We start from the raw sequence: 72,089 nt of genomic DNA, 5'->3' as shown, positions 1-72,089 counted from the left end.
GCATGTATTCTATAAATATTCTAGTGTCACCGCTGTTAGGTTCCTATACCAATAGGAGCCATAATTTTTGAATGACTGAGATTAAATCTGTAATATGTACATACCTTTGATTTCTGCAAATGTTTTCCATATTCTCAAAAAAAATAAAAAATGTAAACATGGTATGCCCTAAAAGAAAAATCAAAGGGAAAAGAGAATAAAAAAAGGTCAGAAAAAAATTGAAAAAATGAACCCCAAGAGCAAGACCATGAAAGTGAGCAAGTCCAAATGCCACTCCTAGTTACCTTGGATGTAAAATAAAAGATTGTGTGTAGTTTGTAACCTATGCCACAAATCCATGATAGTCAAAATGTTTAAACTTGGCTATTTCATGCTTATAGATAGAGAAATAAAAACTGACCAAACAATCTAATCTTGGTAGATAAGTAGATTAGGTAGAGTAAATAAAAAGGAGCTCAACTATTTAATCTGAGCCCTTGGATGTAATAAGGTTAGACTTAGTTAGATTATTATTGTAAAAGAAAAGAAAATGTTTTGATAAGGGTTTGTAGCTTAAATGCACCCTAATAAAGAGAAGTAAAAATGGTAGGATGAGTAGATGGGTAAGTAGTATAAAGGTTGCAGAATTGTGATGATCGTTAAACAAAATCATATCTATCACCCTCATCATGAAAATTCCAAGTATGAATTTGAAATTGTGTATGCATTAAGCTTACAAAGTCAATTGATTAATTTCCCCATTCATTTCACCCTTAATTTTACTAATTTCCCATAACCAAAGTCTTAAGTACCCAAAGTCTTAAGTCAAAGAGGCTCAGAGCATTTCTCTGACTTCTGGAGGGATTGGACCCTCGGCCTAATGACTTATAGACCTTAAGTACAAAAAATACCCTCATAAACATTTACCTCTCTTCACTCCTCCTCATTCCCCTCATAAAACCCCTTTTCCTAAAGGTTTAAACTCTCTTTTCCTAAGGGAAAGCAATTACTCCCATGTAAACCCTTTTTCCTAAAAAACCCTCAAAAATTACCTTTTTAGCCTAAGTTACAATGTGTTTATGAAAGGAAAAAACAAATTTCAAAGAATTCATTGTACACTTAGCGCTAAAACATTCTCCGCCTTCATTCATATTAACTTTTAACTTTATTTATATATTAACTCCTGAGAAAATAGCCCTTTTCCCCTATGTATTTATTAAAACTCCTAATATTAATATCTCGCCCTTAAAAAGTTTGAAATACAAACTTTATATAAACCCTATCCAAATAAAATAAATTAATTAACCGATTTGCGGTTAATTAATAATCGACCTCGCCAATGAAATCACCCCTGATGCCCTTAATCCACCATAATCCATTCATTAACTTAATCCCGCCACTGTTAAACCTCCATTGGGCCCCTCCATTAAACCTCATGCCAAAACCCTGCCCCAATCACCGTACGATCAGGCCTCATTTGATCTGATGGTTGACGATCATATCAGGCAGCCTCCGAAGGTTGAACTTTACCTGCCCGATATGGGTGGTTTCAATTTGGACACTGATGCTACATGGCACCTGATGAATGACATTAGGCAGCCTCCCCCCAATACCACCAAGCTCATAAAAGCGGCGTGAAATAAACCGCTTACCGCCAGTCCGCTACATGCCAAAACAGCGACTATTCACCATACCCGCCAAAAGTTGACTTTTGTGCATAAACACAAAAATTCCAGTTTGCTTGTTTTTGCCTATTTATGCAGTAAGACCCTAAGTGACCCTTCTACGCCACCTGAAGCCTCTACTAACCAATTCAAGCATGGTTTACCTCCCAAAAGCTCTTTGGACTCACTCCATAGACCTATAAAGCTCGATAAAGTCATTAATGACCCTCCCTATCAACCCAACATTTTCCTAATAGTCTGTTTTATTTTACAGGCGATCAAAATACCGCAACTTTGGATAAAAAGTCTTAATACTAGTCATAAGACCTATTTACTCCGAGATTGTTATCAAATCTATTCAAATATAGATGGAAAATAAACATACAGTTAAAAGACAAGTAGAGGAAACATGGAATTAAATGATTTACTGTTGAAATAGACAGTAAAAACCTAAAATATATAGTGAAAGTAAAAGGACACAGTAAAGAACAATAAAAGTGTATCAGGGTTAAAGAGTATCAGATTGAAGACCATGTCAAGTAAATCAGCTAGCATGAAGATAAAAAGTAGGGAAGACATTTACAGAGCATACAGATTCATGTCAAAGTGAAGACAGATGAAAAAACTTAGCGGTAAAAGTAAACAATAAAAATAAACTTGGAGGCATTAAGGGTTAAACAGAGATGAAAACACTTTCACCAGCAACAACGAAGTTTACCCAAAGTAAAAATGAAAAACAGTTAAAAGAAATTTAAGGTTAAAAGATGAAACCAGAGCAGAAATGGTACATTCTTCATAAATTTCTTGTTTAAGTCATAGTTTTGTAGAAACTATCGTGACCAATGCACGATGTATTTTGCGATAATGGAGTATTTTTTTGTTCCTAACATGCTAGTCTACAAAAATCTATCTCACTTTTTACACAGGTATTACCAAACAGGAGATAAGTGCATGTCTTCACAGCCTATTTTCAGTTTGTGCAAAGTCTTGTTTTTGACATCTTTTTGCAGAGAATATTGTGAACAGCGGGAGCTAAATTTTGGGAAATTGAGAGAGGTTTATCTCAAAAACATGCTTATATACAATAAAATCTTCTACTTGTCACATATCTATCTCAGATTGAGATATAAAAGCATATCATTGGACCCTAAGTTTGTAGAATTTCTGGGGTAGAATGCACAAAGAAAGGTTGCAATTAGTGACTGGGATGCCTCATCATCACTTAAGGGTTGCTATCAAATTCAAATTTTTCTTATTTTTCACCATAAATCCATAATCATAGTGCCAAATAGATTCATTAGTTTTGAGTGTCTTTTATTTAAGTTCTATTAATGTAAAACCAATCTTGATATTTCTTCAAGATATTTCAGTTTAGAATTAGTATAAATACTTCTTCATTTGAAGTATTTTGGGTGGATTAAAATACATTTATGTAGACATTTTATATTGAGCCAAGGAGCTGTTGTATTCAATACTAGACTGGTTTTGCTGGATATAAAATAAAGCTGAGGACATTTCACTGGATTCTTGTGCACAATTGGGACAAATAAGTATTATCTCTTTGTGTTTAAATATTGTTTTCTCTTCATGTTATAAATATTCATATGTGTCTCTTATGAAATTTGTAAAGTAAACAAGGAATGATATCTCAGAATTAGCTTAAATTCTCTCTATTTTAACTGTTTACTTTCTATATGTTTTCTACTAAACTATCTTGGTCTGGGAATTCTTAATTGCTCCCTTACTTTCGTAGTTTACCCCCCCCCCCTTTGGTCCATAGTAAAGGATTCTTCATTTCCCTTTGCTACTGATCATCCTTCCTTTATTCATCTTAATCCTGGTTAAGGATTCTTCATTTCCATTTGCCCTGGTTAAGACTACCTTATCCATTTGAACCTGCAGATTTGCTTTTGTTGTGCTAACTTGCCTTGTGAACTCCTATCTTAGTGATTGATCAGATCCAGTTAAGCCACTCTTTGATTGACTCCATAGCCCAATGGCCTGAATACTTGTTCTGTACATCTGTTTTCTTAATTCCACCACCCAATAAAAAAAAACATCATGAGCATTAATAACTAGCCTAAAATCCCACCCAAAACAAAGTTAAATTATAAAGAGAGAGCCCTCTCTACACTTAGGTTGGCTAGAAATTGAGTCTAAAAGATTGGTTTGTGGTTACCTTAGAGATTTCTTTCTTTAACCTTGAGAAAGTTCTGAGTGATAACATAGTGGCGACCATACTGGGGAGAACTAACATTTTCTTCACAATTGTTTTACAGGTTTAGATCTGATCTATGATGGTGGTCAGTGATCAGACACACAAAGGTTAAAATCATCCGCCTGGTGACTTTGAAATAAATTCTACAATGAAGACTCCACTGGAGGAATGAACCTGAAAGAACTATGTGAAAAGATTAGGCTTTTAACTTGGATTGTTATCCAAGACATTATGTTCTTTCTCATCAAGAAAGTTTTTCAATGTATATAGTATTTTAGAGAAGATCTTAGATTAGTTTTTAATTATTTTCCTTTGGAAATTGTAAATATAAAATCTCCTTACACATTTGAGCATCATTCTTCTGACTCTTATGATAATCATTTTCCAATCAAGAAGCCTCAAATAATCAAGACTCCACTGGTAAAAGAATCCAGAGTTGTTGAGAACCTATGGTGACTCCATTCTAGCATTAAAGTGTTTTCAAGATGTATTCGGGAATACAACACAGGTATGCTCCTTTGGACAGGTCAAAGGTTCCAGGTTTTCCAAATCCTATGCCCAACGTTGATTGGCCAAAGAATCTTTGATTTTTTAAAGATGAAACAGGAGATGATGCTGCGTTACATTTAATAAGATTTCATATGCACATCTGAAAGTTTAAAGTTAAATTCCATGAAGATTGTCTTATGAAAATATTTATGGAAACTTTAGAGGAAAAGGCTAGATCTTGGTATGAAAATTTACCAGGCTCTAGCATATGTTCTTTAAAGCATTTTCATACTATATTTCATGACAAATACAAGGAAAGCTATTCATCTCTGTTGCTAATTCAAAACTGTTGTTACAATTTTGAAAGTTTCCTATCAAGAGAAGTTTGAAGAAATGCACACTAAAGTTGTGATGCCTTTGTGACAATACACATAGCCTTCATACTTGACGATGTGGATTATACATGACCACATTTGTATAAACATTATCCCCTTAGATCAATTGACACTCTACCATCTTCTACAATGGGTCCTAATTCTCTTGCTACTTAAATTTAGGTTTGTTGGACCTAGACCTTATTACATTGAGTGATAATTTAGGAGAATAATTCAATTGGTGTATTATGCATGGTATTTGAATGTTGGACTTGTAAAAGACCAAATATTATTCTATTCGCCACTAGAATCCTGGTGGAGCACCCGTTTATTTCATTTTGGGAGCGTATTCAACAATTTAAATTGTTGGAAAATGGTTGATGAAGTATTGGAATTACTAAAAAATTTAATACATTCTATTGTTGACAATACAATCATGATTGACAAAGCCATTCTTAGAGACATTAAAACCTATATGCATAATGTACATGACAAGATTGATTATTTACAACTTGAATCACAGCTACAGCAAGATGAGTTATAGAAAATACAACATTCTAAACCTATTTTTTTCAGAACATTGAGACAGACTCCCATCAGCAGTAAATCAATAATGTTGATCTCATACCCATTGAAGGAGTAGAGTTACATGCAGAAGCAAGAATTCGGCATATTCTTCCCAATCCCATCATCATATCTTGGGAAGAGCTTGTCCATAACAAGCACATAACTAGTCTTGTGTATGACAAGGATGTTTCCTTTCATATTCCAGATTACTCAAAGCACATAAAGTTTCAGAGTGTTATATTTATTGATGACAATTCGTCTTCCGATGTTCTATATCCTGCTCCTCTTCCACAATAGAATGTTAAATGACAATATTATGATAGAGTTTTCCATACGAAAGATCATTTTTTTTATCTTCATCCATGTGAGAACTATCATAAAACCATTCATTCTTCAAAAAAATGCTTCAAAAACAAACCTCCTGCAAGAGCAAAGATTCACCATGGATGGATCACTTCTTGGCAATGGGCTTCAACAACCAAGAAGATATTTTAGTCATATGTCAAAATTTATTCTACAGTATTAAACAGTCTTGCAGTTGATTTTTCTCCATCATCTCACTATGTATTTGATGGGGGGGGTGGGGAAGTGAAGGTCATATACAAGCTTCAAATCCACATCAAGCGAGCCTGAACCACAAACTGCCATACCAGATTCAGAGTTGTAGCTAGAGACAAACATGCCCCTGAGATTGCCTTTGGTTGGTGGTCAGAATTTAACCATATATGTAGGGTTGAGACCTCCCTGTTCAATTTGAGCTTCTCCCTCTTCAAAGAATTGGGGACACTTCCTCTAATAGAATATTTCAGCTTCTTGCCAGATTTAGAAGAGTTCTAAGAATTGCATTAAGCATTCTAGAGTTGGTGGTCATACTTAAACCACTGCAGGTTGTATACCTCCCTTTTTCAGGTTGAAGGTCACCCTCTCCAAAAAATTTGGGACACTTCCTCTAGTAGAAAATTTCAACTTCTTGTCAGATTTGGAAGAGTTTCAGGAACTGCACTAAGTGTTGCAGTGTTGGTGGTCATCCTTAAACCACCCCCTTATACCAACATTTTAGGGAGCGCATTCAACCTAGTGTTACCATGCATATTTTTTCACATTTTGTATTACAACTCTCTTCTTAGACTCATACATACCCCTTCGGATTAAGGGGGAAAATGTTGGACACCTAATCCTCTAAGGGTTGGTGTGAAAGCTGAACAGTCAAAGGGATTCCAAGTGATCACTTGTAATATGAAACTAAGGGTCACAAGACTTGTATAAATATGTATCATTGTGAATAATATCTAAATTCAAGGTTGATCCTTCATATCCTTTGTCTTCACAATGGTTATGTTTAACAAAAATAAAATAGGGGAAAAGAGGTGAATATATATAATATTAAATTGAATCAAATTGATGATATAGTTGAAATCAATAAGAAACAATCTTATGATTTATAATAATTTGGAGTAGCATGATGTGCAACCTACATATAGTTATTCCACTTAGGGGCTCAAGATAAATCATGAATTCTTCCACTGATAATAGTTGATGCCAAGACTCCCGGATGCGGGTGACTTTGAAGCGTGAAAGGCAGGTGTCAGGTGTGGCTCGTCACATGGGCAGGTGTCAGCCCGGACGAGCCACGACACACCAGAACGCAGGCGTAATAAATTCGAAGGGAGGTATAGTTATTTGGGTTTTAAGGCTGGTTCAGTCGGCATCCAACGTGCAGCAACAAACGAGGAAAATGGCGCTCAATATACTCGAACCCCATGTCGCCTGTCTTCATTCCTTCAAGCGGTCCGAGCAGAAGCTGGCAGAGACGGAACATTCTCTGGCTCAGTGCAAGATTACTCAGAGGAATTCTTGTCTGGAGGATAATTCGAAGATGCAAAGAGAAAGGCCCAGAATGAGCAGTCGCCGTGGCGGTTCCAGGGGTCGCTCGGCTACTCAGCGACCAGTCAATTCGCCTTCCTCCTCGGTGGACCGCAGCAATGTGCGTGGGTGGGGAGAAATTCTGGACTGTGGTCATGTGGAACATCCGGCTGTTCGCTACCGGATCCCCTGCACTCTGGAGAACAACACTCTCATTGTCTCAGTCATGGTGGAACACTGCAGCAATCTCAGGGGGCCTTTGGACAACCTGAATGTGCCAGTGGTTGACATGCAAGTTCCTACGGTTGATATGCGGCGGCCAACCAGAGCAGACTCTCCCCAAGCCACTCACGCTGCGGATGCTGGTCCCAGTGAGCCGGTTCAGAGGTCGCTGCGCTCGGACATGGAGGAATCTCAGAAACTCAAAGGTCAAGCGAAGGATGAGCCTCACACAACCGATGAGGATTAGCACTTCCGTCACTCTGTCTTTCGCTGCCAGGAACGCAACTCTCTGTTCGTCTTTCATGCTCTTTGTCGGTTTTCTGCTCTCTTTGTCGGTTTGTTTATGTGTCCACCATGACGGTTTATATGTCCACCGTGTCAGTTTATGTGTCCATCGTGTCGGTTTATGTGTCCATCGTGGCGGTTTATATGTTTACTGTGTCGATTTAGATGCTGGCTATGTCGGAAGGATGGAAAGCTGTTCCAATTTTGTAATGATGTTGCTCTGAAAGGTCCATTATGGGGAAAATCTCTCTGGAGATGCAGGGCCACGGCCCTGGTGTAATTTTTGCTGTAATTTTTGAATTTTTTGTAATATAAATAGCATAGTCTTACAGAGAAAAAAAAAATAGTTGATGCCAAGACATTTTCACTAACTAAAATAAAAACCATTTTTCTTAAAAAAATGTATTTATAATTTTAGCATTGAAAGGAAAACTAATTGAGGCTATTTTATGCATATAGAAAAGCTCAAATATAATTAATTTTAGTTTGTAAGAGAAATTTAAAAAAAATGGAAGCAACTTTACCAATCAGTAGGCAATAGTTCCTATATCTATAATGTGATGAAGACGAAAGAATGGTAGTTATACTAACTATATAAAAGTGAATGAAAATATTAGGAAAATACTAACAAGTTGTATCTATATTAAGCATAAATTTTACATTTCTCTCTAGCATTGAATTCAATATATATGGTAAAGGATAGAGTTCAAGAAATTGTTTATATTAATGAAACATAGTGAAAGAATGGTAGTTATACTAACTATACGGGATCTGTTCATATCTCAATACATCATACCACTTAAATATCACTTGTCACTTATGGCTTATCAGTTAAATAAATATAATAAAAAGGGGAAAAGAGGTGAATATATATAATATTAAATTGAATCAAATTGATGATAGAGTTGAAATCAATAAGAAAAAAAACATATGTTTTATAATAATTTGGAGTAGCATGATACAACCTACATATAGTTCTTTCACTCAGAGGCTCAAGATAAATCATGAGTTCTTCCACTAATATTATTTGATGCCAAGACTTTTTCACTAATTAAAATAAGAAGCAATTTTCTTAAAAAAAATGTATTTATAATTTTAACATTGAAAGTAAAACTAATTGATGTTATTTTAAACATATAGAAAAGCTCAATTATAAAATATAATTCATTCTAGTTTGTAAGAGAAATTTAAAAAAGTGGAAGCAACTTTACCAATTAGTAGGCAGTAGTTCGTATATCTATAATGTGATGAAGACAAAAAAATGGAAGTTATACTAACTATATAAAAGTGGAGGAAAGTATTAGGAAAATATTAACAAGTTGTATCTATATTAAGCATAAATTTCACATTTCTCTCCAACATTGAATTGAATATATATGGTAAAGGAAAGAGTTCAAGAAACTGTTCATATTAATGCAGCAGAGTGAAAGAATGGTAGTTGTACTAATTATCCAGGATCTGTTAATATTAATGTAGCAAAGTGAAATAGTGGTAGTTGTACTAACTATCCAGAACATGTTCATATTAATGTAGCAGAATGAAAAAATGGTAGTTGTACTAACTATCCAGGATCTGAATAGATAAATTTGGAGGAAAATATTACTAAAATATTCATGAAGGTTTGTAGTTCAAGAAGGTTTGTAAGATTATAAGGCCCTTCCATTTTTCTCATCTTATCACACCTTATCACATTCATACAAGTATAGCCTTACGAGTGTCGGTGGAAGTGCTCCAACCTCCACCGGATCATTGCACTTTCCTATAATGAGATGTTTAAGGTTGGGAAAAACACCCTCAACAACTGATATCTCCCTTATTTTTGCACCCTCCAACTTTAAGAATTCCAATTGGGACAACTCAATGGAAATGATTTCTCCTTCCATCCACTTTTTAAATGATATCTCATGAATCAGGCAATACAATACCATTAACTTTACTAGGTTGTTCAACTTCACCACTTCCGTCGATAAGGACTCTATTCCACATCCTTCTATGAACAACTCTGACAGTTGAGTCACCAGTACCAAAGAACGAGCGTTAAGGTAAAGATTTCAATTATTTGAATGAGCCGCAAGTGCTTCAAGTTGGTCATGTAACCCAATAAACACAACAATATTTTCATGGAACGGGTTTCTCTCACCTCAAATACTTCTAGACTACTGATGTTTCCGATATCCTCTCGCAATTATTACAAACTTGTAGGTTGCAGAAATAATTCTTATAGGGGTTGTTGATGTGCAATGGAAAAACAACATTTCCTTGCAAGAAAGGCTTCAATACTCAAGAGAACAAATATTTGTAAATGTTTCATCTGATATGGTCAACATGGTGAACACATGGATATTCATATATTTAAGGCAAATTAAATTTCTGAAGGAATTTGGAAGCATTTGCAAACTATTTCCAAAATTGAGATCAAGGTGCATGAAATTTATTATGCCACTGAAGGAATTTGGCAACATTGGAAAATAAAAGGAATGATGGAGATCAAGGTGCACGAGATTTGTTAAGCCACCAAAGGAATTTGGAAGCATTTCCAAACTCGAGCTAGAGAGATTAAGGTGTTGGAGATTTGTTAAGCACCCAAAGGAATCTAGAAGCATTTGAAAATCAAAGTGTGAGAGATTGAGATATTTCAAGGAGTGCATATCACATAATTCGTTAAGTAACAATTTGAGACCTCTAGAGGTCACCACAATATTTTTGATGTGCTTCAGCCTCCAAATGGAAGTTGGAACCTATTGAAGCCTCAAAAATCGTTGCTACAACATGGGGGAAAATCACCCGGTTTGGACCTTGGTTGGCAACTCCTTTTCCATTTGGTGTAGTGGCTCTGACTAGGGATAATGGGACCATTTTCCCAAAAAGAGATTTTGGTAGTGTTTATGGGGTGATATATGATGTAACAGAGGAATGATTTAACTAAGTGTAATCTAATCTAAATTATTAATCGCATGCATATATCCTAGTTTTAAACACTATCTAACTATAACTATACCGGAGAATAAAACAAGGTATGCAATCTATAATAATTTCCTATAGCAATTGGTAATAAACATCATTCAACTGCAATAAGAAATGAAATTTTTTAACAATAATCATTTTGGATAAATAGTTAGCCAAAACAATTGTGAGAGATATATCACATATAGAATCATTCACGTATTCAACAGGAAATTAAAGCCAACACCACACAAAAGTGCAATAATGCTAACCGAAATCCAATCTTTTATACATAAAGCAATTGAAGAAAAGTTATTGCCTGATACATAAATAAAACAAAATCACAAGATAAAAGTACCATTTGTAATAAGTTATGCTCATGTGTTTCAGCAATATCGATCTAATTCCAACCAATCCAACATCATCTAAGAGTGAAAAAGTGCAATTTCAATAGAACATGCCAGATATAAAAGAAAATAGATCATGTTCCATTAATTCTACCAGAACCTCCTCAAAGGTACAAAAGTTCATGTTTTGAAGAATGTTTCTGATAAAGTTTTTGGACCTATATCTAAATGCATGAGAAGGGTTTAAATACTAAAACTATAGGTCCTAAAATAGATTATTACAAAATTAGTTGAGTAGTTTTAAACGACCTTCCCCAGATTATGCAAAATGAAACTAAAATAGAAATAAAATAATGTGACTAACTCCTTTGCAAGTGATCCTTAAGATCGTAGATATCCGTCATTGGTTTGAGCTGTGTCAGTTGGTCGATCGCATATTTCAATTTCCTAGTAAATATGACATCTGTCATTGTTGGCACCATTTTCTGTGTGGAAGTGGTTAGGCAATGCAGGGTCATCCACTGGCTATAGGGCTTGACTAAGAATTTCCAGTATGCTTCCTAGTTGAGCTTGCTCATTTTTCTAATCACCTCCTCCCTTTCCTTTGATTCTTGTCTCCATCGTTACTCCAGTTTATTGGCGTTTGGAAGAAATCCTAATATAGATTTAGAAACCAGGTTGGTGCCATGTAGATTTTCATTAATGGCTTCAATGATGTTGTTTGTTGATGTGGTCGTGACCATTGTTGCCCTTTCTGCTTGCTTGATCCAAGAATCACAGTCTGCAAATATAATTTATTTATGTGACTCCTCCAGTTTTGGCATATCAGCCTTTCTCACATCTTCTGATTCTTTCCAGGTGATAAGATCAGAAATCCTTTTATGGATTTCATCATACTAAAGCCTCATGTTGACAACTTGGCTTGTTAGCTTATCACTGATCTTGAAGTAAGGATTTACTTGCGAGATTTCTTGGCAAGTTCCTTTTGTTGCATTAGTTGGGTGTTAAGGCTGAGTGCTTCTTTTACGAACTTATCAATTTGTGGACTTTCTTTATACTTCTCTACCATAGCTTGAATTCGCGCGTCCTTACCTGCTAGGTTGGCTTGATGTTGTATTTGCATCTGTTCAAACTCTTGCTATAGTTTGGCAATTTGTAACTCTGCTTGTTGGTTGGATTTTTCTTGCTCTAATTGTTGTTCCAACAGCAGGATATTTTGTTCTTTTCCTTTTAGAATCATTTTAACCTTAGTTGCCTTATAAATAGTTGTCATAGCATAGGCTCTCGCAAATTGCGATAGTCTCAGAAGGTTCTGAGATGGATCCATGGGCGAATCTCTCCAGACAATATCCATTGGTTAATTTTCAGGAGTGGTGACCGTTGTAGCATCCAACCTTCTTTTCTTCCTTAGCCTTTTGATGACAACTTTATGGGTATGGCTATAAAACACATCTAAGGGAGGAATTTCCTCAACTCTTAAAACAATTTCAGAAGTGGTGGTGGAAAGAATGAGCTCTATATCTTGAGTACTTACAATTTTATCCACTATAACCTCTTGAGTTGATCTGTCTTATGGAGTCTGTACTTCAAATGTTTGTTCTTATGTATGGAGCTTTTTATTAAAATGATCCCATTCTTTTTGTAAATTAACAACTGGAGGTTTTGCTGACTAGGTGGAGGTAGAGTGAATTTTAGCCTGTTCCTTCGCCGAGGTTTTCTTGGCTTCTTTTTCTATAGTTCCAGTTGCATCTCTCTCGAACTCTTTTTTTTTGCTACCCCCATTCTGGGGCTGTTGCTCTGAGTGCTGTGACTCATGGGTAGACTTCTCCTGCGACTTTGCTCTAGAATTATCTTTAGAATTTTCCCTAGAGCTTTCCTCTAAGATTACACTGGGAGTTGTATCCCTTATTGGTTCAATCTGTAGCAAGTCCAATGGGACCTGTAATAATCTCCTCTCTTTGTATTCGTGGAAGACCTTAAGATCATCTGGGGAAAAAAGTAGTGAATCCATATGCTTTACTTTCGAAAATGTCTCTTTTTGTAGGAAGAGGTCAGCAAATAAATCTTCCTCATGGCTAAATATTTTCACTTTCACCATGGTAGTGAAGTATTTGGCGGTGACGGCCCAAACTCCTAAGAGTTTTTCGACTACTGATGGTCAGCTTAGACTGGTCATATATCCTCTGAATCCTTTATTCAACCCTGTTGTGATATCACCGCAGATTTTGATAGATGAAAGAAATTCTGGGGGGACGACTGGCGATGGGAAGAACTATGGTATTCAAGTGTCTGCAGCGGTAGAAATCCATGTATGGGTGTAAAGGGGGGAGCTCCACTCCCTCCTGCAGGCAGGCAATAGCTAGCCACGTAAGAAACCATTAGAGAGTGTCAGAGGTCTTTCAGGAGAAGGGATAAGGAACACGAAAGAGGAGCAAGAATCTAACAATTCAAGGGAGAATAACAGCAATAAAGAAAATGAGGAAGAAGACAAGGGACAGGGAGTGAAAATCAAAGCACAAAATGGGCCATGTAAATCCAAAGTTGAGGTCACACCCAGAGTAGTTTTAAATGATCCTGCTTTGCAGGCGCACAAGGACCACATAGGGACATATGCTATCATTTGTAAATTCATGGGATTATGGCCCACTGAAAAGGCTTTACAGACATGGATTAAATACAATTGGAAACCAAAAGGAAGCATTGACCTACATCTTGGGTCAAAGGGTTTCTTTATTGTGGTCTTCACAAACATTGAGGATAAAGACAGGGTGTTTGAAGGATGGCCCTACTTCTATGCAGCAACAAGCCTGTACATGTGACCGTGGATGATGAATTTCGTCCCTGTGCGAGAAAATTTCACTTCGGTCCCAGTCTGGGTAAGACTCTACTCTCTACATCTTGATTACTGGCAACAATAATCGTTATCCGCCATAGGAAACAAATTAGGGCGTTTTGTCAAAGCTTCTGAGGCCACCAAAAGGGGAAAGTACACTTCCTTCGCATGAATATGTGTGGAGATGGATCTCTCTGTAGCTCTATCGGATGAGGTCATCTTGGAAGTTTTTGATGAAGAATGGGTGCAAAAAGTAGACTATGAACATATTCCTTTCAAATGTCGGAGATGCCATAAGCATGGGCACCTATTTAGAGACTGCCTCTGAGTTAAATAGAGAATAGAAGTAAAGAGACCACAATGAAATATACTGAAGGCTTTCACAAAGTAGCACATAGATGAAAAGGGGGTAAGAGGGGGCCAAAGCAACACCAAATAGAAGAGAAATAGGCTAATCTGAATAGGTTCCAAGTACTCGAAGAAGAAGATGAGATAACAAAAGTAGATCAGGTAATGGAAGGAAGCCCAATGGAGAAAGAGAAAGAGGAAGACAGAGCACAAACACAGGATATAAACAAACGGAAAGAGACTATGTTGAGTGATGCAAAACCAGAGATGGACCTAGAAATGACCCAGAGTGAGATGGAAATGGAGGATCATGAACTACAAGAGATTCTTGACAGGGAACACCTAGATCTGGAAGGGTTCTTGAAATAGGGGACCATGGGGGGGGTAGACTCTTTACTTCCAGAAGAGTTTAATAGAGTACAACAGTTGTTCCTATGGAAAACTCAGGATAAAGGGCTGGATAGGAAAGGAAAAAATGAAAGGCAGGGCAACGAGGGTGTGAAAACTATGAAAATCGCACTTGGATTAGCACCCGAAAACCCAGGAAAGAAAAGGGGCAGGAAAAAGCAGAATGAGCTATTGATGGAATGTGGAAAGCTAATGATAGATTCAGGTAAGATGAAAGATCTAACCATCTACTCCTTTACGAATCTTTAATAATGAAGTTTACATCTTGGAATATGAGATGTCTAGGTAGTAAAAGGAAACAAAGAATTCTTAGTAATAGAATGAAACAAGAAGCTTTGGATATGATCTTTATCTAGGAAACTAAATGTTCTATTCAAAAAATAAAAGAAATTCATAGCAAATGGCTCAATAGATTTGAGTTTCTAGAATTCAAAGCAGATAACACAGCAGGGGGCATACTTACTCTCTGTAACCCCCAAAAGATTGGCATAATAGATGCTGAGGCATCTAGAAATTATTTATCAGTGGTTATATAGCCGATGGGAGATAGGGAGACCTATCTAGTCACGAATGTTTATGGCCCTCAAAGAATGGATGATACACTCAGGTTTCTATATTCTCTTATGGAGCTTAGAGACAGACATGTAGATACACCAAGGATCTTGTGTGGGGACTTCAGCATGATCAAATCACTTTCAAAGAAAAAGGGGGAACCAGAACATTAAGCAGAGACTCCACAACTTTTCAAACTTTTATAGATAATATGAAGCTTGTTGATACTAACATGAGTAATGGTATCTTCACTTGGAACAATAAAAGAGGAGGAGAGTCTCAAGTTGCCTCAAAGTTAGATAGATTCATAATCTCAAAGGACCTTATGCTCAGCAACAAGGAAATGATAACAAGAATTCTCCCCTTTGGAGGCTCAGATCATTGGCCTGTTCAACTTGAGGTTCAAGGCATTGGTACCCCCGAGAACAGACCTTTCCACTTTGAGAATATCTAGCTAACACACCCTGATTTCATCAGCAACATTACAAATTGGTGGACAGAAGACCTACATATTCAGGGTACAAGTATGTTCCAAATTCACAAAAGACTTAAGCACATCAAGCTAAGACTTAAAGATTGGAACAAGAATGAATTTGGCAATATTTTTGCAACTAAAAAAGTTGTTGAAGATAAAATGCAGAAACTCAATCAAACCCTTATCTCAGAGGACTTTGATAAAGATAGAAATTACCAAGTCACCAAACACCATCAAGATTGGGAGAATTTATGCAAACAAGAGGAAATATTTTGGAGACAAAAATCTAGAGTTCAATGGTTGAAAGAAGGGGAGCGTAACACTAGATTTTTCCACAGATTAGCCATAGCACACAGATCTCATAATAGGATCTCTTTGATCAAGGATGAGGGAGGTCATCTTCTTAATTCCCATGAGGATACAGAAGATGTGTTAGTTCAGCACCTTCATGGAATAGCATAGGAAACCATTTCAGATAGAGAGCATTTTATCAGGGATTTAACCGGGCATATTCCTAGACTGGTTACTAGAGAGGATAATTTCAATCTCAATAGGCTAGTGACAAAAGAGGAGGTTAGTGAGGTCATCAAAGAAATGAAGAATGGTAAAGCGCCAGGCCCTGATGGTTTCAATGTGGATTTCTTTAAATCTTGTTGGAATATAGTTAAACGGGATATTTTGAATGTAGTGGAAGATTCCAAGTTGAATAGAACTATTTTGAAGGTGCTCAATACTTCCTTCATCTCCCTGGTCCCCAAATAGGACAATGCTCAAACTCTAGACAGGTTTAGACCCATAGCCTTGTGTAATGTGGTTTACAAGATTATATCCAAGGTTGTTGCTAACAGAGTCAAACCACTTCTTCTCACTCTAGTTTCTGTAGAGCAACTGGTTATGTGGAGGGCAGACAAATTCTCAATAACATAATTCAAGCGCATGAGGTGGTGCACTCATTGACTAGCAATAGGAAGGCTGGTATGATTATGCAATTGGACCTTGCCAAATCTTATGATAAGCTGAGTTGGTCATATATAAGGAGGGTCCTTATTGCTTTTGGGTTTGATCATAATATGGTTAGATGGGTCATGGCCCTGGTCACTTCTTCCATCTTTTCAATTCTGGTTAATGGTTCTCCTTCCAAGATTTTTACTCCTTCCAGAGGCCTCAGGTAGGGTGATCCAATCTCTCTCTTTCTCTTCATCCTCATGATGGAAGGATTGGGCAGATCTATCAAGCATGTGAAAGAAGTTGGTAATATCAAAGGCCTCCAACTTTCAGAGACTGGTCAGGCTTTGACCCATCAACAATTTGTTGATGATACTATGCTACAGGGAATCCCAATGGTCAAAGAAGTGCTAGCATACAAAGATATCCTCTCTGACTTTGCCATGGCTACAGGTATGGAAGTTAATCCCTCCAAATCTAAGATTTTTTTTCTTTAATACCAATATAGCTATTCAGAAAAATATCTCAAGGATCCTAGGCTTTCAAAGGGATGTCCTTCCCTCCAAATAATTGGCAATTCCTCTTACTGATAAGTCTTTGCACAAGGGAATTTGTGAGTCAGTGATTAATAAGTTGCAGGATAAAATCAGAAAATGGACCTGTAGATCTTTAAACCTAGTTGGTCGGTTAGTGCTTACAAAAGTTGTTCTCCAATCAATCCCCGTCTTCATGTTATCAGCACTTCCAACTCCAAAAGGAGTTTTGCAACTTTTTAGAACCATTCAAAGAGACTTTCTTTGGGGTTAGGGGGAGGAAAAAATGAAATGGGCTTTGGTATCCTGGGAGAAGATCTGCAAACCCAAAGATTATGGGGGTCTTGGACTAGATGATCCGAAAGTACTAAGTAAAGTTTTAGGGGTGAAATTATGGTGGCACTGGGTGAAAGACCCAAAGGCACAGTGGGCTAAAATCTGGAAAGAAAAATATGCCAGCAATTGGCAAGATAATGATCTGATAAGGATGTTTGGCATCATAAAGGGCTCACACATTTAGAATAAGGCCTAGGGGAATAGAGGATTAGTACAAAAAAATAGATTCTAGGAAATCAGAGAGGGTGATCTTGCTTTGTTTTGGGAGGACAAATGGCAACAAGAACCTATACTGTTAAGAGAGAACCTTCTGGACCTCAAGAAAGAAACAGATACCAAAAGGTTATTTAAGGTAAAAGATTTTTGGGATCAAACCAACAGTGAAGGAAAATGGAGAACCTGGAAGAATATGGATCACAGGGAAGACAGTCCACTAAAAGCCAAAGCAGAGGCACTTCTGATAATATTGGAACAAAGGAAAATATTAGTGACAGGGGGGCATGACCAACTTAGATGGGGCATCAATAATGCAGGCACCTTCAATCTTAAGGAGGCAAAACACATTCTCCTTGAGTTGGAGTCCAATTATTCGAATAGGGTTTGGCAGAACATTTGGAAACATCAAGGTTGGATGAAGATTAAACTATTCATGTGGCTAGTTTATTGTAGGAAAATTTTAACTTGGGATAGCATTAGAAGGAGGGGTGTTCTGGGCCCTTCCAGATGCCAGCTCTGTGAAGCCCAAGAGGAAACAATGGAGCACCTTCTCAATAATTTCATTTTCACCTCTTGGTTGTGGGATACATTTGCCACTATTTTCCAATAAACAGATAGGGAAAAAGGAAGTATTATCAATACTCTTATCAATTGGAGATGCAACTTCTCTGATTTTGAGCTTCTGGGCTTAGCCTGGGCTTTAAAAACAAGCTTCATAATTTGGTCTGTCTGGAAAGAAAGGAACAACAAAATCTTCAAGAATGAAAAATGTTCCTCTCAATGCCTTTTTGAGCAAATCTTAAGACAACTTAAGGAGACGGTATGTACTATTGTGCAAACAATCCCCAAAAATCCACCTTCAGAGGCTGAAACGCAGATTCTTTGCAATTTACGTATGCAGGGCTTATTCCACAGGGCCTGGACAGGAAGGTTTTGAAAATGGATACTAATAAGGATTATTGGCATCCTCCCCCTCAGGGTTTTTCGAAATAAAACATTGATGGGGAATCCAAAGATAACCCAGGTATTGTTGGCTGTGGAGGGGTGTTAAGGGATGAAAATGGTAGTCTCCTTTTCATTTTTCACTGCCATTTGGGAAGAGCAACTAACAATATGGCAGAGTTAATGGCTCTGGAGCAATGTTTGGAATTCCTGAAGCAGGATAATCTCCAGAATGTCATTGTCGAAGCTGATTCAGAGTTAATCATAAACTCGGTCAAAAGAATCAACTATGGCAAGGAGCCGGAAAAAGTCTCAAAACAATGGAGGCTTCTCCAGGTCTTTCAAAGGATTCAGCTGCATCTCTGTGGTTTATGTACTGTGAGTTTTAACCATGTGCGAAGGACAGCAAACAAACTGGCAGACATCTTGGCCAATCAAGGGGTAGTATGTAACAATAGCAGGGTTGCGATGAGTTGGCCTAAGATGCCTCTGAATAGATTAAGGGCGCAATGTCACGACCAGGCAGATGAGGACATAATGGTGTTTCGAAACAAGGACACAGAGGCGGGGTCGAGTTGATTTGGATTCTTTATGCAGTGCTTTTTTAGAAGTAAGTATATTCTGGGGATTCAGGGCACTGTCGGCCTCCCCAAACCTAGACAGTATGAACACAGAAGATTCAGATCAGAATTGTTGAGTAGATACAGTTCTGCGGATAGTCGACCGAAGAGAGGGATTTTCATTCTGCACATATTTTTGTGACTGTGGAGAAGAGATGATAAGTGGGGCCGGAATTCCAGCTTTCACAATAGCCTTAATACCCCTGTCTTCCTTTATGTGGATGCAATACCGCTCGGGAGGTGGTTTATCATCCATCGCAGGCCTTTCACGTGGGAAGTGGTTTTGTGGAGTTGGGAGCGATTCCACTCACCAACCAACACGTGGCATAGTACGGTGAAGGAATACCGCCTTCATCACGCGCTAATATTCAATATTTTAGGCCCACGCAATATGCACCTCAGCCATCGGAGCATGCAAGATGGATCTACAATCAAGTTCAACTGTGCTTGTTGGTGGGTCTAGGAAGGCTATCACGGTGTTAATTGTCAGGCTACTTGGTATTGCGATATTATCCTCCGTCGTTGGATCTGGCATGAAGGATCAACAGTCAAGGTTAATGGCACAGTTCCGGGCAGGTTTCGCACCTTGGTGGGTTTCGATGGCTTTTATGCGCTCAACATGCTCAAGGACTATCGCCCTTCGAGACTCGAAATCCTTTTAAGTTGTGTCCCTAATTCCTCATCAGGTCCATTTAGAATTTTTTAATTGTTTGTTGTCTCCGGCTCAGATGCTCTCGGTTTGGTTTGTATTTTGAGGTTATGGCAGTGTTTTTTAGGATCGAGGCTCAGTGTTTTAACCTTGGTAGTAAGCGGTTGGTTTTTCTTTGGCCCTATTTTCGTATGGGAATTTTGTATATTATGTAAGTTGTTTATCGATATAATGAAATAGAAGGTACGACTCTTACTTCAGAAAAAAATAAATAAATAAATAAATAAAATAAAATAAATAAATAAAATAAAATAAAATAAATAAATAAATAAAAATAAATAAATAAATAAATAAAAATAAAAAATAATAATAAAAAATAAAAAATAAAAAATAAAAATAAAAATAAATAAAATAACATAAAATAAAATAAAATAAAAATAAATAAAATAACATAAAATAAAAATAAAAATAAATAAATAAATAACCCGGATGCGAGTGATCCCTCCAGCAATTAATGAAGAACTACGCCGGACAGACAGCTGGCCTAACGGATGGCAGGCCGGCGGACTGCATGGTACAGGCCGTAGATGGATTTAACAAGTTCAAGGTGGGAGATTTAATTCTGCTGCAGCCTCGAAGTTGGCTCGAATTCATTTCGAGCATGGCGACTCTGATAGCACTCTGGCTCCGGGCCATGAATCCGCGCAACGCCATTAATGTTTCAAGATATTATGGGGCTAAGTCGCCTCAATTTTGCTGTATTGTCATTTGGGTTTGGCTGCTTGATCGGTGCTGGAGACGCCCTGAGATTTTTAGAGCTCTCTCTTCTCCTGGTCTACTTCATCTCATTTGTTCTCCTTGGTTCTCTGCCCTTGCAACCATGCCGCGCAGACGAGGCATCCCTCGCAGGGGAAGTCACTCAGGAAATAGGGGAAGCCTTGCTCGACCCGCGCCTCAGATTGTTGCTCCTATTACCTCTGCTCCGCCCTCGTCTCCGTCGTTGGAACAGGATAGGTTTCGTCCAAACGATTCTTTTCAGAGCTCCAGTTTTTCTTTCCAGAGTCAGCTCAATAGACCCATCGTGACAATCAATTTCACAGTACTTATTTCTGAAGAGGAGGGCAATTCGTCTAGCTCGGCTCCTTCTGTTTCCGCTCCTTCACAAGATGACAGCATTCTGCTCGGGGACCTATCAGGACGAGTTTATCATGTGGACCATATGCACGAAGACGCCCCTGCTCCGGAACAGCCTCAGCAGCCGATTCCATTACAGGAAGAAGTTTTAGTTTGCGGGCCTTCTCAACGAGATCTTGGAGTTCTGCACCTGGTTACTCATCCGGATGGCGAGCCAGTTCTGGATGAAGATGGTCTCGTTACTTGGCTGGCCTCCACCAGCCAGGAAAAGGAGGACACGCCAGCTTTGCTAAGACATGTCGACTGAGCACAGTAACTTCTTACCGGGCGGCTTTCTTGATCATCTGTTTTGTATTTTTGGTTTTATGGTTTTGAGTCTGAAGTTAGTGGTAGATAACTGGTTTATTCTCAAGCTTCAGGTTGTAATAGCTGAAAAGCTAGGCCTATCTTTCTGTCTCACATATGATTATGTCGGAGGTTTTTTTGCACTGTCAGTCAATGCAGGCCACGAAAACTGTAGGCATGGTAAATCTAGTCAGTATGTCTGCATTGTAATTTTGGATGAAGGGTTGAACTGTAAAATCCCTGTTTTTCTGGCTGAGGATTGGCTTAGGCCTCCTCTGAGGATTTAACCTTACTGTACATATTTTTTCACTTTTTTAATAGAATTAGCATTTACAGAGAAAAAAAAAATTAAATAAATAAAAATAAATAAAATAAATTAAAAATTAAAAATTAAAAAAAATAATAAAATAATAAAAATAAATAAAAATAAAAATAAAAATAAATAAATAAAATAAAAATAAATAAATAAATAAATAAAATAAATAAAAATAAAAAATAAAAAAATAAAAAATAAAAAAAAAAAAAAAAAAAATAAAAAAATAAAAATAAAATAAAAAATAAAATAAAAAATAAAATAAATAAATAAATAAAATATAAAAAAAATAAAAAAATAAAAAATAAAAAATAAAAATAAAAATAAAATGTATTTGGCAGTGACATTTGGGTCATACTATCTTCCTAAAAATGTAGCCAATTTCAAAGATTCCATAATCTCTACTTCCTTGCATGCATGTCCAAAATCGTGCAGTGCAAAAACACCACATTGCAATGGAAATGTAGCCCAAATGGCCTTTTTTGTTCCTTCAATCTTTTGCTCAGCCCACCCTCTCCTGCCATTTGGTAGGCTATCTCCCTAGCCATTAGCTTATCAGGGACATAGTATGGGAGGACGTGGTGAAGCAATGCTCCCGAATACTCTGATATATGTAAATGTCTCCTCCCCAAACCATATGAATACAAGTAGGATATCTACTTCAGCTTCTCTAAAAAATATAGGGGCATTCCTGTTGTAGACCTGTTTATGAATAGGCAGCATAACCCCTTGACGAATTCCGTAAAATTGAGGGTGAAACTCAGACTCCCACATATTCTTATGATATATATGAATGTGAAGTGGGTCTTTCATAGTCCACTTCCATCCCATGATAGGAAATTTGGAACCAAAACAGATAGCGTCCATTATATAGGCACTCCTGAAAAATGGAGGGTAAACCCTAGAAGAGATACTCCTCTTTCTCCTATACTCTATTATGGCTTTTGCCAAATTATCAGACAAAATTTGGGCCCAAATCATTATTGTTGTGTTTATGGTTGCATCTATTAAGGGCAACCATTCTGGGAAAAATTTGGTATTATCGAGCTTGTTGAACATTCTACATAGCATGGTTGTTGCAAAACTATGAGGGGGAGCTATAAATGTTGTAGAATACATACCTGATTTATCCTTTTTGATCTTGCCTTCATTTTGCGTCCAGGTTCGCATAATGTCTATTGGGTCTTCATTCTCCTTAGCAAATTTCTCAAGGAACTGTTTGTTGTAGAATGCCTGTGGCTCTACCAAATTGTACATAAGTCGCAGGTTATCTAGTGAAAAATATCCCATCACCTCCTGTCTGCTATTCTTAAATTCTCTATCTGAGACATCCACCTGATCAATTATCCACTTGACCATATCTGTATATGAAATCATCTTTGGTCTCATGGCTATGCTGTGTAGAAATGAGCATGCTTTCTCGAAGATGGAGGCATCTGAGGAAGCATGACCATTGGCTATGGCCTTTGCTACTAGAGGTCTTGGTTGCTCTTCTTCTAATAAATCATGCATGGTTTCCCACGTAGAGGTTCCTCCGTCTCTGCTGCATGTAGTGTCAAAGAATAAAGGAGTCATTTCTGATTTCTCAGACACAGCTACCTTACCCTTCTTTGCCATTTCTCCCGACAACTCTTTCTGTGGATCTTTCATGAAAATGGAGCAAAACAGAAGCTATCAGATATACAGAGATAAGAATGAACCTAAGAAAGAATAATGCAGATAAATTTGAAAAGGTGACAAGAAAGAAGTTTTTATTTGAACGCAGTTGAGAAGATATCGTATGACATTAAACTGTCTTTCAATTGTAAATGTTATTAACCCTTACTAAACTCCTACTAATGGTTCCTTATCCCCTACTTTATTTCTCATTAATGCTCTGCATCGTAAGTTGGGGAAGATATTTTTAGGGTGGCGAGCCTTTAAACTGCAAAAATATTGATTTTGCGATTATGATGCAACATCACAAATCACATCATCGCATTGTGATTATTGAGATTTCTTTAATGTTTCTTTAGTTTTTGCGGGATGCAAGATGCGGGCCACTGATTATTGGTTTCAAATAATAGCTTATTTGTTAGGATTTTCTATGTAAATCACTTTTTCTTTAAGTAGCAGACTTGAGTGCTTGTTTATAACATATTTCGGAATCGGGTCCAAGTCTTCAATCGCATTTCGCAATTTTGCATGATGGTAAGGTTCCGGGCTCCTCTTAAATGTTCTTAATGATGCAATAAGGGAGATTGTGTCATCGCAATCTCGCATATCGCATGGTTTAAGATACTTTATTAAGGCATGCCCCTTGTGAGTGGTCATTTGAGATGCGGGCATTATTTTAATAATAATTGCTTTAGACCTTAGTTCATATGGGAAACTCAATAGTTTCAAGGTTTTAGCGCAGTGTTCTTTTTTTTATTGCTTTTCATTAGTTTTAGTGGATAACAAGGCTTTTGAGACACTTGGTCATGTCATATGCGAAAAGGCAGAGATTTGCTAGCTTTTTCAAAAGGTTTTATTTTGATATCTTGCTTCATTCCAAAAATCAACAAGAAAAATGCCTAAATGCTAAACTTATTTTTGGAAGGATTTTTTAAAGGGTCCCCATTCATTAATATAATATTGGCTATCACTATTAATAAATGGGGTGTTGTTGAATAGCACAACAATTGGAGATTCACTTGGGAGAACCAATTATCTCTGACATTTTTTTGAAATTTCTAAAAACTTCCAAAATAAAGGTAATTTTAGAAAATAAAAATTACATGAAATATAAGGTAAGAAATATTTCTCTGAATAATAAATCAACATTTACCTAACTATCATTCTTTTGATCATCTTCTTTAATATGAAATTTTCTTTGTCTACATCAATCATTACTTGGTTTTAAAGATTAAAGCAGGGGGGAGGACTCTCACAAATCAACTTTTTAGTATACTCAGTTTCTATAGGTAGAGCCTCTACTCCTAGCAGGCATCCATAGCCTCAACAGGGTTGCCTTTTAACCAACAATGATTTAGTATCCCATATAGATAAGAATGAAATCCTTAAAGATAAGTTCAGATTTATATACTTGTTTTTCTAAATAATTTTCTTTTCTTTAAACTTTTCATTTTACTCCTTAAAGGCAATTGTCTTGGTTTGGTGACCAAAATTTATAATGCCATTCATTGGTTGTAACTTGGCTGAACATGATGGCTCTTGATGAGACCCCTTATCTTTTGATTGATGGAATCTCAAGTCATTACCCTATTTTGATATGCAATATTGGTAATGTCAGCTAGTTATTTCCCTATGATCATGGTAAGTTGGCTCTCGATGAGACCTCTTATCCTTTAAGTTTAAGCATATTTTAGAATTACACTCTAAGGAAGAAAGCTTACTATATGGGGAGAATCATTGACTTCTTAAGAGTTTCTGGATGACAATTACATAGTTGAAGATGCTTTTCTGTAGAGAGACATTGCTTTGTTTAAGATGCTTTTCTTGACTGATGGTAGAGCAAAGGTTTCTTTATAAAGTCAAGATTTAGCAAAAGACAAATAATTTCGATAGAGAACAAGAAATATTAGAGCAATAAAATTTAACTCATGTTTCAAATGTGAAAATCGTCTTCTTAACCATCTTTACTTATACAAGCAAAAATTCAAAATATAAAAGAGACTATTATTTGTAAAGCCAAAAGTAAATGCTACTTCAACTTTTTATTTTCCTAAAAAATAAAGACAATAATATACAAGGAATATAAGAGGTGATCTTCTATGAGAAATGTTTCGTAAGGATCTTCCCATTAACAGGTAGAGATTCTCTCTTTCCTGACAAATCTTGTAATAAAAAGGTTGATGGGCCTATTTGTTCCACAATCTAAAACAGGCCAAGACACATTCGTTGGAACTTGGTATGCTTACCTTTTTCCTCGTGTGCTTTGTCCCATTTTAATACTAGGTCTCCAAGCTGAAAGGATTTTGTACTTACAGAATTAGTATCAAAGGAATCTTTGACTAACTGTTGATGATGTGCATGTGTAATTTTGGCCTTTTCCCTTTCTTCTTCGCGCTTAAGGATTTGTAATTGTCTCACTTGCATAGAAGAGGAAGGATTTTCTTCAATAAATTGAACTAGGGCTAGTGAGGGAATAGCTACATTTGTTGGGAGGACAACCTATTTCCCATAGACCAAATTAAAAGGAGAAGTGCCTATGGAGGCCTTCTGTTTTATTCAATCTGCCCATAGAGCAAATATTAAAGACTTATGCAAATTTTTTTGACTTTGATCAATGGTTCATTAATAATTCTAATGAGATTTTTGTTTGTAGATTCGGCTAAGCCATTTCCTTGATGATAATAGTTAGCAGAGTATTTAATTTTAAAACCTCTTTTAAGCACAAATTCTATCATAACATTGCCTAAAAAATAAGATGCATTATCAAACGGGTAGAGGGTAGACTAAATCTGGTAATAATAAACTGATCGATGAATTCAATGATGTTCTCAAAATTTGCTACCTTATGCGGAATTGCTTCCACCCATTTTGTGAAATAATCAGTTGCTGTAAGAATGTCTCTATGTTGCTTAGAGGAGTGAGGAACGATCCCTCCTATTATGTCTAGTTCCCATTGTTCAAATGGGTGTTCAATGTTGATTGGTTGCAATGGTAATGTGGGTTTCCTCTATCTGCCAATAGCTATTTTACAAACTTTACATTTCCTTACATAATTGTGCACATCCTTGAATAAGGTTGGCCATTAATAGCCAACATGCATGATTTTAGTGCAGTCGTATACCCTTCAAAGTGTCCACCAGCTGGCCCATCATGGATTTCCTGCAAAACCTTTTCTACCTCAGATTTTTCAAGACATCTAAGAAAAACAAAGTCATAATTTATTCTAAATAACACATTATTGATGATTTGGTATTGTCTGGCTTTTAGCCTCAGGGCCCTTTTTCTTTGGTAATTTAGTTTTGGAGGGGCATACCCTTTTCTTAAATAAAAAATGATATTAGCATATCTGGATTCAGTGTCATTAAGGTTTACCTCGTATACTTGTATATTGTTACCTGAATCTTGTAGTGCTGGTAAGTTGGATGCTCCTGCTAACATTCTGCAAAAACCTTGACCTTTTAAAATTTTAGCTGGTTTTATTTCAATGTCATATTCTTGTAGTGTCGTTACCCAATTTGCTCTCTTTTCACCTGCATCCCTTTGTATTAACAGATTTCTTACTGCTGAGAATGGTACTACTACCTTTGTGTGGGTTTTGAGGAGGAAGGGCCTAAAATGCTTTATGGATTTGAAAACAACAAAGGCTTGTTTTTCAACATAAAAATAGTTCAATTCATCCCCCTGTAAATTGGAGCTAAAGAAAGAAATTGGTGCTTCGACTTTATCATCATTGACCTGTGTTAAAATAGTTTCATATGATTTATCAGAAGCGAAAGTATATAAAATGAAATGATTAGAAAAATTTAGAGTTGCCAAAGAGGGAGCATTTATGATCGCTTTCTTGATCAAATTAAAGGCATCATGCTATGTGTGTCCCCATTTGAAAATATATTTTTTCTTAATCGTAGATTGAAGAGGTAAAACAATTCGTGAAAAGCGAGGGACAAATATTTTAACAAAATTTATCTGCCCTAGGAAAGATTGCATAGACATTTTGTTATGAGGTAAAGGAATTTCAGAAATTTCACTTATTCTATCTGGGTCAATGTGAATACCTTCTTTGGATATAGTGAATCCAAGGAGTTTTCCTTCACTTAATGCAAAGAAATATTTCTTGGGATTAAGAGAAATTTCATACTTTTGACAACGTTCGAAGATTTGTTTTAAATCTCTCAGATGATTGCTGCATTTTTTGGAGTATACAGTTATGTCATCTAAATAGATTACCACTGATTTGTTTACCAAACCTTTGAAATCTATATCCATGGCTCTTTGGAATGTTGCACCAGCATTGATTAATCCAAATGGCATCTTTTGATAGGTGTAGGTGCCCCATTTGGTTCTAAATGTAGTTTTTAGCCGGTCATCTGGATGTACTAGAATCTGGTTATAACCTGAAAACCCATCCAGGAAAGACATTAGTTCTGAGCCTGCAACTGATTGCAATATCTGTTCCATAGGAGGCAATGGAAATTTTTCCTTTTGACAAGATTTATTGAGATTGCAGAAGTCTATACATATTCGAATATCACCATTCTTTTTTCTGACTGGGACAAGGTTGGAGACCCACCTGGAATGTCTGACCGGGAAAATAATCTTGGCTTTCAGTAGTTTATTCAATTCAGACTTAATCTGATTTTCTAAATTGGGATGAATCTTTCTCAATTTCTACTGCATAGGTTTTTCATCAAATGCAATGGGGATGGTATGTTGAATTATAGAAGTGTCGTATGTTATAAGATCTTCATAGTTCCAGGAAAAGACATTCTTATATTTCTTCAACAATTGTATAAACACTGATTTTTCATCTGATGTAAGACCAAAACCTAGATTGATATTTTGAGGTTTAAGGTCAGTTCTGAGATTAACCAATTCAAACCTCAGAGTTGAACTCTGAAGTTTTGAGTTGGTCAGTCTTTTGAATCTATCCTTAACGTCATATAAGTCTTCCAGCTTAAAAACATACTTAGGTATACTATTCATTGTTGTGTCTTTCTTAAGTTGGACGTCATGTTGATATTCATCAATTATTTGGTCATCATAATAACCTTCTGATGTCAAAAAGCTTATGATATCTGGATCATTATTAAAGATTCGCCAAATGGTGACATTGTCTGGAATAGAATGCCTAAAAATCAATTCAATATAAAATCGATCGGGACTATAATCTCCTGGTGGAATGAGCTTGTAGGTCACATTAGCCAAAAGGTCAGCGCTTGCATTTTGGAGTCTGGGGATAGGGTGTTAGAGCCTAGATTTACCTCAGGCTAAAAAGGTAAGATTCTAGGTCCACATCAAACCACACTCAGCCTCGTAGCTAGCCCTACGAGGATAGGAGAGGGCTCTCTCCGGGTCAATCTCAGCAAAAGATAATCAGAGGGGGCTTGAGATGACTAATTTAACAACTAATCTTAGGCTAGGTATGAAGTGCAAGGATTTAATTTGAGTTTTTTGGGGGTTTTGTTGGAATCAAGGGAAAGACAAATTTGGGTCCGGGGATGAAGGCCAGTTTTGCAGAGTTCTGATTGGGGCTAGAAAGGCAATCGTTTTGAATGCTTGGATTTGTAAAGATGGAGGGCTCAGACTGATGAGAAGCTGAAGAGGGCGTGAGGGTATCAAGAATCCTCCTCAAACTGAAGAAAACATTGAAAATTAAACAAAACTGGAAGGCAGAGCACAGCAAGCTAATGAATTCTATCTTTGTCACTCAATTTGTTTAATTTCAGAAGCAAAGAGAAGGGAAATGGCATACATAAAACATCAATGAACTTACAATCACATGAATAAAAACACCATCAAAACATAGAGCCACAAGGATCCCAACAAGTGTTGCAAAACCCTGGTCTTTCCTTTGCCAAAAATGCAGAAATCAAATGTACAATGGAGTGCCAAGCAATCCCAAGTGTCCAACCCTGAAAATGACTAAGAAATTACATGATATAGACCATCCTAACCCATTCCCATGCCTCTAGGGGTCGAGCTCATCATTCTAGGAGCTGTTTCAACCAATTCTAAACAAGGCACTAAAATCTAGGCACTCAAACAACTTGCCTCTATATGGAAGGAAATTGATTCATTCATTTAATTTTAACTTTTTAGTGAATGAATCCTCTAGAACAAATAAATATGTACCAAAATTACATCATGGTTATGAAATTACATCATGGTAGGTCAAGAGTACATGAAAAAGTGAAACTAGTCAAAACTGGGCAAATTTCTGAGTTGAAGAGTGAAAATGAGGCCAAATTTCTCTATGCGCCACACCCAAATTCTCTATGCATAGCGCAACTTTGGAGATGATTTTTAGGCCCTTCCTGAAGTCCAAATTGAGCTCATGATAGCTCGTTAGAAAGAGATGCCTGACTACTTTCCACCTCAAGTGGAATTTCTGGATTTGGTGTCCATTTGCCCCTCCAAATATCCAATCTCCGAAGACTGCTTCCTGTGTGTCAAAATATGGGCAGTGAGGTCATTTTTTGAGTGTTTTTGACCCTTTTGAGGGCTCAAAACCTGCCCAAATTTCGTGGCCATAGTTAGGAAAGCATAAATTTTCATGAAAAATCCAAAAATTTAGATTTTTTATGATTTGGAGCCCCTAGAAAAAGCGAGCGCCACGTGGCGTGGCGCATAGGGAGGAAAACCCTATGTTAAAAATTTCTATGCGTAGTGTCTTTTTGCAGACCAGTTTTGAGGACCTTCCCGATGTCCAAATTGGGCGCAAGATAGCTCGTTGGAAATCGTATTGAGTCTAATTTCTAACCCAACTTGAATTTTTCAATTTTGAGTTCATTTTCCCTATCAAAAATGAAAGCTTCCAAGACTAGTAAAAATGTGCCAAATGAGGCTGCCTCATTGCGGAGTGTTGTTGCAGTCAACTTTTGAAGGTATTATACAACTACAAATTGAGCTCATGATAGCTCATTCGAAAAATATTTGTGTATATTTATCCTTTGACTCATCAAGCAAGTCATTTGGCCAACCAAGCTAGGATAAAACATGATTTTCCCAAGGTCACTTCAGAGGTGCATCAATTCTCCCGAGGAAACTGTACTTTTGACATTTCTATAAAACCATGACACCTGTGTAAAAATTGAAGGAGGTTTTTTCTTCCTTGGCCTATTTTGGACAAAAAACTCTCTCAGTTTTCCAAAATTCATCTTTTCTTGCTCAAAAACATCATTGGAGTAAAACCTATCCCGATGTGTGGAACGGGGGATTTGTCGAAATGAAGTGAAATGAAGGGGATAAAGGGATTCTAAATTCTTGAGAAAATTTTGCGAAAGTAGGGAGGGATGCTAGGAAGTAGGGGAAAGTGGAATTTCAAAGATTGAGTGAGTGTAATGGTTCCAAAATGGGAAAACACAGGCCTAGTCTAGAAAATTGTCAAGTTGTAGCAAGAAACTAGGGTTTGTGCAAAAATGAGGAATTCGGGGGATCTCAGTGATGGAAAGTGTTTAATAAGGTACATTAAGGATAGAGGAAGGTGTATGAACATCAGGATACAATTTTTGCTGATGATTTGACCATCCAAGAGAAATCGCCTTCAAAACCTTAGGAGAGGGAAATGACCTTACCTACGCGCAATTGAAGCATGAACAATGCATAAAATGACCCAGTGGAACTTGGCATGATGATGAAAACCCTCTGAATGATGGTACACTTTGTCGAATGGTGACATGAAGCTCTTGGGACAGCCATTAGGGTTTGGCAATTTTAAGTATGAGACTAGGGTTTGGTGCATTTGGGATTTTGGGAAAGGGCATTAGTGGATTTAGGGGGTAGGGGAACTTAGGGAATAAGGGAATCAATTGAAAAATGGGGTAAGGAAATAAACTTGGTGCCAAAACAGTGAATCAAAAACCCTAGGCAACAACTTTTTTTGAGGAATTTCAAATGGTAGGGTTTGATCTCTTTAAACACTCACCATGAAACACACACCATCAAACAATCATCAAACTTGGACAAAAAGCAATGACAAAGGGTCAAACTACTTGGAATAGTGCGAATCTATGCATTTTTGGGTGAATGGAGAGAGTTCTGGAAGTTTTTGGGCTATCTGGCTGTGTGCGCCGCACATCCAGCCCAATGTGCCGCGCCCGTGCTTTTTAACACTGTAAACTGAGGCCCAATGCGCCACGTCTCCTGCCCCGTGCGCTGCGCCGGTAACTTACATCAATTTTTTACGCGAGCTTCACACGCATTCACCCAAATCATTTAGCTTTGGTTCTCTTTGTTCTCTTGCATGTAAATGAACTATTGAAGAACAAGAATATATCCTATGGCATGGACTTTGATTCTTCATTTGGCAAACCCACTTTTGTAATGTTGCAGACTTTGGCACTTTCACATAACTCTGTTTTTGCTTCCACTTTGATTTTTGGCTGAATGATGAAACTCTGTCTATTTTTGTAGGGATGATTGGCATGTAATTTAGGCAAAGGATGACCAGGGCTACGCCTGAAGTACCTCATGACTGCAAAAACTTTAAAAATTACATATTTATTACAAACCATAAATTTGATGATTTCTTCTTCAAAACATAGTTTTGAAGAAAAATCATGATCAAACATATTGACGATGAAATTTTGCAATGAAAACTGATTTTGAACGTCCCTCATGTGCCTGTGGACATTATTAGACTTTTTGAAGATGAAACCCTAGACCTAATGACTAAAATGACCCTTTTGCTAACCAAGAGACCAAATAGGGCTGTGAATGACTTTAAAATTGATTTTGATGTATAGACACAAAGCAGTAGATACATGACATGAGGGAGATGAGTGACAAGACCATTCTGTCAGAAAATCGATGTTCCTAATGGAATGAAAATGACTGGACTGAATGGGACACCTAAAAATGAAATGCAACAAAAGAGATTTTGATCGCTGATGGAGGGATGAAAAGACCGACTCTAACATTGGCTTCAATGGGGATGGTAGCTCCTTGGAGGTGCCAATAACTACGGATCTTTAGGAGAGCAGACAGTGCCTTCATCCATTGGGCAACAGAGTCACAACACAAAAATTGACATTATGCAGACTGACTCTGACTCAAGGCTAAAACTAAAAACCATAATAAAATCAAACATGACTAAAACATAACTAACAAACTGGAAAGATGCTCATATTTGAGCTTATTCATCAAACCTACTCTAATTTTTCTTTTCACAACCCGATCAAGTGAAATGGAACAACCAATGCAACCATGTAAGCATCCTGGCTGCTATTTGAATTCTCCACAAGTGCTCGCTTAGGAACAACAAGAGAAAACTTTTGAACAGCAACTCCCATGGAAACTTGGAATCAAGTTGACTGTTGATAAACTTGAAAAGCATGAATTGACTAGATGACTTCAAGAATACTGCAAAAGGATCTTCATAAACATCGCTATTGATTTCCATTAACACATTACTACTCTGGTCCAAGTAATCTTCATAGCCGGATATTAAGATGTTCATCACATCGGTGCTGTCTTTCTTTGGTGACAGCAACAGGCTGTCAAAAGGGTCCTGAATTTCGTTAATAACCAAACTCTGTTGCTGATTCCAAACAGAACAAAAGTCTCCTTTATCAATCTCCTCATATGATTGCAAACCTTGGTATGGGCTATGCAATGAACAATCTGTTAAACAAGACAATGAAGGCGACTTTTGAATAAGATTATTATCAGCATTCTTATCTGGCACATGGTTAGCCAATGGGGAAGAAATTTTACAGCAAACATCATCCAACACACGAGCAATAGGATCATTAAAAACTTGAGAAGACTGTTGCGATGTATCTATTGAAACTGTATGACATCCTACTGGCTCATCATCTTTTTCTTTAGAGATATTACAAATATTCTGCCTTATAAACTGAAATGCTTCGAAACAAAAGGGTACCAAATCCTCTTGCATCATTAGATCATGTATTTCAGATTCCATGCTTTCATCTATAATCTGATCTTCAATTGTGTTTGGTGGCTGCAAATCTGATGCTAGGGAGGGTTTTGTATCCAAAATGATTTCATCAATCATTTCAGGGGAAGATTTCTCATTAACAACTTGCTCAAGAATTTTTTTATCTGTCTCATCCTCAACATTAAAACTGAGAGATTGTTGATTTCCTACAGTCTACTCATTTGAAGATTTACTATGCAATTTACCCTTCAAAAACTGAAATGATTCAAAATAGAAAGGTAGGGAATCTTCTTGTATCATTTTATCATATGTGCCAGCTTCCATGTCTTCATCTGCAACTTGACAATCAATGGCATTTGGGGGCTGGAAATCTGAATATGAGAAGTCTTGAACAAGGTTTTTATTGCCTTCAAGATGGTCCAGATCAAGACTTGTTGGCAGTTGATTTCTAATTGCATGAAAATTGTCTCTGATGAATTGAAATGAATCAAAACAAAAAGGCAAAGATCCTTCACTTCAAAATTTGCTGCACTTTCCTCGTCATTGTCATAGCTGATATGCATCAACTGAACATTGTATTCGAGCTGCTGTAAGTGAACTTCCTCCTCCCACAAACTAGCTGTTGGTTTGTCTGCAAGATTAGCTTCAGTTTGGAGAACATAATCATCGTCATACTGATCAAACTGAGGCAAATCATCAGTATAAGACACATCATCAAGCATACATGTCATATCAATAGATCTCTCTTCTCCAAGATGAGCTATAAGACAATCATTATCCGATCTATGACAACTAGGATAAGAAAGAAGATATTTTGGAGCAGCAACTTGTTCTTCTTCAATCAGCGAGCCATGGTCTTGAACATCATAATCATTCCTTGTGGTGATCCTTTGCATCATCTCTTCTACTGCACCTACCAACATGTCAAGCTTTACCTCTAGAGATGTCAATTTCTCCGGATCTACGTTTTTCATTTCTTCTTCCTTCAACCTTGCCCTTCGGATCAGCAAGTGAGCCTCTACATTTACTGCATTGTTCTGCATCTCCTCAAGTGTTGCAATATTCCTTTCTCTCAGCTGAAACTCCATTTCCGGATCAAAGGCACCCAGGTAGTGTAAGAGAGAAGATCTAGGAGGAGGTATTATATCAATTGGGATTGAATAATAAACTTGGTTAAATCTGGCAGAAAATTGTTGTACTGTCTCCCCTGACTGTCTTTTCAGCTGGTTATACTCTTCTAAAATAAGGAAAAGGTTCTGTCCGATCACCCACCTATCGAGAAAAACTTTGACGAACTGCTGGAAATCTGAGATGCTCGCATCAGGCAGGGTTTTGAACCAACTCTTGACTTTGCCTTACAAAGAAAGAGCAAAAAGCCTAATACTGACATCTTCTTCATCAACTTCAAAAAGATCAAGAAAAGTCTCAACATTCTGCACATGTTGCTCAGCGTTGACATTCTTACATTCACCGTCAAATCTCGGCAAATATAGGTAATAATTTGCAGGGAAAGCATGGAGAACAGAAGGTAAAACAAGAGGTTTATACCTATCCGGGACTATAAAAGGTGTAGGAGTATATACAAGAGCTACAGGATCAGGTTTGTTTTCTTTAGGCTCATCACGCTGAAGAGAGTCATCATGAGATGTGGGAAAAGTAAGGAGGCCAGGATCAAAGGGAAACTCAGTATTTACACTTTTTGAATAGGTCGATTGAAGATTTTGATCACCTTTATCATACAACAAATTCTGAAAAACTTTCAGGACAGCTTCAAGAACAGAAAAGAAGTAATTTACAAGAAAGCAGACTAGATCATGAATACCATTCCACTTTGGATACCCGAACTTTGTGTAAGATCCTTCCATTTTCTCAAAGAAAGAGTTAGTCCTCCAGTGGAGTCTTTACATTGAGTTAGAGTCAGCAGGTGAATGATTTCAGCCTTGCTATGTCTGATCATTGTCCGCCATCAACCATCAGATCTAACTTGATACATGTACTGGGATGATCATTTAGATAAGATGTTCAGTTTATAAACTAGACCGAAGATTGACTGAAGCAGCATTCATCTACTTGTGCTAATGCAAATCAAAAGCGTTTCGAAGGCTACCTGGCTAACTTCAGGCTCCGTCTGTAGTCTACAAAGCCAAACAATGAAAATAAACTTTGTTCCCCAGTATGTTCGCCACTATGTTAGAGCCTAGATTTACCTCAAGCTGAAAAGGTAAGATTCTAGGTCCACATCAAACCACGCTCAGCCTCGTAGCTAGCCCTACGAGGATAGGAGAGGGCTCTCTCCGGGTCAATCTCAGCAAAAGATAATCAGAGGGGGCTTGAGATGACTGATTTAACAACTAATCTTAGGTTAGGTATGAAGTGCAAGGATTTAATTTGAGTTTTTTTGGGGTTTTGTTGGAATCAAGGGAAAGGCAAATTTGGGTCTGGGGATGAAGGCCAGTTTTGCAGAGTTCTAATTGGGGCTAGAAAGGAAATTGTTTTGAATGCTTGGATTTGTAAAGATGGAGGGCTCAGACTGATGAGAAGCTAAATAGAGCATGAGGGTATCAAGAATCCTCCTCAAATTGAAGAAAACAATGAAAATTAAACAAAACTGGAAGGCAGAGCACAGCAAGCTAATGAATTCTACCTTTGTCACTCAATTTGTTTAATTTCAGAAGCAAAGAGAAGGGAAATGGCATACATAAAAAATCAATGAACTTACAATCACATGAATAAAAACACCATCAAAACATAGAGCCACAAGGATCCCAACAAGTGCTGCAAAACCCTGGTCTTTCCTTTGCCAAAAATGCAGAAATCAAATGTACAATGGAGTGCCAAGCAATCCCAAGTGTCCAACCCTGAAAATGACTGAGAAATTACATGATATAGACCATCCTAACCCATTCCCATGCCTCTAGGGGTCGAGCTCATCATTCTAGGAGTTGTTTCAACCAATTCTAAACAAGGAACTAGAATCTAGGCACTCAAACAACTTGCCTCTATGTGGAAGGAAACTGATTCATTCATTTAATAGTCACTTTTTAGTGAATGAATCCTCTAGAATAAGTAAATATGTACCAAAATTACATCATGGTTATGAAATTACATCATGGTAGATCAAGAGTACATGAAAAAGTGAAACTAGTCAAAACTGGGCGAATTTCTGAGCTGAAGAGTGAAAATGAGGCCAAATTTCTCTGTGCACCGCACCCAAATTCTCTATGCATATCGCAACTTTGGAGATGATTTTTAGGCCCTTCCTGAAGTCAAAATTGAGCTCATGATAGCTTGTTCGAAATCACTGCCTGTCTACTTTCCAACCCAAGTAGAATTTCTGGATTTGGTGTCCATTTACCCCTCCAAATATCCAATCTTCGAAGACTGCTTCCTGTGTGTCAAAATATGGGCAATGAGGTCATTTTTTGAGTGTTTTTGACCCTTTTGAGGGCTCAAAACCTGCCCAAATTTCATGGACATAGGTAGGAAAGCATATAATTTCATGAAAAATCCAAAAATATAGATTTTTTATGATTTGGAGCCCCCTAGCAAAAGTGAGCGGCACGTGGCGCGGCGCATAGGGAGGAAAACCCTGTGTTAAAAATTTCTATGCATAGTGCCTTTTTGCATACCAGTTTTGAGGATCTTCCCGGTGTCCAAATTGGGCATAGGATAGCTCTTTGGAGACATTATTGAGTCTAATTTCCAATCCAACTTGAATTTTTCAATTTGGAGTTCATTTGCCCTATCAAAAATCAAATCTTCCAAGACTGGTCAAAATGTGCCAAACGAGGCTGCCTTAGGGCAGAGTGTTGTTGCAGTCAACTTTTGAAGGTATTATACAACTCCAAATTGAGCTCATGATAGCTCATTGGAAATCTATTTGTGTCTAGTTATCCTTTGACTCATCAAGCAAGTAGTTTGGCCAACCAAGCTAGGATAAAACTTTATTTTCCCAAGGTCACTTCAGAGGTGCATCAATTCTCCCGAGGCAACTGTATTTTTGACATTTCTCTAAAACAATGACACCTGTGTGAAAAGTGAGGGAAATTTTTCTTCCTTGGCCTCTTGTGGACAAAAAACTCTCTCAGTTTTCCCAAATTCATCTTTTCTATCTCAAAAACATCATTGGAGTAAAACCTATCCCGATGTGTGGAACAGGGGATTTGTCGAAATGAAGTTAAATGAAGGGGATAAACGACTTCTAAATTCTTGAGAAAATTTTGGGAAAGTATGGAGGGATGCTAGGAAGTAGGGGAAAGTGGAATTTCAAATATTGAGTGAGGTTAATGGTTCCAAAAGGGAAAAACACAGGCCTAGTCTAGAAAATTGTCAAGTTGTAGCAAGAAACTAGGGTTTGTGCAAAAATGAGGAATTCGGGGGATCTCAATGATGGAAAGTGTTTAATAAGGTACATTAAGGATAGGGGAAGGTGTATGAACATCAGGATACAAGTTTTGCTGATGATTTGACCATCCAAGAGAAATCGCCTTCAAAACCCTAGGAGAGGGAAATGACCTCACCTACGCGCAATTGAAGCATGAACAAGGCATAAAATGACCCAGTGGAACTTGGCATGATGATGAAAACCCTCTGAATGATGGTACACTCTACCGAATGGTGACATGAAGCTCTTGGGACAACCATTAGGGTTTGGGAATTTTAAGTATGAGACTAGGGTTTGGTGCATTTGGGATTTTGGGAAAGGGGATTAGTGGATTTAGGGGGTAGGGGAACTTAGGGAATAAGGGAATCAGTGGAAAAATGGGGTAAGGGAATAAACTTGGTGGAAAAACAATGAATCAAAACCCTTGGCAGCAACGTTTTTTGAGGAATTTCAAATGGTAGGGTTTGATCTCTTTAAACACTCACCATGAAACACACACCATCAAACAATCATCAAACTTGGACAAAGAGCAATGACAAAGGGTCAACCTACTTGGAATAGTGCGAATCTATGCATTTTTGGGTGATTGGAGAGAGTTCCGGAAGTTTTTGGGCTATCTAGCTGTGTTCGCCATGCATCTAGCCCAATGTGCCCCACCCAGTGTATGCGCCACGCCCGTGCTTTTTAACACTGTAAACTAAGGCCCAATGCACCGTGCCTGGTGAGTGCGTCGTGCCTCCTGCCTAGTGCACCGCGCCGGTAACTTACAACAATTTTTTACCCGAGCTTCACACTCATTCACCCAAATCGTTTAGCTTTGGTTCTCTTTGCTCTCTTGCGTGTAAATGAACTATTGAAGCACAAGAATATCTCCTATGGCATGGACTTTGATTCTTCATTTGGAAAACCCACTTTTGTAATGTTGCAGACTTTAGCACTTTCACATAACTCTGTTTTTGCTTCCACTTTGATTTTTGGCTGAATGATGAAACTCTGTCTATTTTTGCAGGGATGATTGGCATGTAATTTCGGCAAAGGATGACCAGGGCTGCGCCTGAAGTACCTCATGACTGAAAAACTTCAAAAATTACATATTTATTACAAACCATAAATTTGATGATTTCTTCTTCAAAATAGAGTTTTGAAGAAGAATCATGATCAAACATATTGACGATGAAATTTTGCAATGAAAACTGATTTTGAACCTCCCTCATGTGCCTGTGGACATTATTAGACTTTTTGAAGACAAAACCCTAGACCTAATGACTAAAATGAGCCTTTTGCTGACCAAGAGACCAAATAGGATTGTGAATGACTTTAAAATTGATTTTGATGTATAGACACAGACCAACAGATACATGACATGAGGGAGATGAGTAACAAGACCGTTCCATCAGAAAATCGATGCTCCTAATGGAATGCAAATGATTGGACTGAATGAGAAAACTAAAAATGAAATGCAACAAAAGAGATTTTGATCGCTGACGGAGGGATGAAAATACCGACTCTAACATAGGGGAAATATTAAACTCTGTAAAGTGAGAAGTGAGTTCTTGGACTAATGATTGATAATGTCTCAAATATCCAAACAAATAGTGTATAGTATTTCTCACTTGTTTTATCACAATCTTTTAGTCCCCAAACACCTGTAGGTATTTGATATTAAGACTGATGGATTTATATAGACCTTGAACTAATGCTTCATATTCAGTAGTGTTGTTCGTGCAATCAAATTCAAGTCTACATGTTAACATAGTTTTTTCCCCTTCTGGGCTAACTAATATGCATCCTGCTCCTGCTCCATCATTGGATTTAGATCTGTCAAAAAATGATTTTCGAAATAAAGAGCTAACTATAGGCTTATATACAAAATTTATACACTTAGAAGTATTTGTTTGAGAAAAATTTTCAACTTGTGATACAACCGAAGTTTCCAAGAAAGGTGAAGTATTTGCATTGAAATTTCCTAGAAATGATTCGACTGAGTAGTTTCTAATGATATTGCTACTATATGCAACTGGTTCGTTCTCTCTTTATAATTCTGTAACAATATACTTCTGATGATTTTCACAATCAACCCTTATTTGATTTGGCTTTTCATTATAGGGAAGCCACATGTGAGACCAGTCAGTCACAAAATAACCATGGAGTTTCTTTGACCAATCTTTACTAAGGATTAAGTCGTAAAACCCAAGAATATCAGCTACAATAATGTCAATGACTTGAAATACTTTAGGGTTCGATGAAAGTCTAATGATAACTTGATTAAGTTCCCCTATTACTTTGACTTGGGATTGGTCTAACTACACATTGCACACAACAGATTTTTGAGGTTGAACATTCAATTTCGCCAAATTGTTATTGGTAAAATATTAGATGAAGCTCCAGAGTCAACTAAACAGTTGCGTAGATTTTTGTTGAAAATTTCGAAAGTCAACAAAAATGGAGGAGTATGGGATTTAGATCTTCCTCCAATTAGAGAAATATCGGTAGGATCAATTCTGTCTAGTGAAGTACTAGGGGGCCTTCCCATTTCTTTGGTAGCTTGTGAGAGTACGACAGTAGGAAGAGGTGAAGTAGGGACTGCTTTGAGTTCTTTGAGTAGCAGCTTCTGTTGATGTTTCAACTTTCTAAGCTCATGAAAGGTAATGTTCACCCTAGTCTTTTTCATATCATCCACAATGTTATATTCCATTTCATCGGATACTATCATAGTCTTAGCTGGAGGTGAAGAATTTGATTGAAGAGGAGTGGTTTGGGTAGATTTGGATGGAGACTTCTTACCTGTTGTTTTATCCTTGGGAACCAGAGTTGATACCTTCTGCTTTGGATTTGTTTGAGGTGAATCAATAGAGCCTCTACTTCGGGTTGCAACAGGTAGGGCTTCTTGTGTTTCTTCATTGGGAAGGATAAAATCCCACATCCCTTGTAACTCAACCACTTCCTCATCATCTGTTTGTTCTTCAGTTGTTGAGACTTCATCTTCCTCTCCATCCGATTCAGCATTCAATATAGCATTTGGAGGCTTAGGGTCAATAGGGGAATTCCTTTTATATGGTCTGAAATATTTCTTTGAGGAAGTCTCTGCTACTTGTTTCTTGATATCAACCATTTCATTAGACATGGTTTTGAGGACTTTTTGTAAACCTTCAAGATCAAAAGGATCTTTAGGTGCTTTTTTCTTGGATTCATCCCTAAAAGTCACTTTCTTGGATTTTCGTTCTTCTAAAGAATTCTTCTTATCTAAGGCTAAAATTCATTTTTCTACAACTATTGCTTCTTTCATGTTTTCTGCCAAAGTTGGTTTGGCAACCCTATCGACGAAAATAGTTGTGTTCGAAGGGAGAGCAAAAATGTACCACTCGTTTTGGACTTCATTGCTGGGCTTGGATGCCACTGGTATTTTATTCAATAATTTATTAAAGAGAGAGTTGAAGTCTTTAATTGGTTCCTTAGGTTCAGCTTTCAAATTGGAGAGATCATTGATTAGGGTAGTCGTGGATCTATCATCTCCAAATTTGGTTAGGAACTGGTCTTGAAAGGCATCCCAACTATTTATAGAACCTAATGGTAATGAGAAGTACCATGATCTTGCTGACCCCTATAAAGTATAAGGAAATAATATTACAACTGCATCTTCTTCTACTACTGCATTTAGATTAATAGACAACATAAAATTGTTGATATGTTCCTCAGCTAGTAGGCCATTATCAGGATTGAACTTTGGTAGCCATTTCTCGGGATGAGCTGGTAATGGATGTAAAGGTCCTACCATTCTTACAGCTCCTAGATTTTTCCATGGCCTTGGAGGATTTTGAGCCATTGTTGGTGTCTGCGTAGAAGAAGATGTTCCAGTGGTTGAAGGTGATTGGGTAGAGGAGGGTTGAGTTCCAGTACCTGTGTAAATCACGATCTGGAGTTGTGAGGTGGGTGATTGATCTTGTGATGAAATGGATGGAATGAATGAAGATGATTGAGGGGATGATGAAAGAACCTCACTATGAGATTCAGATGATGTCTTCTTAGCTCTCTTACGACTTGGTAGAGGGAATTCAAATGGGGGAATCCCAAACTTTTCACTATGTGCTCTAGTTAACCGTTGAGATGAGGGAAACTGAGAAGTAACACTATCTTGGGATAACTCAGATTCTTCTTGAGATATTGAAATCCCTTGTAACTTATGAATCAGAGATTGGACTTCAGGGGTTTCTATAGAAGAAGAATGATCTAGTTTCTGTGGAATTTCAGCAGTGGGTTCTAAGGGTGTTTTTACAACTTCTTGCTTAGGATTCAAAGATTTAGAATGTGATCGGGAAGTTGGAGGTGAGGGTGAGGGAGTTTTACTCTTAGAATGGCCTGTTGGTTTGAATTTACTTGCCATTCATAGTTCAGGCCCTCCTTCTAGTGCCAAAATGTTGAAGCCTCAAAAATCGTCGCTACAACATGGGGGAAAACCACTCAGTCCAAACCTTGGTTGGCAACTCCTTTTCCATTTGGTGTAGTGGCTCTGACTAGGGATAATGGGACCGTTTTCCCAAAAAGAGATTTTGGTAGTGTTGATGGGGTGATATATGATGTAACGAGGGAATGATTTAACTAAGTGTAATCTAATTTAAACTATTAATCACATACATATATCCTAGTTTTAAACATTATCTAACTATAACTATACCTGGGAATAAAACAAGGTATGTGATCTACAATAATTTCCTATAGCAATTGGTAATAAAGATCATTCAACTTCAATAAGAAATGAAATTGTTTAACAATAATCGTTTTGGATAAATAGTTAGCCAAAACAATTGTGAGAGGTATATCGCATATAGAATTGTTCACATATTCAGCAGGAAATTAAAGCCAACACCATACAAAAGTGCAATAATGCTAACCGAAATTAAAAATTTCATACATAAAGAAATTGAAGAAAAGTTACTACTTGATACATAAATAAAACAAAATCAGAAGATAAAAGTACCATTTGTAATAAGTTTTTCTCATGTGTTTTAGCAATATCTATCTAATTCCAACCAATCCAACATCATCTAAGAGTGAAAAAGTGCAATTTCAGTAGAACATGCTAGATATAAAAGAAAATAGATCATGTTCCATTCATTCTACCATAACCTCATCAAAGGTACAAAAGTGCATGTTTTGAAGCATGTTTCTGATAAAATTTCTGGACCCCTCTCTAAATGCATGAGAGGGGTTTAAATACTAAAACTATATGTCCTAAAATAGATTATTACAAAAATAGCTGAGGAGGTTTAAACGACCTTCCTGAAATTATGCAAAATGAAACTAAAATATAAATAAAATAATGTGACTAAATCATTTGCATGTGATCCTTAAGATCGCAAATATCCGTCATTGGTTTGCGCTATGTTGGTTGGCTGATCACAGATTTCAATTGCCTAGTAAATATGACATCTGTCACCTCCTCCATTTCCTTTGTTGCTTGTCTCGATTGCTACTCTAGTTGATTGATGTTTAGAAGAAATCCTAGTATTGATTCAGCAACTAGGTTGGTGCCATGTAGATTTTCATTAATGGCTTCAATGATGTTATTTGATGTTGCTGCCATGACTATTGTTGCCCTTTCTACTTGCTTGATCTAAGAATCCCAGTTTGCAAATAGAATTTCTTTATGTGTCTCCTCCAGTTTTGGCAAATCAACCTTTCTCCCATATTCTGATTCTTGCCAAGTGATAAGGTTAGAAATCCTTTTATGGATTTCATCGTACTCAAGCCTCATGTTGACGACTTGGCTTGTTAACTTATCATTGATCTCGCAGTAAGGATTTACTTTTGAGATTTCTTGGCACATAAGTTCCTTTTGTTGCATTAGTTGGGAATTAAGAATGAGTGCTTCTTTTACAAACTAATTGATTTGTGGACTGTCTTTATACTTCTCTATCATAGCTTGAATTCACACGTCCTTTTCTACTATGCTGGCTTGATGCTGTATTTGCATCTATTCAAACTTATGTTGTAGTTTGGCAATTTGTAACTATGCTTGTTGGTTAGATTTTTCTTGCTCTAATTGTTGTTCCAACAGCATAATCTTTTGTTCTTTTTCTTTTAGCAACATTTGAACCTCAGTTGACCTATCAATAATTGTCATAGCATAGGCTCCCGTAAATTGCAACAGTCTCATAAGTTTCTCAAATGGGTTCATGGGCAAATCTCTCAAGACAATATCCATTGGTTCATTGTCAGGAGTGGTGACAGTTGTAGCATCAAACTTTCTTTTCTTCCTTTGTCTTTTAATGAAATATTTATGGGTAGGGCTATAAAACACATCGAAGGGAGGAATTTCCTCAACTCTTAAAATAATTTCAGAAGTGGGGGTGGTAGGAATGAGCTCTATATGTTGAGTACTTACAATTTTCTCCACTGTAACCTCTTGAGTTGATCTGTGCTTTGGAGGGAGGAATTTCCTCAACTCTTAAAATAATTTCAGAAGTGGGGGTGGTAGGAATGAGCTCTATATGTTGAGTACTTACAATTTTCTCCACTGTAACCTCTTGAGTTGATCTGTGCTATGGAGTCTGTACTTCAGATGTTTGTTCTTCTATATGGAGCTTTTTATTAAAATTCTCCCATTCTTTTTCTAAATCAACAATTGGAGGTTTTGTCGACTAGGTGGAGGTAGAGTGAATTTCAGCCTGTTCCTTCGCTGAGGTTTGCTCGACTACCTTTTCTGTAGTTATGGCCATGTCTCTCTCAGACTCTTTGTTTTTATTACCCCCATTCTAGGACTGTTTCTCTAAGTTCTGTGACTCATGGGTAGAATTCTCCTGTGACTTTGCTCCGGAATTATCTTTAGAATTTTCTCTAGAGCTTTCCTCTAAGCTTACACTGGGAGTTGGCTCCCTTATTGGTTCAATCTGTAGCAGGTCCAATGGGACCTGTAATAATCTCCTCTCTCTGTATTTGTGGAAGGCCTTAAGATCATCTGGGGCAAAAAGTAGTGAAGCCATATGCTTTACTTCTGAAAATGTCTCTTTTTGTAGGAAGAGGTCATCAAATAAATCTTCCTCATGGGTGAATATTTTCACTTTCACCATAGTAGTGAAGTCTTTGGCAGTGCCATTTGGGTCATACTATCTTCCTGGGAATGTAGCCAATTTTAGAGATTTCATAATCTCTTCTTCCTTGCATGCATGTCCAAAATCGTGCAGTGAAAACACACCACATTGCAATGGAAATGTAGGCCAAATGGCCTTTTTCTGTTCCTTCAATCCTTTGCTCAGCCCACCTTCTCCTGCTGTTTGGTAGGCTATCTCCCTAGCCATTAACTTATCAGGGACATAGTATGGGAGGACATGTGGTGAAGAAATGCTCCTGAATACTCTGATATATGTAAATGTCTCCTCCCTAAACCATCTGGCTATAGGTAGGATATCTACTTCAGCTTCTCTAAAAATTCTAAGGGCATTCTTGTTGTAGACCTGTTTATGAATAGGCAGCATAACCCCTTAACAAATTTTGTAAAAGCTGGGGTGAAACTGAGACTCTCACATATTCTTATGATATATATGAATGGGAAGTGGGTCTTTCACAGTCCACTTCCATCCCATGATAGGAAATTTGGAACCAAAACAGATAGCATCCATTATATAGGCACTCATGAAAAATGGAGGGTAAACCCTAGAAGAGATACTCCTCTTTCTCTTATACTCTATTATGGCTTTCACCAAATTATTAAACAAAATTTGGGCTCAATTCGTGATTGTTGTGTTTATGGCTGCATCTGTTAAGGGCAACCATTATGGGGAAAATTTGGTACTATCGGGCTTGTCGAACATTCTACATAGCATGGCTGCTGCAAAACCATGAGGGGGAGCTATAGATTATGTAGAATACATACCTGATTTATCCTTTTTGATCTTGCCTTCATTTTGTGTCTAGGTTCACGTAACATCTATTGGGTCTTCATTCTCCTTAGAAAATTTCTTGAGGAACTGTTTATTGTAGAACGCCTGTGGCTTTGGCAAATTGTACATAAGTCGCAGGTTATCTGGTGAAAAATATTCCATGACCTCTTGCTTTCTATTCTTAAATTATCTATCTGATACATCCACCTAATCAATTAACCACTTGACCATATATGTATATGGAATTTTCTTTGGTCTCGCGGCTATGTGGTGCAGAAATGAGCACGTCATCTTGAAGATGGAGGCGTCTAAGGAAGCATGACGATCGGTTGTAACCTTTGTTACTAAAGGTCTTGGTTTCTCTTCTTCTAATAAATCATACATGGTTTCCCACATAGAGATTCCTTCGTCTCTGCTACATGTAGTATCAAAGAATGAAGGAGTTATTTCCGATTTCTCATACGCGACTACCTTGCCCTTCTTTACCATTGCTCTCGATGACTCTTTCTATGGATCTTTCCTGAAAATGGAGCAAAACAAAAGCTATCAAATATACAGAGATAAGAATGAACCTAATAATGAATAATGCAGATAACTTTGAAAAGGTGACAAGAAACGAGTTTTTATTTGAACGCAGATGAGAAGATATCGTATGACGTTAAACTGTCTTTCAAATGTGAATGCTATTAACCCTTACTAAATGCCCACTAATGGTTCCTTATCCCCAACTTTATTGCTCATTAATGCTCTGCATCGTAAGTCAGGGAAGATATTTTTAGGGTGGCGAGCCTTTAAATTGCGAAAATACCGATTTTGCAATTGCGATGCAATATCACAAATCGCATCATTGCATTGTGATTATTATGATTTCTTTAACGTTTCTTTAGTTTCTACAGCATGCGAGATGCGGGCCGCTGATTATCAGTTTCAAATGATAGCTTATTTTTTAGGATTTTCTATGTAAATCCCTTTTTCCTTAAGTAGCGAACTTGAGTGCTTGTTTATAACATATTTCAGAATCGGGTCCGGGTCTTCAATCACATTTCACAATTTCACATGATGATAAGGTTTTGGGCTCCTCTTAAGTGTTCTTAATGCAATGCGATAAGGGATATTGTGCCATCGAAATCTCGCATATCGCATGGTTTAAGATACTTTGTTAAGGCCCGCTCCTTGTGAGTGGTGATTTGTGATGTGGGCCTTATTTTAATAAGAATTGCTTTAGAGCTTAGTTCACATGGGAAACCTGATAGTTTCGAGGTTTTAGCGCAGTGTTCTTTTTTTATTTATTTTCGCTAGTTTTGGTGGATAGCAAGGAGTTTGACACACTTGGTCGTGTGATATGCAAAAAGGTGGAGATTTGCTAGATTTTTCAAAAGGTTTTATTTTGATAGCTTGCTTCATTCCAAAAATTAACAAGAAAAATGCCTAAATGCTAAACTTATTTTTGGAAGGATTTTTTAAAGGGTCCCCATTCATTAATATAATATTGACTATCACTATTAATAAATGGGGGGTCATTGAATAGCACAATAGAACCCTGAAAAGAGGAGGATAAGGAGAATGAATAGTCAACTACCACAAATTTGGAGGTGGTTGCAACACAACAGTCAATTGTAAGTTATTTCCATCTATATATCCTTCATATTCATTCCAAGCCCTGTATAGACCCTATACTACCATATCAATAGCAACAATAATCTCCCATAAAATAGAGTAGCAAATAATAACAATAATCTACAAATAATAGCCTTGAAAAAATACAAAGAAACCAACATTAACTTTCATATGAAATTTCACTGCCCATATTGTATTCAATTTGTATCCACTCAAAAAAGAAGAGATCTCATAGGGGCATTGAAAGTGATTTTTTTTTATCTAAATTTGATTAAATCTCTAACAAATTATAGCTTTATCGTAGTTCCCTTATCAATCTATACCTATTGAATAATATTGGACCAAAACCAATCTACTGTTGTTTCTCTATTATTCTTCTCGACACTTATAGATTAATCCTAGGCAGTGCTTATAGATTATATTTTTCGTTTGTAGTACCTAATTCGACATTATCAGAAATAATCAATTTATAAACACATCTAATCATTTTTATGCATATATTTGCATTTTTTTATGAATTTGAAACCCTACTTTTGGATAATGCCTAATTGTTTAAAGTATTTAGACCAATCAAGTTTGTAAATTATCAGCCTCACAAATTTCCTACCTCCAGCTATTATAACCAAAAACATATCATTTAGCCATTATTTACTAGATGGATCGAAATACACCATGTAAGGCCAATTTTACCATAGTAAAATTTCTTTCACTATAAGAAATTACTTAATAAACCACATATGTTAAGTCATTTCCGATTAAACCCATGAGGAATAATTAAATAAATCACCATTTTTTTAATTATCTTCTAGGAATAATTAATTAAACCATTTTTTAACTAATATTCCTTGTCATATTTGACCCAATTATGAGAAATAAATAGATAAATCATTAATTATCTTATTTTTCTCTATGAATAATTAATTAATCACTAATTGGTTATTATTCATTGTCAAATTTGACTAAATCCCCTAGGAACACTTAAATAAATCATTGTTTGTTTATTATTCCATAAAAAATATTTCTTGAGATGATAAATAAATCATTTATTTATTTATTATTTCTAAATACAAGTTTTTAACCAATTTAAATACTTTTTCCCTCCAACCAAATATAATAAAATATTCCAAATGGTTAATTCTAGAATTTGGTTAATAATATTTTATTATTTCCCATTATTCAAGATTAACCTAATATTTTGTTATAAATAGAAGGGTTTTACATTCATTCTCCACTTTTGGTCATTTTCATTTTACACTCACTGTTGTAGCTTTGATTATTATCATTGTCGCACACCATCTTCTTTTTCATTTGAGTTCTCATCGAGATCAAACATTTTGTTTGCTGGGTTTTACACATAATAGAGGAGAGAGACTCTACAAAAGCTGAAGACATTGAGGATAGCCAAGAATCCATCCTATAGAGGGGGTCTGGTAACATTATTTGTTCCCTTCATAGGTGTCATTTAATAAAATAGATTCTTTATATATCTGGTTTCCATTGTATTATTGGAGTTACTTGTGCTTATTTTATTATTCCATATTATTATTTAACTATTTCTGTTGCATAGATCAGGGCTTTGGCAGGTTTTGTTTCTATAATTTGTTGTAGATATACACTGTTTAATAACCATTTTTATTGTTGAGGTCGTTTGTCATCCATAGTCTAAAGTGCTTTCTTTTCTTACACTATCAATAAGAAAAGACCCCAAAATATGGAAACTCCACTGTGTTTTTAATTTTAATTCGGAAACCTGGGTGACTTTTGATTTTCAACTTAGGTTTTTTCTTTTTCTCAATCTATTAATGTTGGTTACTAGCATTCTAACCCTAGTTCAATCCAATTTCTAACTTCTACAAGTTTTATGGTTATTTCCGCAGGTCACAGGAAACAACTGTGATAGAGACGACAAATTTTTCCAAGACTTTCTAGCCCAAAAGGTATGATATCCTAGGAATTAGGTCAGTACCTGCGATTTTAGGGTTTTTCAGGAATTTCTCTAATCCTTTTCTGGGTTTTTCCGAGAGCTGTTTGTTGGGTTGGTTGACCACTATATTAGCCCACTTAGGCCTTGATCTACTCTGTTTCACTCGTCAAAGTGGAATTTAGCTCCTTAGGGCTTCTAGTACGCTTCCACCTTTATAGGAGGAGTTTAGCTGAGTAAGAAGTCTGAGTTTTTGCAGAGCTTTCAGCCATATTTTCTAGATCTATACCTTCCTTCTTTAGATCTTCAAAGATAGGTTGTTTCCATCCAAAGTTCCCTCTTGAACCATGTTTGGTCATTTTCCTTAGGGTGCCACTACTTGCCCTAGGTTTCACACCCATATCCCTATATTTTGCAACGATTTTCCTCACTGGTTATTGTTGTTGCTACACCACTTTCTAGCATCATAGTGTCATTTGATCCCAGTCACACTGATGCTTAAATATCTTGGCCTTTTTTGTATGTTTTCAATTAATTTTGCCACCAACCAACATTGGGTTTTCAAACCCAGTTTGGGTGGGGTTTTAGATAGTTGATTTGTTGTTTTTAATTTCATTTTATTTCAGCAACCTTTTTCTTTTCTCAAACATGATATGGGCTTAATTAATAAACACACTTGCACACACAAGCACACCTTAAGCGAAGGGCACTTGGTTTACACTGTCAAGCCAAGACTTAACTTAATTAATTTATCTTCCCAAACAAGGACAGAGACATTTTGTTTATCTCCCTACACCATTTTTGCGTCCGTTGTGTCTTGTAACCATTGTGCCACCAAGAAATTTGTCGTGGAGACTCTTATTCCTTCGTCCCTAGTTTCTGATTGGGTGTATTACTCCTCCCCGTAGGGTTCGAGTTCATCCTCCCTCGAGTCCCCATACCAGCTCTTCTTTTGGTTCATCTGATTTCGAGCCTCCTTCATTGCATATTGTCATCATGTTAGTACCCACTGCAGGTGAAGGAAACCAACCTAGTGTTGGCTCTGGTTCTACCCCAGTAGTCACATTTAGTGGAACCATTACAGGAACCAGTCTGGCAGCTCAGTTGCTACCTTTCATGGCTAGGTTAAGTGTCCTGGAATACAGCCAATTGATTAACGGCCCTATACACAACGATGCTGGTTGGCCAGATATGCTGGCTAAGCTTCCCTCAGACATTCTCAAGTTTGAGCGTAACTCTAGAGAGGACCCCACTAATCATGTTTTCTCCTTCCATATGTGGTGTTCATCTAATTCCATCACCGATGACTCCATTCGTCTTCGGTTATTCCAATGCATGCTCACTAGAGATGTTGTGAAGAGGTATGTTGACAACCCGCCACTTCTCATTCCACTTTCATGACACTTGCTAAATCATTCCTTTCATATTTTTAGTTACCTCTCCGATACGACACCGGTATGGAGCTCTTGACTGCATTTCATCAATCCTCTGCCACACGTCTTTCCGATCATGTCAAGGAATGGTGTAGAAGGAGGAGAATGGGTCATGCTCCACCCTTCGAAGACCATGTCTACCTTGATTGGTTTCTTAGGACTCTTTTGGCACCTATTGCCAAAAATGTTGCATCTTACTTTCCTCAGACAAAGGTAGAGGCTCTCCAGACTACTCTAAGATATGACTTTATTTATGCTCAATCTAGTTGTGTCTATATCATTATACTAGACCTCCCTCGTCCTGGTGGTGCTAACGCACCGGGGGCATCTCACATCGTTTACAGTGTTGTTAGAGCTATTTCACATCCTTCACCATATTCTCAATAGAGTTATGGCTATCCATAGGGAGGGCACCAGTTCCTCCAACACGTATCCCCCTCCTACCAACAACATTTATTCAGGACAAAGGACATCTTATGCATTTACCCAACCACATCAGCAGATGTCAGGGCTAGCTAGTACTCAACCTGTCTAACAAATCATTGCCCCCTCACCATCTTACACCTATGTCCCATCAAGCGCTCCAACCCCTCAGGAATTAGCATCATAGCCTCCCATGCATCCTCAACCCAAGCATCCACCGCCCCCTCAGGGTTAAGTGTATGCACAACAGAGTGCAACCAATCCCCAAAGTTATAAGAAAAGAAAAAGGGGTCGGGTAACTAGGGTAACCAAGGTAATAAACCTAATGAACCCCAGGGGAACAAGCCTAACTTCAACAACTAGCAATAGGGCAACCGGCCCAAGCAGAACAAGGCTATTCGTACAAACAAGCCTTAAGCATGTTGTAGTGTACATGGCCATTATACTCATGAGTGTCCCCTCTTACCCTAGATGTGCCAAATGTGGGAAGCCCAAGCAGCTTCTAGAGGTGAACTGCCCATGCAACAATAGCCTTAGAATCCTGCATAGTATTAATCGATCATGCTCACAAATGCTTTCCCTCAGCAAGGATTTGTGGCTGCTCAACCCCAGAAAGGTCAAGCAGACTAACCTCCCCAACCTTTTGATCCTAATGATTACCAAATCATCATGATAAATTATGATGAGGTTAATACCTCCGATGTCAACTTGCAAACTCAGTTATGTTAATTCGACAAACCATTGACCTCATTCGCAACTGAGCCTCTTATAACACCAAATGGTTCATTACAGATCCCTCGACCTAAAGTTGAGTCAATTCCCAAGATATCCAAAGGACCATTACACTGTAATAGGACTTTTAACTGAGTTGCCCATACATACAGTATAGTAAACAACTTGGAGCAATCACCTATTGTCATGTTGACATTAGAAGTCCTCCAGTCATTCCCATCTCAAAAGAAATCTCTATTAAATGCTTTGGGCACATTAGATCCTTCAGTCAATCATTTGATTGTCTTTCCTATTGATGCGTCAGAACATCCTCCATTACCTCAATTCGGTGTTTTCCAGATACCGGCCCGAGTCCATAATGCCATCATCTCCAAATGCATTATCGAGGAAGGTGCATCCACCTACGTGATGTCCACTACTACTTGCAAGCAACTCAAGTCACCTAAACTATCCCCATCCACCATCACTTTGCGTGCTTGGGATGGTCACCCCTCCCAGCCTCTCAGCATGTATCACAATTGTCCAGTGACTCTTGCGGGCAATATTGTCCATGTAGACATTGAGGTTATTGATGCCCCTCTATATTACAACATTCTCTTGGGTCATAGTTACACATATGCCATGTTAGCCATTGCATTTGTGGTTTTCCGCAAGATGTGCTTCCCCCATGAAGGGAAGATCGCCACTATCGAATAGTTGACATATTATGAGCTATCATCCTTAACCTCCCTTGAACCCATTATCTCATCGATGTCCAACAAGAAGTCTGCTACCCCTCTCACCAGCGTTTCACCCGGAGTCTATAAATATTTCACCTTGTTGGGTGCTTTCCTGGTCCTCGCCCTCCCATGTCTGAGCCTAGCGCTTTGAGTGTTTGCATGTTACAAGCATCTTGGGCTACTCAAAAGTAGTCTGGTAACTCTGATCAATAGTCGGCTCCTCAGTACCCTGCTATTACCATCTTAGCCGAGCTATCTGGATCCACCACCCCAGGACCTCCTCCTTTTGTGGATTCCTCCCCTTTGTTTCCACCAGGAACTATTCCTCCAGGTCTCAACCATCTAGGAGCTCATCCGCCAGGACATTACCCTGCAGGACATCTACCTTTCTTGTCTCCTCCTCCTAGAATATTTTTTGTCCCTACCATGGCCTCGTTGACTCTCCCAAATATGAATTTGGGGATCCTAGTATGGTACATTGACCCCCCAACAAGAAATCCTCCTCATTAGATGAAACCATATCATGCTTTGACCCCAGTTGAACCGGTTCTTATGACCCCTATCACCACTCCAGCTCCATCACAACCTCAACAAGAACCCTCTCCTGTTATGAAAGCATCTAGACAGGGAAGAAAATATAAGAAGAAGGAACCTAAGGACAAGGCTCCCCAAGCACCTCCAACTCCCAAAGCTCCAAATATGACACCTCCATGTGCTTTGTGTAATTTTATTGGGCATGCCACCAATAATTGTCCTAAACTTCCTTGTCTCAAACCTTTAGTTCATGAAATGTTCCTTGAGTCTAATATCCCTGAGGTCCAAGTTACCTTACCAGGTCCAGCTAAGAGACTTAAAATGTTGCACAAAAATCACCCTTGTGCCTTGTGTGATCATTATAGTCACTATTATGATTGTTTCCATCATCTCAATGAATTTTGTGATTGCCTCCAGGTGCTTCACGATTTTGAGGCCACTCGTAGTGGATCATTTACTCCTCTACCTATAGATTCTGGTACCACTAGTACACCAGAATAGGGGGACTCTGGTCCCATCATCATGATCCCTCCGCCAGATGTCGATTTGACAGACTCCATTGTCCATATCCTTTATCTGTCGTCATCCTTGAGATCTTTGCAGGAAAAACTCTCTGAGGTTCCCACATGTGCTTCTGTCGAACCTCCCTTGTTGAAAACTCGAGTCTCAACATCAGTAGATCTTCCATCTACTAGCTCGTCATCTGTCATTTTAGACGATGTGTATGTGAACCTTCTTTCTCAAGATGATGCACCAGGTAGTTCTGTCACATCATGTAGTCAATCTTCCTCCCATCCCCCCATCTTCCATTATGATGAGAAAATCATGGAATCCATATATACCCACAATTACCCTTGGGATTATATGTACCATCGTGCATACTTTCTTCCATATTCTCAAACCTAGAAGTTTTCCCCCCATCTTACTCATGATGATCGATGACATATCCGATACGAGGCCCCTCGCTATCTTCTCATCGGCGATAACATTTTTCATCGCAGTGTTAATCATATCCTTCGTCGTTGTCTCACTCATGATTATGGAGAGGACCTTACATCATTCATAAGTACTTAGGTGAGGGGGCATATCTCTTAGAGGATTTCAAAGGCCAACTGCTTCCTAATCCTCGTAATGCACTCTACCTCAAGAAATTTTACCCGTAGCATATCCCATTGATTTGCGTGTATTTATTTCTGTCATGCATTTAGGTAGGGTGCATCGTCCCATTTGTTGTCTTTTGCACCTTTCAGATGGATCCATCATCCACACTGTATATCTGTTATGTCGATGGTGTGAGTTGCTTATCTAGAAATCTAGCCTTGGCAACATGGGCCATTTTCACCCCCTTGCATACGTTAGTCCATTCTAACGGCATGTGCATTGGATGTTCCACCAATAACCAAACCGAATGTGATGCAATGATAGGTTTGTTAGTCGATTCCCTTTCTCATCGCATCCTTCATCTTCATGTTTGTTTAGATTCCTTACTACTTTTCATGCAATTGAATGGTGTGTATCATGTGCATAACCAAGTCCTATTTAGAAAATATCTATGAGTTAAGTTGTTGGTACGTGAATTTGAAACCATTACTTTCAGTCATGTTCCTAGAGCCCAAAATAACTATGTAGATACCATTGCAAATAACATTCTATATTGGCATTTATCACATGTATACCACAGAAGACAACCATAAACACAACACATGGCGAACCATCATCGTCATATAAAAGATGCATAATCACATTATGTATCACATAAAACATATAAGTGTTTGGAGCCCATAGCTCGAAACACATCTGACATGCCCATAACATGTTACAAAAATCAAAACAAAAGGACCCACATGTCCCTGTCCCTAGTCACTTTCTGGTTGATCTCGTGCCAAAGGCTCTGCTCCACCTACCAGTAGATCACATACTTCCTGACAATCCATTTCCATGTGTCGCATGATCCCTCGCCACTCTAAGGGAAGGCATGTACATTCATCTGTGTATTGATCATATAACTCATGCCACCCACACTCAGAAACTCTAGTCAGGAGCACATCATTTCTACAACGTATGTTAGTGAGTAGACCATTGTCATCTGGACCCTGACGTGACAAATATGTTCCCTGATATGTATCCCTAGGTGTTGTGGCTTGACCTGCATATCCTGCTGGTTTTATGGCGTTATATCTGCATACCACATATTTTAAACTCAGTACCATATACATGTGATAAAAATATGAAATGCACCATAAAAATAACAACTTAACACTTACCGTCTAGTCCCCATGCTCGTCCAAGTGGAAATGGTAGGTCAGGATCACCTTGGTAGTTCATCCCACTATAGGGATAATCATCTATGTAAAGGGGCATATGATCCCAGTTTGCAAAAAATTCAAGTCAGAACACACGCCCAACCCCCCCTCATCCCCCTCTCCATAGTAGCTGCCCATAGTGACGCATCCTAAGCTCCTATGGGCCCCCATCTCAGATTTGTACATGAGGGCGAATGGTGGGTATCTTCTCAAAGAAGAAAGCACACAACACTGTACCAAATGCACAGTCATGGTTCACCTACCTCTTGCATAGACTCAACTGTCATTTCACCAATGACAGCATCATTTGGGCCCACCCATAGTAGGTCCCTGCCAATACACTCTCAACAAGCATCATCTGTCCACTAGTGATGTGGTGGAATGCCTGGCTGCCCAGAATCCGTAGCACTACTGCGGCAACAACCCGTGTCTCTAGCCTATCTAGATCACTAATCGGGATGGTTGTTCCCTTCACACGAACACCCCATGGACACTGGTGGTTCACAAACTTTGTAATGTTCCTCCCATGAGGCAACACCAGATGTATATCCCCCAACACCCCCAGGGGAGGGAGTCCAGTCAAGAAATAAATATCCTGTAACATGATCTCAGTCCTGGGCCGCTGTACCACAAAGACCTCCTAGTCAGGATCCCAATAGCTCACGATCCTCAATAACAAGGGCTCACCTACCCTCATCAATGGGTTCTCTACCAACTTGAGAACCCCGTAGTGAGCTAACGCCCCTTGAACCCCCTGATCCCTCTGAATCTTGGATCGAAGGATGTCCAAATCTCACTCGTGCCAGTTGATTTTCAAAATTTCCATACCTGCAAAACACCACATGTATTTTCGTTTCAGAGAAGAAAACACTGGCCTTGAATGATCAACCTATAGCCCCCACCAAGCCAGTAGACCACTCCAATTCTCAACTCCAAATCACAGTTTTTTCCCAGAATCTGCGAGCTCGCAAGTTGGGCTCTCTTTCTTGCGATCTAGATCGCAGTTCTAGGCCCAAAAAGTGTGATCCGACTGAGAAGATAAGCATGGGTTTCCCAAGGAGATGCGGGGCACCAAATTCAGGAAATAAATCATTGAAACTCAAGAGATGAGTAAGGCCACCTACTTGAAATTCACAGATCTTGATTCTGATGGTCAGTTTGTCCGATACAATATCCACATGATTTAGGGCATTTTGCTCCTCTCCAAATTCACCACAGCTCACTTAGCAAATGAATTCAAATTGGAGGGAAAATGTCCTTTTATGGAAAAACCCACACTTTTTATGTCACCCATTGCGACCAAATCGTAGCTGAGTTTGACAAATCGTCAACACCATTGGAAATCTCTCATCGAGCACTCTAATAGGTCTCTCTTAGTTTTGTATGATTTGACACTTCACCCAGAAGCCATTTTTTCAAGAAGGGTCACTTCGTCGCCTCTTAAACGAATTTCTTCATATGTGATGCTTGCACCTAGGAGAACACCTCCCCTTAGTGCTTTTTATCTCACGTCTCAATTTCTATCATGAGTAACCATCATTTGCTCATGTCCCCACCAGACCTATTCTATGTGGCAGCGTCATTGAGTCACCCTTGTTTAGAACATTTGCGATGAGTAACCTTTGCATCCATGGAGTCCATTTCACATCCCATTATATCATGTCACAATATTCCATCCATATTTGCATACCATTCATCCCACGTTGCCTATTTTGGCCTTCAGTCATACGGTCCACCATCCCCTGAGGAGTTGATTCAGTCGCTGCCAGGTCAACCATGCACTTTATGCTCTGACAAGGGAAGTCATTTGTTTGTCCCTCAGTCCCATTTTCCCCATTTTCCCTAGTGTCAGTCCATCAGTCACATTACTATTTTCCCTCATGCCTTAGTTGAGGATCCTCATTGCCTCACCTGTGGCGTGCCCAATTCTATCAACATCAACACATCTATTCCAGAAGAATGACCTAGAGGGTGGTGTATCTTGGTTCCAGCTTCCACTCTTGTTCGATGCCTTAGATCAAGTAAAGGGAATCATCATTTCCCTTTGACTTGGTTGTTTCATGCTCATGACCACTTAATGGTCCAATGATGCAGCAGATTGTACGAGTGATTCTTGAGTGTGTGTGAGATGTTTCAAACCTCATGATGGGGTGGCCCTTTAGGTATCCTCCCATATGCTTGGATGACTTCCTATTATGCTACAACTTCAGATGCAGTTCCGCAAATTTGATGGGTCCGGTTCCTGCTTCTTGCAGCACTCATAGCATGCATGTATCCTTCAAATGATCCATTCAGTTTTACAGATCCCTTTCCTATTCAGCAGCGCTTCTTTAGTTGCTCTACCCTCCCTCCCACTTATTTTTTGAGGGAAGGGCCATTATATCTCATCTACTCAGATGTTATTGTATTCATTCATGGCTCATGCTTTTTTCCAGGGGCATTATGTATATGGGACACATTGTATTATTTGATAGCTTATTTATGCTAGCATGTCATGTACCATTTCGCATGTACTTTATTGCTCAATTTCATCTTTTTGGGTGCATTATTATTTTTGTTCTAAGTTATCTCAGAAGGTATAAGTATGCCTCTCCCACCTCACTAAGATTAGGTACCACAACATAAAATGAAACTTACATCATTTAGTTGGTCTCGCCCCCTCTGTCACTATCCTCTTTTGATTCAGCTCCATTGGTCTCTCTCTCTCTCTGACTCCCCTTCGGTTTCTAGTGATTGTGTCCTTAAAACGTACTTCAGTCATAGGTTTTTCTCCTAACACTCATACGTCGGGGGGGGGGAGATCTGTTATCAGCAAAAAGTAGATCATCTAGCCATGATTTACTAGATGGATCAAAATACACCAAGTAAGGCCAATTTTACCATAGCAAAATCGTTTTCACTATAAGAAATTACTTAATAAATCACATTTGTTAAGTCATTTCTGATTAAACCTGTTAGCTCTGCTATTACTTTCAACATTTTAAGGACAAATGCAGGCCTGATTTTACCCTCGTTTTCTCCTCCTCCTCTATTCTTCTACACTCCCTTAACCCATCATTTTTGTTTTCCTCTATAATAATTTATAAATCCCATATTAACCCATTTCTTCCCTCGGGTCCCCGGGCGCAATGTCTAAACCCACACAACCATATTCATTTAACCGGGCGCTGTTATCGTGGCTGTCCCTATCACATCAATCCAAAACACACACTTTTAACCCTAGTCGTCTGATATTTTCTTGCGAGATCTGATGTCGTATGCTACTCCCGCCCACGCAATCTGCACGCACGATAGCCCGCGAGGAAAGCAGGTTCCCGCCAGACCTACCTGCCACGTGTCACCCTTAGAATGGATCGCGCCCCCGCATATGGAAACCGCTCACCTCCGATAAGTGGTGCAAGGAAACCGCTGACCGCCCTCCCGTACGGTCCCCGCTCGTTATCACCCATGCATGTTAGCCGCCCGTTGACCGTCTGATCGTCCATACCGCGATACGACGGCTCGCGATCCTCCATTCGCTTTCCCTCCCGATAGCCTCTGTAAACTGTTCTCCACCATTCGATTACACGATCCGAAAGCTCGTAGTCGCTTCGCCTCACGTCTTCCCATTGCCTCCTGCCATTAGATCTCATCCATCCGTCAGTTGCATCCAACGACCAATATTCATTCCCTGCCCTTCATTCATTCCCCATGCATTTATCATGGTTTTAGTCTGTCCCGTGCATCTGAGGGAAGAAGGCAATCACCCACCAGCGCTCTTCACAGTTAAATCTTCAACTACCTCATTCAAGAGACATCATGGCCAGGGAAGGAGAGTATTGCCTTGAGTAGTTGAATTTATTTACCAGTTATGGAGTTTTTTTCACATACGGTACTCAGCCTGCTCAAGAAGGAAACCAGAGTACCAGAAAAGCCGATTTTGTTCATTAAAACACACAGTTTGTACCAAATACCATATCTAATTGTAAATGTGGTTGGTGGTCCATTATGACCCTTTCACGCATAGGGCAGCAGAGCAATTTTGTAAACAAACTCTATATATACCTAAAATAAAGATGTAATGAGGGTTGATGAATGTTATCTTGATGTAAAGTTCAACTTCTGGAGACTATAACTACTGTGATACCTGCAGCTTCTGGTCTTCATTTTCAGCTAATGCAAGATTCTTTTGCTGTTAATTGCTCACTTTCCACTTATTCTTTATTCCAGGTTGTGTCTGTTATGCATTTGTTCATGTGCTCTTGATGTTTAGCATTAGAGGGGTTGTCATCCCACCTCTGTGTTAGTATCTTGTATGTATCATTGAATTTGTATGCAGGTTTCTATTATTTTAATGCCAGAGAGCTGTCATCCTATCTGTGCATTAGGAAATAGATTTGCAGACCTCCTTACTGGTTGTAGCTAGCCATCACAGGGTCTTGTGCATCTGCTGTTGTGATCAATATTCTCCATCATCACATTTTCCTTAAACTATGAGTAATTGGTGGTCTAAAGCCTTGTAGTCTGGGGGTGTTCACCCATGTCTGGGGTTAAGCATAGTAGAAGTGGTTATCTAGCTTGAATATGCATCATTCCTTCCATTCATCCACCATTTTCCAACATTTTTGTTGAGTTTGTAATGTTCCCAAGCATCTCTGATATACAACCTAGGAGAGTTTCTTGGGGTGATAACATTAATTGGCGCCGTTGCCGGGGAGAGGAGAATTGAAGCTCAGCTTCCCTGGGAGAATGACACAGTTCCAGATTTTGATGATAGACAAGGTTTAGGCACATAATTTGGTTGTAATCATCTATCTGGCGACTCCACTGGAGGAAGACCAACCTTTGGCAACTCCACATTGAATTTCTAGCTCAGTTTGTGAGACATACTCAAAGAAATCCTCAGAAATCACCAGCTGAACCAGTGCCTGACCCTGAGAGGACTGTCAAATCGAAGAAAGCATCACAGAAAGGGGCATCAGGATCAGGTAAGCCTAAGAAATCTCATTCATCTCTGAAAGATAAATTCATAGCTGAAGATATACAATTTGAACATTTAGAGCCCAGCATCGTTAATAAGGAAATTCCTTCAGAGATTAATTCAGCCCCTTGTGCAGTTAGTTCCCCTTTGAATCTCATACAAAGAAAGCTTCCCATACAGTCCAAAACATTCCTTTATCTCTGCCATCTGTTAGAGTCGGTCTAGTAGCCCTCCACCAGAGATCAAAGCTCTTTGCATTCCATGATTAGGTGTCCCATCAGTGTGATCATGTTGCATTCCGTTAGGCATGCCATAACTCTGGTAGAGGAGTTTGTGTCTTTTATTCCCCTCTTGTTTGGCACTGCTGGTTCAGGTTTGCTTAAGTAAATAAAATCTTCAAAGGGTCATTCATCTTGTTTTAACTTTCGAGGTCTTAGGTCTAGGGTTGAGTCAATTTTTGTCTCGAGAGGTCATAAAGGACCAGCAGGCCAGAGGGATGTCCTTCATAAAACATCATTTCAATAATTCTCACTATTGTACAGCTAAATTTTCACCTTGTTTTCAAAACTCTGTTTTTGAAAAACAAAGGTCATTATCTCGTTTTTGTAAAAATTGTCAAAATTTCAAATTCTCCAAATGTTGAAGCGCATCCCTGGTCTCCTTTGCCAAAGCATCTTAGAAGCTATCCCTGCAAAAAATTTCAGAAGAAATCATCATTTCAACCAATTTTTTTCAAAGAAAGGAAACCAGAAGTCAGAGCCAATTAATTCAAAAAGTGTCAACACTCAAACATTATAAAGTGGGTTTTGGGCAAATAAAAATCAAAAGGGAGCCTATAAAAGCACATCACTCTTCATTAGCAACTCATTTGCCTCTCACAAGCCAAGTGAATCCTTGCAAAGGCGATTTCAAGAGTCATTGAGCAAATTGGGCAGTTTCAGGGGCGCGCTATGCATCAGGGTGGGCGCGCTACGCGTCAGGGGCACGCTACGCATCAGCGCGATTTTTTCAGTGTAATTTTGTTCAGGCGCTACACACCAGAGGGGCGCTACGCGTTGGGCAAGGCACGCTATGCGTTGGGTTTTTCGCCCAATAAACTGCCAGCAAGCTACCAAATCCTCTTTTTTCTCAAGCAAATTTCAGGTAGGCCTCTCCTCCATGGCTAGTTTTGGTTTTGTAAGATAAATGAGAAATTAATATGTTAAAATGCCATGAAAATGAGAAGTTAAAACCCTACATTGCTGTGGAAAATTTAAAGACTTAGTGGTGCTAGGGTTTCAAAGTATTTTGTTGTCCAAGGTTGCCCATTTTTTATCCCTCTTTTCCCTCATCTTCACCAACATTCTCCTTCAAATTTTCCCATAAAATTTTATAATCTTCCTCTCTAAAATCCCTAAAACCTACTAAATTCCCAAACCCTACTTCACCTTAAAATCCCACAATATTATGATTTCCCATGTTGCCTTCCCTAAATTCCTTATTTATGTTTATTGTCCCTAATTCCCTCATGTTCCCCTATCCCTAACAATCCCCTTGTATTTATGTCCCCTTGGTGACAGCATTTGAAAAAGTCAAACAACAGTTAATTGGGTGCAAAGTCAGCAATACATTTCAGCCATCTTGCCTTCAAACCATGTCAGAAACCGAATCAGATTATGAGCAGAGTTATGACAGTGATTCAACACCGGAGGTAGAAGTGCCAAAGAGGCATCACAAGGGTGGTAAAGGTGGTCGGCATGTCAGGGAGGAGCCCACTTCTTTGGCTCATTTGCAAGCTTGTCCACTTGCAATGACATGTTTTCAGTATCAATCATGCTTTGGATATTGTGAGCGGATCTCACAAATTCAACATCACAGAGAACTAGTCCGCTTGTTTGCCTACATTTACACAATGGTCATGTGAACCTTGCAGGAATGGACTTCACCCTATCACCCGAAATTGTTGCTCAAGCCACCGGGATACCAAATGTTGGGGAGGAGTGGAACAAGCGCCAGCAGCTAGATAGATTTCATTATCAACCATATATTAAACCCGAGTGTATGAGACACCTAACTGCTGTTTTTCCCTTCAGATTCCTAAGGGATGAGTATGCACCCTTGATGAGGCTCATTATGCGCTATTTCACTTGTGAGGGCAGATTTTCATGTTTATATTCGTACCATATCCGTTTGTTGATGCATTTCACTCGGGTACGAATGATGAACATCCCATTTTTCATGTGCCGAAATATAGAGAGGATGGTGCCCTTAGTGCAAAGGAAGAACCCCGCACAGCAACACAAGAGTATATATCATTATGCATTAATCGAGATCATAGTGATGCATCAGTTGGCACAGCAGGGTATTGCTTGGGAGGATTTCATCTCTCGCGACTTCTTCACGGTGCCACAGCCACCCCCTGAGATTGTCCATGATGAGGGAGGGCCTTCACATCAGTTTCACATTCCAGAGCCCGAGCATGTCAACACTCCAGCATGTGTTACATATCAGAGAGGCCACAGGGCCTTATTTGCATCTGCACGGCGAGTATTCTCTCCACATTAGGTGGAAGGGGTCTCGCCTTCTTCATCAGCACAGCGAGTGTTATCTCCACATCAGGTGGAAGGGGCCTCGCTTTCGACAGCAGCACAGGTACAGGAGAGAGGCAAGCAGCCCATGATTGATGAGGGACCATCAGGTGATCCGAACATAGACATCATTGACCTTGACATCAGTTCTCCTAGCTCGGAGCTAAAGGAGATCATTCAGCAACAAAAGGCTGAAAATCACTTGTTGCAGCAGAAGTTGGAAATGGCAAATTGGACAATCAACTACTTAGAGCAGCGCAACAAACAGTTAGAGGATGAACACACTCTTGATGAGTTGCGGAGGATCCGAGAAGACCGGAACTTGTCTCGCAAGAGACCCGGTGATTTGACACCTATTGAGCAAGGGTCTATGCTCATTCAGGTGAACACTCAATTAGAGAAGTTGCTAGCCAAGGAAAACAGGGACAAAGATATGCTCCGCCACATGAAGAATCATTATTGGGCCCACATGCATGTGTGCAAAGCGAAAATGAAGGTACTCAAAGGACGATTGGCCAAGGCACTAAAACGGAGGAAAAGGCCCAATCCACTTCAGATTTTTGCTGAAGCCTCCTTGAAGGAGCATGGTACTCAATGATACACCCCCAGCTCAAAATTCAGAAATTTTGGAGCAATTTTGGTCAATTTTGAATTTTTTTTGCTAAAAACAGGTTTTTGCTCTCAACGCGTAGCGCGCCGCGCGCTACCCTGAAGATGGGGAGGTCCATTTCACAAAAACTCTGCATTTTTGGATTTTTCATGACAAATTACACTTGCTCAGCCACTGCCAAGACATTTCATTGAGGTTTGGGCCCCCAAAAGGTCAAAAAAAAAGCAAAAACTGACCTTCTGCCACTTTTTGGACACACGGGAAGCAGTCTTGGGAGATTGCATTTTTGGAGTGGCAAATGGGCACCAAATTGAGAAATTCCACTTGGGCTGGAGAGTAGACATCCAGACCTTTCCAACAAGCCCACTTGAGCCTCATTTGGATGCCGAGAAGTGCCCAAAAAGTGGGCTCAAAGGCGCGCTACGCATCAGGGAAATTTTCCAGTTTTTCATCTACAGCTCAGGACAACGCAGCTTTTGACTAGTTTTGAATTTTCATGGGATTTTTCACCCTCTTTGATGTAACTAATGTATTTTCATGATGAAATGACACTTTTTTACCTATTCTAGAAGATTCATTCATAAAATAGCAAAAAATTAATGAATGAATTGGTTTCCTAACTTATAGAGGCAAGTTGTTTTGATTGCCTAAATTGTAGTGCTCAGTTTAGAATTGGTTGAAACAGCTACTAGGATGATGAGCTCGACCCCTAGAGGCAAGGAAATGTGTTAGCTTGCCTATATCATGTACTTTCTTAGTCATTTTCATGGTTGGACTCTTGAGGGATAAGCTTAGACTGTATTACTCTTTGTATCTCTGCAATTTTGGCAAAGGAAAGACCAGGGTTTTGCAGCACTATTTGGGATTCCTGTGGTGATTTGTGTTGATGGTGTGTTTCTCTCATGCACTTGTAAGTTTGTTATGTGTATCATTTTCCTACTCTTCTCTTCTGCAAATTTAAGTAAATGAAGTGTTAAGGTAGAATTCATGGTTTCTATGCTCTGCCTTTAAGTTTGCTTAATATCTATGTTTTCATCTGTTTAAGGAGAACTCCTGATGGTTTCTTGCTCTCCTTAGCTCCTCACCAGTCATACCTATCCATTCACTTCCTTCAAAGGCATCAAGACAATCTCCTACCTTGCCCCAAAAAGACCTCTGCAAAAACTGTGTCTCATCCCCGCACCCAAAATTGTTGTGCTCAGGTTTCCAACAAAACCCTAAAAATTTGAAATCAAACTTTCCCTATCAGTTTACTAGCCTAAAATCAGTGTTCTTTATTAGTCATCTCAGCCCTTTGAAAACCTTTTGCCGAGATAGACTCGGAGAGAGCCCTCTCCTGTTCTCGTAGGGCTAGCTACGAGGCTAAGTGGTTTGATGTTGCCTTGGATTCTGCCTTCCTCAGCCTGAGGCAAATTCGAGCGCTAACACCATCCATCACATTATTTCCTACCATCCAATCTTCTAGTATTCTTCCACATACCCCAGTCATGGCAGGCCAGCAAGCTCCCTCGAAGATAGAAAGAATTTTAGCTGCTAGATATGGACCTTTGGTCTTGTCTGTTCCTTTAAATCCCATGCCTGTGGGAGAATATCAGAAGTATATGCCCAAGTTCACTGGCACAGAGGGAGTAACAACAGAAGAACACCTTGAAGCTTTTTACAATTATGCTAATAATTTAGATATAAGTGAAAATGATGTGTGGATGAGAGTTTTTGTACAGAGCCTTGATGGAGAGGCCAGGAAGTGGTTCAGAGAATTACCCCAGAGATCTATAACAGATATTGAAGCCTTAGTTGATGCATTTTTGAAGCACTAAGGAGATAAAAAGGACTTGCTATATTATCATACTAAGTTTGATAATCTGAAGATGGAAAATGGGGAATCATTGCCTGATTTCAATAAAAGATTCAATCATATGTATAGTAAGATACCATCTGAGGTAAAGCCTACCCCCACCTCTGCCAAATTCACTTATGCCAATGCTTTTGACTCTGATTTCTGCCTGTTGTTAAGAGAAAGGAGATGTGCTACTCTTGTAGACATGCAGGATGCAGCCCTAGAAGTAGAATCTAATATCATGGCTACAGAAAAGCTCAAAAGTCAAGCTGACAGAAGGAGGCAGAGAGGTCAGGCTTCTACCTTCTCTACTTCAACATCAGAGCCTAAATTGGACAAAATGACTAAAATGATAGAGTCATTGGCTTCTGAAATATTTAAGTTGAAGGTTGAGCAGAATTCAGGAAAAACAAAGCAGCAGAACACATTTGCTCCAAGAAATCCCAATCCATTCAGAAGAGCAAATGAGCAGTTGCAAATTATTCAAAGGGGTGAAGAATCAAAAGAAGAATAGAAAGTTAAAGCTCGCTTCCAAAATGTAGTCATGGAGGAGGAACAATTTGAAGATGAGGATGAAATTCACTGCATGGAAGATAAAGGGAGTGCTGCATTTTTTACATTGGCTGCTTATGAAGAATCATTGCTGCAAGAACAAGACAGTCAAGAATGGGATAGCGAAGCTATTCTACAAACTGGTGAACAGCAAAGATACAATTTGAGGTCCAATGCAAAAAATGTCAAGGAGAATCCTGACCAAAGAGATACTGTCCAAATAGAATCACATAATATCAGGTAGAGAAGGCCAGCAGCCGATCCAGTCATCCTTAAAACTCCAGTTCAAGAGGTAAAAGGTTCTGATAAGTTATCATCTTCTTTCATCTTTGAGTCAGAAGTTCAGAAATTGAAAATATCTATGCCCCTGATGGAGTTGGTAAAGAGTGAAGTGTTTAGAAAGCCTATCCTTGAAGCTCTTGAGCTGGAAACCACACAAACCTCCACTGATTTTGTCAATTTGCAAGATGACAAGCCTGCCATTGTGCTTAGCCCCATGATTGAACCTGCTGATAATAATTCTCCATCTTTTTATGTCTCCTTAACCATTCATGACAAAATCCTCCACAACTGCCTACTAGATAGAGGGGCCAGCCACAATTTAATGCCTAAAGCTGTCATGGAAGAGTTAGGCCTTGATATCACCAAACCATATCATGATTTATTTTCTTTTGATTCAAGGAAAGTGAAATGTTTGGGATTGATTAAAGACCTGGCCATTACTCTAACTCAGTTGCCCATGAAGAGTATGATGATGGATATTGTGGTAGCATATGTCCCTCCCAAGTTTGGTATGATGTTGTCTAAAGGATGGATTAAGAGACTAGGTGGGACATTACAGAATGATCTATCTTATGCCACTGTCCTAGTTTTTTGAGGAGAAAGAAGGAGATTGTACAGAGAAGCACAGTTGGCATACATCATCAGTGATGAGAAGAATCCTACTAATCATCCCATATATGCAGTGGACACTGATTTTGGAGCATGTATTCTCCAAACAGAAGAATCTCAGAAAGCCTCAATGCAAATCAGGAAACCAACAAACCAAGCCGAAGAAGAGCATGGAAGTCAGTTTTGGGAGATGTTCTTTGATGGAGCATGTTCCAGGGAGACTGCAAGAGTAGGGGTGGTGCTGATATCTCTAGAACAAGAAAGCATTCAGTTGTCTTTTAAGCTGGTTTTTCAAGTCACAAACAATATAGCAGAATATGAGGCTTTGTTGTTGGGCCTTAATGCAGCAAAAGAAAAAGGAATCAAGAATCTAAAGGTGTTTGGAGATGCTGATTTGATCATTCAACAAGTTAATAAAACATTTCAAGAAAAGCACTCAAGGTTGAAAGCATATAGAGATGAGGTATGGAAAATCAGAGATTCTTTTGATAATTTATGTATTTCATATATCCCTAAAGCCCAAAATCAGCTTGTTGATTCCCTTGCTATGTCTGTTAGTCTATTTATACCTCCCATGCCTCCCAGACTGTTTTATGAAGTGCAAATGAAATATAGACCATCCTTGCCTGACAATGTCCACCATTGGAAATTTTTTGATGATGATGATGAGATAAATAGGTTTCTGCAAGTCATTGATGAGTTTTCTGATATGAAAATTGATCAAGAAAATGAAGCCTTGGAAGAAAACCCCAAATCCCAGCTTAGAAATAAAATTGGTAAAGATAGCATTGTCTAGCTTCCCAGCAACCATATTCCTAAGGGTTTAATTCCTCTAGAAAGACTATTTGACCAAAATGATGTGCCTTACAAAGTTGCCCAAAAAGAAGACCAATCTGCAGTTTGTAAGCATGATATAGGAAGTCCAGGTCAGCCTAGATACATAAATCTATCCACTCATTTGTCTGATGATCAAAGTACTGAATACTGCAATATAATGAGGCAATTTACTGATGTGTTTGCCTGGGAGTATAGTGACCTGAAAACTTATGATAAGAAGATAATCCAGCATAAAATTCCTTTAGAGAAAGATACCATTCCTTTCAAATAGAAGCTGAGACCAATAAATCCTATGCTTCTTCCTCTAATTGAAAAAGAAATTAAAAAGTTATCGTCTGCCAAGATCATAGTCCCTCTAAGATATTCAAAATGGGTAGCCAATCTAGTAGTGGAGAGGAAGAAAAGTGGAGAAATCAGACTGTGTGTTGATTTCAGAAATTTAAACAAATGCTCCAAGAAAGACAACTATCCTCTGCCAAAGATGGAACATTTGTTGCAGAAGGTCTTAGGAGCCAAAGTAATGTCTTTCTTGGATGGATTTTCAGGTTTTAATCAGATTGTTGTGCACCTAGATGACCAAGAGAAGACTGCATGCACCACTCCTTAGGGCACTTTTATGTATGCCAAGATGCCTTTTGGACTGATGAATGCTGCAACCACCTTTCAAAGAGTTGTGGATATAGCATTTGTGGGGGAGAAGGATAAATTTGTCCTTATCTACCTTGATGACATAACAGTATACTCCAGCAGCCATCAAAATCATTTGCAGCGTTTGAAAAAAGTGTTTCTGAAGTGCAGAAGGTTTTGGATTTCAGTCAATCCTAAAAAATCACAATTTTCTTTAGAAGAAGGCAAGCTGTTAGGACATGTTGCTTCTGCTGCATGTGTCTGAATTGACCCAGAAAGAGTAAAAGCAATACAGACTTTGTCCGTCACTAAATCAAAGAAAGATATTCAGTCCTTTCTAGGCAAAATTAATTTTGTGAGGAGGTTTATTCCAAATTTTGTAGAATTGGTGAGACATATTACCTCCATGTTGAAGAAAGGAGCAAAGGTAATATGGACCAATACAACAAGAGAATCTTTTGAGTCCATTAAAAAAGCTATTATGGAGGCTCCCACATTAATAAGTCCAAATTACAGCAAGGAGTTCCATGTATTCTCATTTGCCTCTGAAGACACCATTGCAGCAGTTCTATTGCAAGCAGATGAAGAAGGTTCAGAACATCCAATAGCATTTTTCAGCAAGAAATTGAGGGATGCTGAACTGAGGTATGACATTATTGAGAAACAAGCATATGCTCTTATCAAAGCCTTGAAAGCTTTCAAAGTTTATATCTTGCATTCCAAGATAATTGAATATGTACCCTCTGCTGCAATAAAAGATGTCTTAACACAACCTGATGCTAATGGAAGAAGGGCTAAATGGATTGCAAAGATGATAGAATTTAATATAGAACTAAAGCCCACCAAGTTGGTCACAGGTCAGGGTCTTGCCATGTTAATGGCTGAAGAAAATTGCAGATCATTGGATATTGATTTCCTGTGCACAACTGCAGAAAATGGTCAGCCAGATAAAGAAGAAGAAGCAGCTGAAACAAAGAGAAAGCAGTTAGTGGCCGAGAATCTAGCTTCTTGTAACTGGTATGTTTAAATAATTAATTTCTTGCTAAAGCTAGAAATCCCTTCAGGATTTACTCAAAGTCAAGCCAGAACCATAAAGCTTAGGGCAGCTAAATATTGCATTAATGAAAATGTGCTCTACTGGAGGGATCCATCTAGAGTGCTTTTGAGGTGTCTGGACGATGAACAATCAAAAGAAGTTATGCAGCAATTTCATTGCAGCATGTGTGGAGGGCACCATTATTGGAAGACTACTGCCCATAAAATTCTCAGAGATGGGTACTATTGGCCCACTTTATTTTCTAATGTATTTTCTTTTGTTAAATCTTGTGGCAGGTGCCAAAGATTTGAAGGAAAATAGTAGTTGAAGTCCCTGCCCCTAAAACCAATACATGCAAAAGGGCCTTTTCAGCAGTGGGGCTTGGATTTCATTGGAGAAATCAATCCACATTCCAGTGGCGTGAACAAATGGATATTAGTGGCCATTGATTATTTCACTAAGTGGAGTGAAGCACTCCCTTCCAGGAAGGCTGATCATAATGTGGTCATGAAGTCTTTAATTGAAAATATCTTTATCAGATTTGGTTGTCCACATAAGTTAGTCACAAACAATGCAGCAGCCTTCAAGGCAAAATAATTGGTGGAAATGTGTGATTCTATGGGTATTAAACTTGTTCATTCCACCTCATATTATCCTCAAGGAAATGGTCTAGCAGAGTATTCAAATAAAATCCTAATAAGGATAATTAAGAAGTTGCTGGAAGACAATAAAAAGAATTGGGATTCCAAGCTCAATTATGCACTGTGGGCTGATAGAGTAACCATTAAGAAATCCACAAGGAATTCTCCTTTCAAGCTGGTATATGGTGCTGAGGTTGTATTCCCAATTCAGCTAATTCTCCCTGTGGCAAAATTCCTTCAAACAGAACAGAATGAAGAAGAAGACATGGCAAAAAGGATTACTGATTTAGCAGAGGTACATCAGATCAGAGAAAAGCTGGTTGAAAAGGCTGCAACACATCAGAGAAATATCAAGGAAGCCTTTGACAAGAAGGAAAAAACAGATAATTTTTAGGTAGGTGACTTGGTTTTGAAGTGGGATGCACTAAAGGAAAAGAAAGGCAACCATGGGAAGTTTGATGCTTTCTGGACAGGCCCTTTTATTATTTCACAGATTCAAGGGAACAACACCTTCATACTGAAAAGTATGGGAGAAGAAGCAGTTTTTGATGGCCCAGTTAATGGGCATTTTCTAAAAAATTATGTGGTTTAAGGTCTTTGGCCTTAAATGTTGTAAATATTTGGTTTTCATCAGTTTTGTATAAGCAAAGTAGACTTCATGCCCAATGGAACATTAGGAATTTTGGCTAATTAGTTTTCATCAGGAAGGCATTGATCTGCAGGTTCTTGAGACCTCACAGGGAGGATCTCATCCCCAGAAGGAGCTAGTGTTAGCTCTGCTATTACTTTCAACATTTTAAGGACAAATGCAGGCCTAATTGGGTGGTTGATGATCAAAGTGGGGGTCGCAGCAGTTGGTTTTCCTTCCCTCCTTTTTCTTTACAACTCTATAAATCCCACTACCCTCGTTTTCCCCTCCTCCTCTATTCTTCTACGCTCCCTTAACCCGTCATTTCTGTTTTCCTCTATAATCATTTATAAATCCCATATTAACCCATTTCTTCCCTCAGGTCCCCAAGCGCGATGTCTAAACCCACACGACCATATTCATTTAACCGGGCACTGTTATTGTGGTTGTCCCTGTCACATCAATCCAAAACATGTGCATTTAACCCTAGCTGTCCAATCTTTTCCCACGAGATCTGATGTCGTACACTACTCCCACCCACGCAATCTGCACGCACGATAACCCGCGGGGAAAGCGGTTTCCTGCCAGACCTACCTGCCACATGTCGCCGTTAGACTAGATCGCGCCCCCGCATACGGAAAACACTCACCTCCAATAAGCGGTGTGGGGAAACCGCTTACTGCCCTCCCGTATTGTCCCCGCACATGTTAGCCGCCCATCGACCATCCGATCGTCCATCCCGCGATCCGATGGCCTGCGATCCTCCACTCGCGTTCCCTCCTGATAGCCTCCGTAAATTGTTCTCCACCGTTCGATTACATGATCTGACGACTCGTAGTCGCTTCACCTCGCATCTTCCCATCGCCTCCCACCATCAAATCTCAGCCATCCGTCAGTTGCATCCAGCGGCCAATATTCATTCCCTACCCTTCATTCATTCCCCATGCAATTATTGTGTTTTTAGTCTGTCCCGTGCATCCGAGGGAAGAAGTCAATCACCCACCAGCTCTCTTCATAGTTAAATCTTCAACTACCTCATTCAAGAGACAGCACGGCTAGGGAAGGAGAGTACTGCCTTGAGAAATTGAATTCATTTACCAGTTATGGAGTTTTTGTCACATACAGTACTTCGCCTGCTCAAGAAGGACATCAGAGTACCAGAAAAGCTGATTTTGTTCATTAAAACACACAGTTTGTACCAAAGACCATATCTGATTGTAAATGTGGTTGGTGGTCCATTATCACCCCTCCACGCATAGGGCAGCAGAGCAATTTTGTAAAAAAACTCTATATATACCCAAAAGCAAGATGTAATGAGGGTTGTTGTTAATTGCTCACTTTCCACTTCTTCTTTATTCCAGGCTATGCTTGTTATGCATTTGTTCATGTGCTCTTGATGTTTGGCATTAGAGGGGCTGTCATCCCACCTCTGTGTTAGAATCTAGTATGTATCATTGAATTTGTATGCAGGTTTCTGTTATTTTAATGCCAGAGAGCTGTCATCCTATCTATGCATTAGGAAATAGATTTGCAGACCTCCTTACTGGTTGCAGGTGGCCATCACAGGGTCCTGTGCATCTGTTGGTGTGATCAGTATTCTCCATCTTCACATTTTCCTTAAACTGTGAGTAATTGGCGGTTTAAATCCTTGTAGTCGAGGGGTGTTCACCCATGTCTGGGGTTAAGCATAGTAGAAGTGGTTATCTGGCTTGAATATGCATTATTCCTTTAATTCATCCACCATTTTCCAACATTTTTGTTGAGTTTGTAATGTTCCTGAGCATCTCTGATATACAACCTAGG

This window comes from Pinus tabuliformis, chromosome 3_2, assembly GCF_031772625.1.
Source record: "Pinus tabuliformis cultivar Carrire ecotype Pingquan chromosome 3_2, CPIR1, whole genome shotgun sequence".
Lineage (NCBI taxonomy): Eukaryota > Viridiplantae > Streptophyta > Pinopsida > Pinales > Pinaceae > Pinus > Pinus tabuliformis.
Note: the sequence above shows the minus strand (reverse complement) of the source record.